The sequence below is a fragment of the Lynx canadensis genome, chromosome X, assembly GCF_007474595.2.
Source record: "Lynx canadensis isolate LIC74 chromosome X, mLynCan4.pri.v2, whole genome shotgun sequence".
Taxonomy (NCBI): domain Eukaryota; kingdom Metazoa; phylum Chordata; class Mammalia; order Carnivora; family Felidae; genus Lynx; species Lynx canadensis.
In genome coordinates, this window is record NC_044321.2 from 91,836,195 (window position 1) to 91,908,283 (window position 72,089).

Sequence of the window (72,089 nt, forward strand, 5' to 3'; positions counted from 1 at the left end):
TTCGTAAAGCAACAGTCCTCAAGCAGTAAATTGGCTCAGACACCATCTACAACCTGTGTTGGGGGCGGGGGGGGGGGAAGGATGTAATTTTACATCTTTTGAGACAAGTAAAAGATTCCCATTTGGAATTTGGGCGTCCGAGATGTTAATTAATCCTAACTTTAGCCCTTGATTTGGATGGAATACCAGAAACCCACCTCAGGCACAATTCCCCCATCACAACCAAATCTCGTAATCTATGGGGAAAAAAAAACACCTTTTCTATAGTATGTGCTCAGTGTTTCAAAATATTCTGAACTCTAAAGACTTTATAAAGTGATTTTTTCCTTTGCCAATAACTTTGTCATAGTCACTTTGTCACATTCTTGTCTTTCTCTTTGCCTCCCATAATCCTTGTTTTTTTACATCCAGAGAGAATAGAAGGGCTGAGTGCCTGAGTTCCTTCCTACCAAGATTGTTTATCTATTACCAAAAACTATGCCTTTATCTTGGCCACATTTCTCACCCTTCACCCCTTTTTCTCTCCAACACGAAGTCACAGGATCTCTGATCCTGAGCTGTCCCTGCTCAGAGACTTCTAATTCTCCACTTCTTTTTACATTTTTTTAACATTTATTTATTTTTGAGAGCCAGAGAGAGACAGAGCACAAGTGGGGGGCGGGGGAGGGGGAGCAAGAGGGAGACACAGAATCCCAAGCAGGCTCCAGGCTCTGAGCTGTCAGCACAGAGCTCGACGCGGAGCTCGAACCCACAAACCGTGAGATCATGACCTGAGCAGAAGTCAGACGCTTAACAGACTGAGCCACCCAGGCGCCCCTGTGGTTTTAAACCAGAATGTAATCGCTTCTCGGCCTTTTGGCTAAGATCAAGTGTAAACCAGAATGTAGAAGGGGACTGGAGATGGTTGCTTTCACACTCCCCCTCAGATCATGTCCTTAGCACCGACCCACCCCATCTTCTGTCTGGGAACATCCCTTTACTCGGTCCACAGTCCCATCAGTTATTGGCCGGGCAGCGCTTGAAGCAGGTGTAAGAACTCCACTATCAGTATTGTCTTAAGTACTAGCTGTCATCTTACTTCTAAACATCTTTTTCCCATCTTTAAAGACTCTGAAGGACAACTTGTTACTCGTTCAGCATAAGACTGAGTCACAGATTTTGGTTCAGTAAGCAGTAAACAAATCTAAACCTCCGTGAGCCCAAGATACCCAGATGCCCTCCTTTAACGCCTACCTCCTCCTGAGTGATATTCCAGTCCTCGGAGTTAGCATCACCTCCCCCTTCAGGCAGGCAGAAGATACTGCTGATATTTTCAACATGGCCCAAACTGTTTTGTCTCTGAAATACTCTCCTGGGAGATGTAAATACTTGTCTACTTATACACGGAATCTGAAAAAACACAACTCACGGATGCAGAGTAGAATGCTGGTTGCCAGGGGCTGGGGATGGGAAGCTGGGGGAAATGGGTGAATGCTGGTCAAGGGTGCAAACTTCGTTGTAAGATGAGTAGGTTCTGGGAACCTAATGTACGATATGGTGGTTATAATTAATTACAAAAAAAGGAGGGGTGACTATGTGACGTGGCGGAGGTGGTGATAAGCGAATGGTAACATTATGGTGGTAATCATTTTGCAATGCATAACTGTATCAAATCAACACGTTGTATGCCTCAAACTCACACATGCCAATGATATCTTAATAAAGCTAGAAAAAATAGCTGTGATATCAAAAAAAGTGGTTTCCCAACGAAACAAGTCTGAAAACTGCTGAATGCTATGATCTAAGAGTCACAACACATAGTAAAGTAGAGGCTCTGCCAAGTTTTAACACAGAATTTCCCCCACTGTTTGACCCCAGAATCCTTTTTCCATGGAACACTTACTAACATCCAGTGGGCCAAAGTTCCACAGAGCACATGGAGGTGTTTTATTACTCCAAATGATCCTTTTTTTTTTTTTAATGCTTATTTATTTTTGAGACGGAGGAGGGGCAGAGAGAAGAGAGAGGGTCTGAAGCGGGCTCTGCGGGGCTCCAACTCGTGAACTGTGACATCATGACCTGAGCCCAAGTCGGATGCTTAACCGACGGAGCCACCCAGGTGTCCCCCAAAGTATCCTTTTTAACACTAACCACAAAATACAATTTACAACTGGGGAAATCGATCTGCGCTTAAAAGGGTTCTCATTTTCGGGGGCATCACTACAGAGTATAACCTCCTTCGGTCATGCTGTTTCACACGTTTGTGATATCGTTGGATTGCTTAGTCAAATTCTGCATTCCATCCCTGATGTCTCAATGATTTTCTTTCAATTGCGTACATCGACGTTCACTCTTTGCGCTGTGAAGTTCCGTGGGTTTTGACAAATGCATGGTGCCACGTATACACCATAACAACATCATACGGAACAGTTCACTGCCCTAAAATATCGTCTAGGCGGCAGCTATTCAACTCTTACCCCTTCCCTTGGGCCCCCTAGCAACCACTGGTATTTTTGCTGCATAGTTTTACCTCTTCCGGAATGTCACATAACTGACATCAGGTATAGCTTTTTGCAGACGAGCTTATCTCACTTAGTGATATGCACTCAAGTTACATATCCATCTCTTCTCATGGTCTGATAGCTCATTTCTTTATCCTGCAGAATAATATTCCATTATGTTGATATATGACAGTCTTCTGTGGCTTTTTTTTTAAGACAGATTAACTCCAGTATGCTTTTTTAAAATTTGATTTTAGGGGCTCCTGGGTGGCTCAGTCGGTTAAGCGTCCAACTTCGGCTCCGGTCACGATCTCGCAGTTCGTGAGGTCGGGCTCCACGTCGGGCTCTGTGCTGACAGCTCGGAGCCTGGAGCCTGCTTTAGATTCTGTGTCTCCCTCTCTCTCTGCCCCTCCCCTACTCACACTCTGTCTCTCTCTCAAAAATAAATAAACCCTAAATCTTTTTTTAATTTGATTTTAATTGTTTTCTAGTCAGCTACCGAAAAACACCTCAGTTGCTTCCAGGTGTGTGTGTGTATGATTACGAATAAGGCTGCTATAAAATTATGTGCAGGTTTTTATGTAGGCATAAGCTTTTAAATCAGTTGGTTAAATACGTAGGCGCATGATGGCCGGATCACATGGTAAGAAGGGGGTGGGGGAAAAGTAGCACTGACCTAAGTAACTGTGGGACCAAGTAGAGTCTCTAATACTAAAGGCAAAAGGAAAAAAGCACTCTACTCTCGTCGATGATGTTCTTTGCAATGGGGATACAGGCTACCAACCCTGATACCACTATACATGTATACTTAAATTCAACAATTAAATCGATGGCAGATGGCAGAAGACAGGTTTCTCACTGATGGAGTGGGAGGTTATAGATAAGCAAGGGGAGAAGGCTAGAATGATTCCTTTATGTGGCAATGGATTACTGCTGGATATGTTGGTATAAATTGGCATTTAACTTTTACAGATACAGATGGTTACATATAGAAATACTTATATATGTGTGTATATACGCTAATATAATACGGGTATATGATATGATGATAAGATATGAGTATACACACATATATTTCTTTGCTCTATTAGCTGAAAAGACCCAAAAGACATGACAACTCAGAAGTCGAAAAGAAACTACTTGGTTAGCAATAAACACGTCTTGTGCCTGGATCTTGGTTTCTAATACCAATTTCCAATAAAAAAAAACAGGTCCTTTGGAGAAATGACTCCTTCTAGGGCTCAGAGAAGAAAGAACAAGGGCGTAGAAGGTCTTACAATGCCAAAAGTAAGGAAGTGCTAAAAAATAAAACCCCGCAATGTGGGGGTATGTCAAAGGGAGGCAGGAAAGAGCTCCCAATCGCCAAAGTAGTAACAATACGAGCAACAAAATGAATATGACGATATTGGATTGAAATCCAAAGTATAAAAGAAGTACCCGTAAGTCCATACAGACATAAATAAGTGATTAAATAAATCAATAAATACGAAAAAGATAGATCAATCTCCCATGCCGAAGAACTCTAAATAATTTATGTAGATGACTCTGCTCTTAAGGAGGTGGAGTATAACTCTCTATTCCTTAAGTGTGGGCTCTAAATAGTGCCTTCCTTCCAAAGAATAAAATATGGAAAGAGAGAAAAAGAGTAATTTTACAGTAGAAAAACTTGAGAAACGCTACCTCAGCCGAGGGGGCAAGGTCAAGAACAACAGGGGCAAGTTATGTTGATAAGACACATCCTTAACATAATGTGATGAAAATGGCACTTCACTCCTGTGGTCTTCATCAAACATACATAGCCTCGATCTAATCATGAGAAAACGATCCCTAGTTGAGGGAAAGTCTATAAATACCTGACTAGTATTCCTCAAAACTGCCAAGGTCATCACAAATAAGTAAATTGTCATAGCCAAGAGGAGTCCGAGGAGACATGATTGTTAAATGCCATGTGGTATCCTGGTTGGGTTCCTGGAACAGAAACAGGGCACTGGGTAAAAATGAAGGAAATCTGAATGAAGTATGGACTTTAGTTAACAATAACGGGGACTCTCCGTAGCATCTTTGCATGTTTTGTGAATATCAAACTATTTCAAATATTCTAAAAGTTTATTTTTTAAAAGTAGAGTGATGGAGGTACTATAAGCATTATTTGTTGATGATATTGTCATGTATCTGGAGACTCACAGAGAAAATTCTACTTTACGAGATACGAGAAAGATGGCTAGAGAAAAATAATATATAAAGGAAACAGCGTTCCTATATACTAAAAACCAGTTACATTTGTAATGAAATAAAGACACCATTTACAATAGTTATAAAAATAACTACTTAGAAATAAATGAAACAGCGGGTGCCTAGGTGGCTCTCACGGTTCAGGTGTTTGGGGCCCACACGGGGCTCTGTGCTGATGGTGTGGGGCCTGCTTGGTATCCTGTCTCTCCTTCTCTCTTCCCCTCCCCTGCTTGTGTTGTCTCTCTCTCTCTCTGAAAATTAATAAACACACTTAAGGGGCTCCTGGGTGGCTCAATCAGTTGGGAGTCGGACTTCGGCTCCGTTCATGATCTCCCGGTCGGCAGGTTCGAGCCCCACATCGGGCTCTGTGCCGACAGCTCGGAGCCCAGAGCCTGCTTCAGATTCTGGGTCTCCCTCTTTCTCTGCCCTTCCCCCTCTCATGCTCTCTCTCTCTCTCTCTCTTTCTCTCTCTCAAAAATAAACATAAAACATTAAAAGGTTAATAAATAAACTTCAAAAATTGAAAAAAAAAAGAAATTTACCAGGGTTGCTGCTGCACATCGCACCGCTGGTCATGGGCTGCACGTTGGGCCTACATGTGGGCAGTGGGCAGCGAGTAGCAGACCCCACCGTGCTCCCCCGGCTCTGCTACGATGCCCTGGTGCATTTTGCACTGGACGGGTTAGAAGATGATGGTGGTTTGGGAACACCCTAGGCTTCCCTTGTTCCATGAATATAACTCAATAGCTATCGGATCATCCTAAGTACCACAGAAATTGACCTGAAAACTGGCAGAACTCCACAGCAGAAGGTAGAGATGAAGACACATGGGAGAAGGCAAGAAGTGTGGAGATGAGGTTTGTGAGAGAAATGCTTGTGGTCACTGCAGTGGCGAGTCACCTTTGCAGAGAACGGCCAGAGACGGACAAGCACAGAGGGGACCACGTGGGAAAGCAAATCCCCATATCAATTGGCATGGAAAGTGAGATGGGCCCAATTTTGAGAGTTCTTGCAACCAGCAGGGCTTAGAGACTGGGATCTTAAAGGTCGGTGGGCTTGGTTACAATCGAGGGGGGGGGGGGCACTGTGCTGCTCTTAGAGAGAAGGCAGGCAAACAACCCGGGGACATACAGCATGGAAACAATGAACTGAAGAGTGCCTGAGGTACGCAGTAGGGAGGTTATTTGCTCATCTCAGAGCGTGCCCCAGAGAGACAGCATTCACAGGGAGACCCTTCCAGGAAAAAAAGAACTGGCCAGCACCATTTCCTTCCCCGGCCCCTCAGGGTAAGCACAGGGCCACTGTGGGAAAGCAGCACAGCACCAAAACTCACTACCTAATTTGCTTATACCAAACCCCACCTACTCACGCTCCAGGGCAACAGCCCCACTCAGCCATGCTTCCCTCAGTACCAGTGAAGCAGGCCCCCTCCCCTAGAAGACTACCCATACCGCTGCTCACACCGTGTCATACCGTGTGGGAGTTCTGCAGAGCCTTGGTTCCAGTGGCAGTGGTGACGGGTCTTATTTCACAGACCAGAGCACGCCTAGTTAAAACCCACCACATTCAACCCAGGGACCAAACACTGCCCAAAATAAGCAAAGAGAACCTCTGCAGACAACTGGCCTGAAGGATAAAGCAGCCAAAACAACAACAGAGCACATGCAACACACATTAGAGACACTTTCTAGAAGCACCAGGCCCTGGGGAATAAGGGATACTACACGGCAGGGCACTACAAGACTTCTTCATAAAGCCATTGCCTTCGTGAACAGGATGTATAGCTGACTTTCCTAACACACAGACACAGGCACAGAGACCAAAAAAATGGGAAGACAGAGAAATTTATTCCAAATGAAAGAACAGGAAAAGGCCATGGCCAGAGATTTAAGTGAAACAGATAAATAACATGCCTGATAAAGAATTTAAAGCAATGATCATAAAGGTACTCACTGGACTTGAAAAAAAGAGTAGAACACAAGAATGAGACTCTTAACACAGAAATAAGGAATAACATAGCAGAGATAAAGGGTTCAATAAATGAAATGGGAAACATGCTTGATGGAATGAACAGCAGGAATGAATTAATGACCTAGAAGACAGAGTAATGGAAAGTCACCAAGCTGAACAAAAGAGATAAAGAATTATCCAGGGGCACCTGGGTGGCTCAGTCAGTTAAGCATCTGACTTTGGCTTAGGTCATGATCTCACGGTTTGTGATTTCGAGCTCCACGTCTGGCTCTCTGCTGTCAGTACAGAGCCTGCTTCATATCCTCTATCCTCCCCCCCTCTCTACCCCCCCCCCCACTTGAGCACATGCACTCTCTCTCTCTCTCTCTCTCTCGAAAATAAACATTAAAAAAATAATGATGCAAAAAACAAGAATTGGTTTAGGAAAACCAATGACTCCATCAAATGTAATAACTTTTGTATTATAGGAGTTCCAGAACAAGAGAAAAGGGGGCAGAAAGTTATTTTGAAGAAATCATAGCTGAAAATTTCCCTAATCTGAGGAAGGAAACAAATATCCAGATCCAGGTGGCACAGAGAACTCCCATCAAAATTAACAAACACAGATCCGCACAAAGATATTGTAATCAAATTGGGAAAATACAGTGCCAAACAAAAACATTTAAAAGCAGCAAGACAAAAGAAGATGGTAACGTACAGGGGAAATTTCATAAGGCCAGCAAAGGATTTTCAGCAAAAACTTTCCAAGCCAGAAGGGAGTGGCATTATATACATTCCAGGTGATAAATGGGAAAAATCTGCGGCCAAGAATACTCTCTCAAGCAAGGCTATCCTTCAGAATAGAAGGAGAGATAAAGAGTTTCCAGACAAACAAAAGCGAAAGGAGTTTGTGACCACTAAACAAACTTGGCAAGGAATATTAAAGGGGACCCTGAGTGAAAAGGAGACACCGAAAGTGACAGTATAAAGGCAGAAAACACAAAAGCAGTTAAAATGAATATTTCTGTAAAAAAATAAGTCAAGGAACTCCCAAAATAAAAGGATATAAAATGTAAAAACACATACCTAAAATGTTGGGAGGACAGGAGCAAAGAATGGGTTCAAACATAAATGACCATCAACTTAATATAGACTGCTATATGCATAAGAGGTTATATACAAACCTAATGGTAACCATATATCAAAACCCACTAATAAATATGCAAAGAATAAAGAGAAAGAAATCCAAATACATCACGAAAGAAAATCAGCAAACCATGAAAGACAAGAAAGGATCAGAATCTTCAGAAACAGCTACAAAACAAATAATAAGATGACAATAAATATATATCAGTAATTACTCTGAATGTAAATGGACTAAACTCTCCAATCAAAAGACACAGGGTGTCAGAATGGATTAAAAAAAAAAAAGACCCATTTATATGATGCCTACAAGAGACTCATTTAAGACTTAAAGACACCTGCAGATTGAAAGTGAGGGGATGAAGAAACATCCATCATGCAGTGGATGTCAAAAGAAAGCCAGAGTACCAATGCTTATATCAGAAAAAATAGACTTTTAAACAAAACTGTAACAAGAGACAAAGGACACTATATGATAACAAAGGACACAACGCAACAAGAAGATACAACCATTGTAAATATGTATGTACCTAACATCGAAGCACCCAAATACATAAAACGGTTAATAACAAACATAAAGGAAATAACTGATAATAACAAAATAATAGTAGGGGACTTTAACACCCCATTTGCATCAATGGATAGATCATCTAAATAGAAAATCAACAAGGAAACAATGGCTTTGAATGACACACTGGAACAGATGGATTTAATAGATATATTCAGAACATTCCATTCTAAAACAGCAGAACACACATTATTTTCAAGTACACACAGAACATTGTCCAGAATAGATCACATATTAGCCCACAAAACAAGTCTCAACAAATTCAAGAAGATGGATACCATTCATCTTTTCTGATGACAATGCAATGAAACTGAATCAACCACAAGAAAAACTTTGGAAAGGTCACAAATACATGGAGGTTAAATAACATGCTACTAAAAAATAAATGGGCCAACCATGAAATCAAAGAACAAATAAAAAATACATGGAAACAAATGAAAATGAAAACACAACAGTCCAAAAACATTTGGGATGTGGCAAAAATGGTTCTAAGAGAGAAGTTTATAGTAACACAGGCCTACCTCATGAAGGGAGAATAATCTCAAATAAACAACCTAACCTAACACCTAAAGGAGCTAGAAAAAGAACAAACAAAACCCCAAACCAGCAGAAGGAAGGAAATAATAAAGATTAGAGCAGAAATAAATTATGTAGAAACTAACAAACAAAACAAAACAAAAATCAATAGAACAGATCGATGAAACCAGAAGCTCATTCTTTGAAAAAAATAATAAAATTGATAATCCTCTAGTCAGACTTAGCAAAAAGAGAAATTTGACCCATATAAATAAAATCACAAATGAGAGAGGAGAAATAACAACCAACACCACAGAAATATAAACAATTATAAGAGAATATTAAGAAAAAGTATATGGCAACAAATTGGAGAGCCTAGAAGAAATGGATACATTCCTAGAAACATATCAACTGACAAAACTGAAACAAGAAGAAATAGAAAATGTGAACAGACTGATAACCAGCAAAGAAATTGAATTAGCAATCAAAAAAACTCACAAAAACAAAAGTCCAGGGCTGGATGGCTTCACAGGTGAATTGTACCAAGCATTTAAAGAAGAGTTAATACCCGTTATTCTCAAACTATTCCAAAAATATAGAAAAGGAAGGAAAACTTCCAAATTCATTCTAGAGGGCCAGCATGACCCAGGTACCAAAACCAGAAAAAGATCTCACTAAAAAAGTGAACTACAGGCCAATATCCCTGAAGAACATAAATGCAAACATCCTCAGCAAAATACTAGCAAACCTAATCCAACAATACATTAAAAAAAATAATCCACCACGATCAACAAGGATTTATTCCTGCATTGCAAGGGTGGTTCAATATTCACAAATCAATCAACTGATCATCACATCAATAAGAGAAACCAGGGGCGCCTGGGTGGCTCAGTCGGTTGAGCGTCCGACTTCGGCTCAGGTCATGATCTTGTGGTCCGTGAGTTCGAGCCCCGCGTCAGGCTCTGTGCTGACCGCTCAGAGCCTGGAGCCTGTTTCAGATTCTGTGTCTCCCTCTCTCTCTGACCCTCCCCCGTTCATGCTCTGTCTCTCTCTGTCTCAAAAATAAATAAACGTTAAAAAAAAAATTTTTTTTTTTTAAATAAAAAAAATAAAAAAATAAGAGAAACCATATGATCATTTCAATAGATGCATAAAAAGCATTTGACAGGGGGCGCCTGGGTGGCTCAGTCGGTTAAGTGTTCAACTCTTGATTTTGGTTCAGGTCATGATCTTGTGGTTCATGAGTTCAAGCCCCATATCAGGCTCCGCACTGTCAGCGCGGAGTATGTTTGTGATTCTCTGTCTCCTTCTCTCTCTCCCTCCCCCACTTTCTCTCTCTCTCTCTCTCTCTCTCTCCCTGTCTCTCTCTCTCTCTCAAAATAAATAAAATACACTTAAAATAAACATTTGCCAAAGGGCAACTTCCATTCATGATAAAAACCCTCAATAAAGCAGGTTTAGAGGGAACACATGTCAACATAATAAAGGCCATGTGTGAAAAACCCACAGCTACCATGATCCTTAATGGGCAACACTGAGAACATTTCTCCTAGGGTCCAGAAAAGGACAAGGCTATCCATTTTCACCACTCTTATTCAACATAGTACTGGAAGTCCCCTAGCCTTAGTAATGAGACAACAAAAAGAAATAAAAGGCATCCAAATTAGCAAGGAAGGCAGAAGACATGATACTCTATATAGAAAACCTGAAAGACTTCACCAAAAACCTGCTATAACTGAGAAACAAATTCAGTAAAGTCACAGGATACAAAAACAATGTACAGAAATCTGTTGCATTTCTATGCACCAATAAGAAGCAGCAGGATGAGAAATTAATAAAACAATCCCATTTGCAATTGCATTAAAAATAAGATAACTAGGAAAAACCTAACCAAAGAGGTGAAAGACCTGTACTCTTCAGACAATAAAACAAGACGAAAGAAGTTGAAGATGACACAAAGAAATTGAAAGACATTCCATGCTCATGGATTCGAAGAACAAATATTGCTAACATGTCTATACTACCCAAGGCAATCTACTCATTTAATGCAATCCCTTTCAAACTACCAACAGCATTCTTCACACAGCTGGAAGAAAAAATCCTAAAATTTGTATGGAACCACAAAGACCCCAAATAGCCAAAGCAAACTTGAAAAAGAATGGCAAAGCTGGAAGCATCACAAGTCTGGACTTCAAGTTAAATCACAAAGCTGTAGTAATTAAAACGGTATGGTACTGGCACAAAAATAGACACATGGATCAATGGGACAGAACAAGAAACCCAGAAATGACCCCAAAATTATATGGTCAATTAATCTTCAACAAAGTAAGAAGGAATATCCAATGGGAAAAGGACAGTCTCTTCAACAAATGGTGCTGGGAAAACTAGACAGCAAGATACAAAAGAAAGAAACCAGGCCACTTTCTTACACCCTACATAAAAGTAAATTCAAAATGGATAAGACCTAAATAGACCTGAAACCATAAAAATCCTAGAAAGGAACACAAGCAGTAACCTCTTTGACATTGGCTGTAGCAACTTCTTTCTAGATATGTCTCCTATGGCAAGGGAAACAAAAGCCAAAATAAACTATTGGGACCTTAGCAAAATGAGAAGCATCTGCACAGCAAGGGAAACAATCAACAAAACTAAAGGCAACCTACGGAGTGGGAGAAGATATTTACAAATGACATATCTAATAAAAGGTTCATAGCCAAAATATATAAAGAATTATACAACTGAACACCCGCAAAACAAATAATCCACTTAAAAATGGGCAGAAGACATGAACAGACATTTCTCCCAGGAAGACATCCAGATGGCCAACAGACACATGGAAAGATGTTTAACCTCACTTATCATCAGTGAAATACAAATCAAAACTACAATGGCATATTACCTCACACCTACCTTCATGGCTAAAATCAACAACACAAGAAACAATAGATGTTGGTGACGATGTGGACAAAGGAGAATCGTCTTGCACTGTTGGTGGGAATGAAAACTGGTGCAGCCACTCAGGAAAACAGTATGGAGGTTCTTCAAAAAAGTTAAAAAGAGAACTACCCTACAATCCAGCAATTGCACTACTAGGTATTTACCCAAATAATAAAACAACACTAATTCAAAGGGATACAAGCACCTCTATATTTGTAGCAACATTATTTATAAGAGCCAGGATATGGAAGCAGCCCATGTGTCCATCAATAGATGAATGGTAAAGAAAAGGTGGTATTTATATACAATGGAATATTATCCAGCCGTAAAAAAGAAAGACATCTGCCACTTGCGATGATGTGGATGGAGAGAGAGAATATTTTTTTTTAATTTTTTTTCAACGTTTTTTATTTATTTTTGGGACAGAGAGAGACAGAGCATGAACGGGGGAGGGGCAGAGAAAGAGGGAGACACAGAATCGGAAACAGGCTCCAGGCTCCGAGCCATCAGCCCAGAGCCCGACGCGGGGCTCGAACCCACGGACCGCGAGATCGTGACCTGGCTGAAGTCGGACGCTTAACCGACTGCGCCACCCAGGCGCCCCTAATGGAGAGAGAGACTATTAATGCTAAGTGAAATAAGTAAGTCAGAGAAATACAAATACTATATGATTGCACTCATATGTGGAATATAAGAAACAAAACAAATGGACAATGAGAAAAAAAGAGTGAGAGAGAGAGAGAGAGACAAATGAAGAAATAGACTCTTAATTATAGAGAACAAATTGATGATTACCAGAGGGAAGATGGGAGGGGATGGGTTAAATAGGTGACAGGGATTAAGGAGTGCGCTTGTGATGCGCATAGAGTGACGTATGGAACTGTTGAAACACTATATTGTACACCTAAAACTAATATAAAACTGTATGTTAACTGGAATTAAAATAGTAACTTAAAAAGCCAAATAAATATAAAAAGAATAAAAGAAATAAATTTAACAGGAAACATGCAACATCTATTTGAAGACAATTTGGGGGGCACCTGGGTGGCTCAGTCGGTTAAGCCTCTGACTCTATTTTGGCTCAGGTGATGATTTCATGGTTCGTGAGTTTGAGCCCCACGTCGGGCTCTGCACTGACAGTGTGAAACCTACTGGGGATTCTCTCTCTTCCTCTCTCTCTGTTCCTCCCCTGCTCTTGGTCTCTCTCCTCTCTCTCTCAAAATAAATACATTTTAAAAAGAAAGAAGATGGGGCACCCGGGTGGCTCAGTAGGTTAAGCATCCAACTTTGGCTTAGGTCATGACGTCATGGTTCACGACTTCAAGTCCCACATCGGGCTCTTTGCTGTCAGCACAGAGCCTGCTTCGGATCTCTTAACCCCCTTCTCTGCCCCTCCCCCACTGGTTCTCTCCCTCTCTCTCTCTCTCTCTCAAAATAAATAAACTTAAAAAAAAAAGAAGATAATTTTGTAATGCTACTGGAAAATACAATATATTAACTGACAAAACGGAAAGGTATCCATTTTCTTGGACAGGAAAATTCCATCTTGTAAAGTTAACGATTCTCCCCTAATTAGTTTGTAATTATGTGATCTCAATAAAAACACCAATATGATTGAGGACAATAAAGCAAGCTAATTCCAAAACATATAGTGAAACACAAAGACGTAAGGAGAGTCAGGAAGTTTCTGAAAAAGAAGACTGATGAGACAGGACGATTGTCCTTAGTGGATATTAACGCATATTAGGCTACATAATTAAATAGAAGTACTGGGCATGATTAGTACCGGTATACATGAGTAGACTTAGTTCACTGGGAAAGAAAAGAAAGTCCAAAAATAAACTCAACTACACATTCACACACATACACAGTTTTGTCGGAATATTTTTGTCCCCTCCCCCCAATTAATGTTGAAATCCTAATGCTCAGTGAGATGCTATGAGGTGGGACCTTTGGGAGATGCTTAGGTCGGAAGAGCGGAGCCCTCATGATTGGGATTAATGCCCTTGTAAAAGAGATCCAAAGGAACTCTCTAGTCCCTTTCACCATGTAAGCATGTAAGTGAAGTCTGCAACCTGGAAGAGAGCCCTCACTTGGCCATAATCCTGGACCTCTAGCTTGCAGAACTATGAGAAATACATTTCTGTTATTTACTAGCTACCCACTGTGTGGTATTTTGTTATGTGGGAGGGTCCCCTCCCTAAGAAGAGAAAACAAAATAAAACAAAACAAAACGCCAAGGCAACCTGGCTATATGTGCATGTGACAACATCCCTCGCGACCTTGTAAGATGAGACCACTGAATCAGACTGCATGTTTGCGTGTCACCGTATATGGGAGACAAAGAAATAGGAAATGTATTTAAGAAAACTATGCCACGTGGCGGTCGGGGCTCAGTTCTTCAGGTACCAACCCACCTGAGCGGTGCCGGCACGAATAAAGTTGCTTCCTGGAAAGAAAAGCCTCGGGGTCACGACTCTGTGTGAGAATCCTGCTACAGTTAGGGCAGCCTGAACAGACTAAGATACACACACACACACACACACACACACACACACACACACACAAATTAAATATATGGCAAAGGTGGAAAGGGTCACTTCACATTGGGAGAAAATAGTTGGTTCAATAAATTGTGATGCAATTATTGGGTAACTTCCTGGGAAAAAAACTATCAACTTGTAAATTATTTCTCTATACCCCATAATTCACATATAAGTTCCCTACCTGAAATTCCCTTTCATTGGCAATATCCACCAATGAAGCTCAAGCACCTCCTTCCTTTTGTTTAGTTTTGGTGTATGTCATATCCTGGATAATGCTGCATAAGTTGTTCTTTAGATATCTGTTAGGTCTAGCTCGTCTACATGATGTTCAAGTTCTATGTGTCCTAGTCGATCTGCTGCCCACTTGTTCTATTACTGAAAGTGAGTTATTGAAGTCTAACTATTATTATCGAGTCGTCTACTTCTCCAATCCTATCCATTTTTTTCTCCATGTAATTTTGGACAGTCTTCTTAGGTGCATATATAATTGTTATGGATTCCTCATGGAGTCACTCTTTTATCATTATAAAAGGTCTTTGTCCCTTAGTCACATTTTAAAATTAAAATTCCGGGGCACCTGGGTGGCGCAGTCGGTTAAGCGTCCGACTTCAGCCAGGGCACGATCTCGCGGTCCGTGAGTTCGAGCCCCGCGTCGGGCTCTGGGCTGATGGCTCAGAGCCTGGGGCCTGTTTCAGATTCTGTGTCTCCCTCTCTCTCTGCCCCTCCCCCATTCATGCTCTGTCTCTCTCTGTCCCAAAAATAAATAAAACGTTGAAAAAAAAATTTTTTTTAATTAAAATTCCTTCTGTTTGATATTAGTATAGCCAATTCTGTGGTATATCTTTTTCAGTCATTTCACTTAAAACCCTGTCCGTATCTTTAAATCTAAAATCTGTCTCCCATTAATAGCATATCGTTGGATCTTTTTAAAAACATTTTTTAACGTTTATTTATTTTTGAGAGACAGAGAGACGGAGCAGGAGCAGGGGGAGGGCCAGAGAGAGAAGGAGACACAGAATCCGAAGCAGGCTCCAGGCTCTGAGCTGTCAGCCCAGAGCCCCAACGCGGGGCTGGAACTCACAGACCGCGAGGTCATGACCTGAGCTGAAGTCGGACGCTCAACCGACTGAGCCACCCAGGCACCCCTTGTTGGATCTTTTTTTTAAAACCCAGTCTCAAAATGTCTGCTTTTTGATTAATTCACAACGTTGTTGCTACAACAGTTGTTATCACTGCCATTTTACTTTTTGCTTTTCCTGTGACTCATGTTATTTTCTCATTTTTTCTTTTTTTTTTAATTTTTTTTTAATGTTTATTTATTTTTGACAGAGAGAGACAGCGCATGAGCAGGGGAGGGGCAGAGAGAGGGGGAGACACGGAATCCGAAACAGGCTCCGGGCTCCGAGCTGTCAACACAGAGCCCGACGCGGGGCTCGAACTCACGGACCGCGAGCTCATGACCTGAGCCGAAGTCAGTCGCTCAACCGACTGAGCCACCCAGGCGCCCCACTCATGTTTCTTTATTGCCTTCATTTGTAAGTGAGTATTTTCAGTGTAGTATTTCAGTGACTTTAATGCTTGTTCACTATTTTTAAAATTTATTCTCCTGGTTACACTAGAGCTTTCAGTATACATCTTAACCGGTCAGATCTACTTCAAATTTATAGCAGCTTAATGACAGTGAGAGATAGAAATGTTACTCCTATGTAGCTCTATCCTTAAACAGACTTTTCCAGTCTCTGTTCCAAATAAAGTCGGCCCCTTTAGGGAGAGCTACTGAGCTCCCTGTTCTTACGGCCTGACCCTCCCCCTATGTGAACCTCTTTGCTACTGCTCCAGAGATGGGGGCAGGAACCTTTACCCTTGCAGTACGACCCCTCGCATGCAAAACTCCAGACTTGGGGGCAGGAAGGGGAGGGGTCTCCCTTGTCTTCTTGGTTTGTCCCTCCGAGCATAGGACCTCTGCCTTACATGGAAGCTGGGGTGAAGATTACTGGAATCTTCAGTAATCTCAGCTTGCTGTGCCTGGGAGCGGGAGCTAGGTGGAGGGAGGGAGCCTCAAACGTCCCTTGCCAGGAACAGAGCTTCTGCAACACAGAACTGGGAAGGGTAAGTAATGCTGGTGGCCAGCCCCTCTTGGAGAGAAATCATAGTCATGAACTGGGATATGGATGTGTTTATGGTACAGCCCGAGCAGACTAATCAGAACTGATGCTGGCTATCAGGAGTGGATATATAATTAAACAGGGCACAGTGAAACATAAAATATGGGACTCCTTCTTCAAAACTCATTGAGAGGGGCGCCTGGGTGGCGCAGTCGGTTAAGCGTCCGACTTCAGCCAGGTCACGATCTCGCGGTCCGGGAGTTCGAGCCCCGCGTCGGGCTCTGGGCTGATGGCTCGGAGCCTGGAGCCTGTTTCTGATTCTGTGTCTCCCTCTCTCTCTGCCCCTCCCCCGTTCATGCTCTGTCTCTCTCTGTCGCAAAAATAAATAAACGTTGCAAAAAAAAATTAAAAAAAAAAAAAAAAGAATTGTTCATGATTTCACAGACAGGGAGAGAAGGACAACTTGTTTTACATCAAATAGTTCTATACAGGGGCGCCTGGGTGGCGCAGTCGGTTAAGCGTCCGACTTCAGCCAGGTCACGATCTCGCGGTCCGGGAGTTCGAGCCCCGCGTCGGGCTCTGGGCTGATGGCTCGGAGCCTGGAGCCTGTTTCAGATTCTGTGTCTCCCTCTCTCTCTGCTCCTACCCCGTTCATGCTCTGTCACTCTCTGTCCCAAAAATAAAAATTAAAAAAAAAAAACAAAAAAACTCATTGAGAATTTAATAATTTGCTAATCATATTACATCTGAATTCCTATTACCATGGGGATTTTAATGCTTAGCCAGGATAGGTCTACTTAGGGAAGTGGTGATGTATCCTATCACGAGATGACAAGAGGCAGTTAGAGAGAAATGGTCACGACCACTAAGAGTCAAAGCTATGGTTACCCTGCTCATGGGCCTACCTCTCCATTACATTATTTTAATCTCTTTCGTTCTAAAATGCTCCTATATATCAGTGCTTTTCAAATTGAATGTGCAAATGAACCACCTGGAGATGTTCTTAAAATGCAGATTGCCAGTTGAGCAGATTTGGGTTAAGGTCTGAGATTCTGCATTTCTAATAAGCTCCCGGGAGATGCCCACTCTATTGGTCTGTGGACCACAGAGAAGAAACGCTGAATGATACTAAAAGCTTGACTCTTGCTCGTCAACTATAGGTCATTATTCCCTAAGTGTTAAAGCCACTGTCTACACTTAGGTTGCCACATTCTCTCCCAGAAGTCAACTGTCAATTAGTCTGAAAGGTGGATGTACTTTTAAAAAACCTCTGAGTGATTTCAAAGGCTGCTGCCTTTTAGTGCCTGAACTTTAAAAAAAAAAAAAAAAAAGAAAGAAAAGAATCACACCGTCAGAAAGTAGGAAATGCTGTCTGCCAACGAGCACAGGAAACTCTGAAGCTTTTACTGCATATTTGTGACATCTGAACTTTTCAAATCTGATCTTTCTGTTTGTTTCATTATTTTCAGCCTTTTATGCATTGCATTCTTTCTACCTTTTTCGCGAAATGTAAAGCACACATTTAGACTATGAATGTGTTGAAAACTTCTTGCTTCTTAATAATCCACTCCACAGGTTACTCTTTTTTTTTAACATTTATTTATTTTTGAGACAGAGACAGAGCATGAACCGGGGAGGGTCAGAGAGAGAGGGAGACACAGAATCCGAAACAGGCTCCAGGCTCTGAGCTGTCAGCACAGAGCCCGACGCGGGGCTCGAACTCACAGACCGCGAGATCATGACCTGAGCCGAAGTCGGAGGCTTAATCGGCTGAGCCACCCAGGCGCCCCTCCACAGGTTACTCTTAAAGCCAAACAATCTTACTTATGATGAATACATTCATCACAAGTACAATTAAAAAAAAAATTAGAAGAGTGCTGGTGGCTCAGTTGGTTAAGTGTCCGACTTCAGCTCAGGTCATAGTCTCACGCTTTGTGAGCTTGAGCCCCACGTCGGGCTCTGTGCTAACAGTTCGGAGCCTGGAACCTGCTTTAGATTCTTTGTCTCCCTCTCTCTGCCCCTCCCCTGCTTGCGCTATCTCTCTCTATCTCTCAAAAATAAATAAACATTAAAAATTAAATTTTTTTTAAAATTAGAATCTCATCTTCCAAGATTTAATAATATCTCTGGCTTAGTACAAGTTATAAAATCACATTGTTTTATTAATATATCAGTAAGTAGATCTGACCCAACACTTGACTTATCTATGTGTATCACTCTGACCAGGGATTAATAAGGAAAAAACCTATTAATAGAATCCAGGAAATGTACTGCAGGATTTGAGTATTCTAAAGTTACTTAAATACAACAATGCTTTTAAGGTAGATTTATTAAATTTTTTGGAGAAAACATTCCATTTAATAAGACTCGTTGAACATTTGGCCATAAGACTGAAAGTTATTCAGTCAACAGAATGTGTCTTGATGAGAAAAGACTTCTTTTTTCCTCTGAAAGATCTGAAATTAAGGAAGAACTCCGTTACTAACAAATAGTCATTAATAACATAAACTGTTTTAATTCAGACTAGTACCTCAGAGAAACAGATTTACAAAAAGCATTCAGCAGAGAAATAAAGTGAAATATTTCATACACATTCAAATTTCCCTTTATCTTTAAAAGACTTGGCATTAAGAGATTTTTCTCCAAGTCACAATTTCTCCTTAAAGCTCACCAACCCGTAGTGACCTTCATCTTCTGAAATTCTATAATAGTCTCCGTACAACTCAAATAGGAATCATCTAAAAACAACTCACAGTGCAGGTTATATTTTTTATGGAGTCTATTCTCCCCCAACTAGAGTATGAACTCCTTGAGGGCGGGCAACTTTTTTTTCAATTTTTGTGAGATCGGCCTGCGACAGACTAGTAATCTATTTCAGTCTCCATCCAGTTTAAGTAACTCTTTTCTTCCTCCCAATCCTGCTTTTCTCCTGTAACTCTTTCCTCGTATTGTTCCCTAATCTAGAAGTAAACAGTGTTTCATGTTCTGAGCCATTGTTCCTATATTTCAACAAAAGTAAACCTACCGCCAAATTTAGCTTAATAGCGTTGAGTTTTTAAATTATTGTATTTTCTGCAGACAATCATCATAATCCATACTACATCAATTGTACACCCATGGTGTACAGGAAACATTATAAAATATAGGTCCATCAGTTCTAAATGCAGACCAAATGTCCATGCGGTCTGTGGACCACAGAGAAGAAACGCTGAATGATATTAAATAGCAATGGGTCCAAACTGAAAGCTTGACTCTTGCTTGTCAGCTACAGGTCTCTATTCCCTGAGTTTTAAAGCCACTGTCTACACTTAGGTTGCCACATTCTCTCCCAGAAGTCAACTGTCAATCAGTCTGAAAGGCTATCTACTATCTCAGGCTAAACATTATGTTACACAACTTACCATTTTCAGTACAGCTTTTTGCTTGTACAAAAGCAGACAAGTTACTAACAAAACAAACAATGAGACAAAAGCAAATGGTGTCAAGAAAAATACCAAGGTTTCCTTCCATATGTCATCTGGGATTAAAAATCACAAGAAAAGAGGCTCAGTTAGAGTTTACAGTTATTTTTCAAAGTTAATTATTTTATAAACCAGTAACTAGTGAAGAAATGCCTTAAAGTTGGCAACTTCTGCCTTATTTCCTGGTGGATAGATACCACGGTTCTATCTGCATATAGCATTCCTTTCATTTGTGCACTTTTTATACAGAACAATCACTTCACTATACTGTAACATCCCTTCATTTCACTCAGCAAAACAACTCCCCAAAGCTCAATTCTTCTTTTCTGAGAGGATTTTGTTTAAAATTTGACCTGAGAAAATTTCATCAAAAAAGGATAACATATTAGCTAAGTGATTACAGGTCTTGTGTATCCTTTAACTCTTTTTTTTTTTTAATTTTTTTTAATGTTTATTCATTTTTGAGACAGAGAGCATGAATGGGGGCAGGTCAGAGAGGGAGGGAGACACAGCATCTGAAACAGGCTCCAGGCTCTGAGCTGTCAGCACAGAGCCCGACGCGGGGCTCGAACTCACGGACCGCGAGATCATGACCTGAGCCGAAGTCGGACGCCCAACCGACTGAGCCACCCAGGCGCCCCTATCCCTTAACTCTCAATACGTCAAAGGTTTATATTGTATCATATAATGCCGTAGCAAGCAAGAGCTGGTGACGGAAAGCGGACTACATCACCAGAAAATATGCCACTTTGGCATGGGGATTATTTTGAGCTGAAGGCAATCAAGACCCACCAGACTCAAGAAAAACATTTACCTCTCCCTTAACTACATAAACGAATTTAGATAGGGGGGGCTGGCTCTGAGAGAGAGCTATTACGAGAGCCAACCTCTATTTGAATAACCTATCTCTGTGAAAGGGCAAAACATCTAATTACAGTAGTGCCTCAACCCCCTGTCCTTGTCCATGGTTTTGATTTTACCCGTGGTTAGCTGCAGTCCAGAAACAGATGATCCTCCTTCTGATGTATCATCGGGTCAACAGTAGCCTGATGCTATGCCATAACGCCTACATCATTTATCTCAGTTCATCTCATCACTTAGGCATTTTTGCATTCATTTCACACCATCCCAAGAAGAAGAGTGAGTACAGTATGAGGTATTTTGAAATACCCCATTATTATAGTACGTGTACAGGCTAATCTTTAACTGGCCGGTAAGAATTCTTAGCATGTCAGTCTCCTGGATCTCTGCCTGCAGGATCTGATGAGAGCAAGAGTGGGGAGAGTCCTTTTCTTTTTCTAAATTTAGATTGGCAGGAGAAAATATTTATGGAACTAGCTCCTTGGGTATAGTACCTTTGGTAAAGATTTGGTATTAGTGCTTGTGTTTTTTTGTTGATCCTTTTCCTGTTCCCCTTTGTCATTTTCCAGGCCTTGAGAGTTTGGCTTTATGACCAGTGAGAATGTTCTGCTAACCAAAGGGGGCATGTACCAGTGTGCATTTGGCAGACAGACAAGCAGGCTGTGGCTCTGAGCTGACCGTAGTCAGGACTGGGTCCAACTTACAAACCAAAACTTGGGCTCAACTAGGTCTACAGTGAGGTTTCTTTGTCTGACCCTGCCAGCTCTCAGGGGAATTTTGGCAGAAGGGGTCCCAGTCCATAAGGGGCCGTTTGTCACCTCAACCTTCATTGTCTCACTATGATGATAAAGCTCTTTGTTTTCTTATGCTGGATCTTGTGAGGGCTGCATCTTTTGCACTCTCCTCTGGGATATCTCTTGTGTCTGTGGTTAAGCCTAGAGAAACGTACTGATTTGAGTCACTATTCAGATTAATAGGTCCTGCTTATCAATGGCCAGACAATGGATCTTTTGAATCGGACTCCTAGATTGACATTTTTTTTTTTTTTTTAGAGACCACTCGTCCTATTGATGTCTGTGGAAAAACTAAACTAAAAATGGGACACAAAGGAATATAATGGCTAGCCTTAGGGACTCCCTTAACGAGATGAAGGAACATAAATCAAAACAAACATTAAAGTCAACATCCGGTGTAAATTCCCCTTTTCAAAATCCAGCTCCGTCTGCCTATCTTAGCTTCGCTTTTCCTATAACATTTACAGAGAGCACTCTGGCCTGATCTCCAGTCCCAGGGTATACAGGTGACCTGTATAAATGCTGAAAGCTAGGAAGTGATTTTAGCAGAAGCACCCAAGAAGGGTGGTGGGGCTCACTTGGCTATCCCTTATAACTCCTCCTACTTTCCAGGGCTTCAGGTATTCCTATACGATGTCCTTTTCAGGTATATCCTGGACCCCCGCCACAAAGAATTCATGTCCCATGAACAGAAGCACATCTTTGAAATTATAAAGCCTCTTCACCTCCACTTTATGAGGATCATGCCATTTTAGAGAGGAGCTGGAAAGATTCGTGGCCATTCACCCTCCCACTCACGAGGACCTTATTAGATCCCAAGGGGTGTTCTTCCTACCCATAGGTATCTTGCAGTTAAAAGACAAATCCCATGGCTCCCTGAGAAAACCACACCCCTCACCCCAGAGGAAACAGATGGCCAGAATTTCTCTTAGGCCTTCCCACAAATGATCAGCTGAAGGCCAATGTTCAGGGGCTGACAGAAGCCACAGGAGAGGCTTCTCCCCCCGCCACCTGACAACAAAGGTGAATCGGTCCAAGGTTAAACTGTACACTGAGAAAGAAGGCCTTTGCTTAAAAGTTTTATACAGACTTTACAAAGGCCCTATGCAACTTCTTCAACATCAACTCGAATGCCCTTACATCTATCCTTGAAGCAGGGTTCCCGTATGGACCCCTCCCGGAGTTGATGGGTCATCAATATTGCATTAAGATTGTATAGAATACACATTAAAGGATGTATTATTTTGAGGATGCGACTAAAAACTCACCATACCCACTTTAAACTATGCATTGACTAAGGATAAGATATAATTCAGGACATGATTTTCTCAGTCAGTTCCACAGTCTCCAGATGTCTTATGCCAGTGACAAAAATGAGTAACGGAACCCGTACGTGTTCTTTCTGATTCCACACATGTCTCGGTTAATTGAGTTCTCCCTTTCTACCTGTTTTTTCTTCATAGCCCTTAGTAATTATATGATACAGTTGGCTTCTTCATTGCTTATCTCTAGTCAATATGAGAACAAAATATCAATTCTGTAAGGACAGGGATTTTTACTGCTATATGTCAAAAGCCTGAAAAAGTCTGACACATATTAGGTGCTTTATAAAGATTTGATGAATGAAAGAGAACAATGATATCAATATGATAGGGGAGATAACAGTCTAACAGGGACTCTATTATAATGGTACAATATAAAAATATGAATGATTGATAGATGCCAGTATCTGTCTGTATCTACATCTATACATGTATTTACATAGCTGTATATCTAAAAGAGCGATGCTGAGTTAATTTCCTTCACCTTTCGACAATTGTTAGTAACTTCTGTTGATAAAGCTAGTATACTGTCAAACACGATAACATCTTGCGCCAGTCTCAAGGCTTTTTAGCTTATCTTGTTATTTAATTTGAATACGTCTTTTTTATCATAAGTCACTTTAAGTCAGAAGTGGAAGTGAATGACATATGCTTTTACCAATGATGACATATTAATCGGAAAAATACTCATCAGGCACTAGACACTCAAAAACAAGTGTACTCTTGATTTCAACTCAGGTCACGATCTCACAGTTCGTGAGTTCGAGCCCCTCGTCGGGCTCTGTGCTGACAGCTCGGGGCCTGGATCCTGCTTCGGATTCTGTGTCTCCCTCTCTCTCTGCTCCTCCCCTGCTCACACTTTGTCTCTCTCTCTCAAAAATAAATAAATATTAATTTAAAAAAAAAAAAATAGGCTTCCCCCAGAAGGAACTAGCATATTTTCTTTAGTGACGGTCAGAAACACAAGAATATTGCTGAGAGAGCTATGACAAGATTCTTATACTAGTTTACTCCCAGTTAAAACTGAATATGAGATTTTTCCGTAAGCCTATGTTTGAGGTGCTTGCTCGTTTATCTTCTCTGTTTATAGACTATATGCAAGAGCATTTTGATTTCCACGATTACAAAACAGACCATAAGAAAATTAACTCGCTAGCAAAGAGCTACAGTCACGTAGTCACTGCTCTTATTCTCCTACCTTTCCAGCACTGTTCGTCACTCCACTCACTCCAGATTCCATCATCCGAACAATAGATGTTCACTTTGCTTCTTACCAAAAAGCATAATTGTTGGCTTTCATTTGATATTCTTGCGATGCGTATCTCATTTTCGACGGTGGTAGTCTGAAAGCCAAGTAAAGATAAGATGCCATCATTGGATCTGATTGCCGCTAGATAGATCCCATTTGATCTGTCTCTTTCATCGTGGATTTTGTTCCGTAAAACATACGCGTCAAATGACTGGAAGGGCATATACCAGAATCTTAACACTGATTATCTCTCCCTATGGTGGGTTTTTTTTTTTTTTCTTTTTTCATTTTCCCCCCTTCCTTACCTCTAATTTACATTTTTTCTACAGGGATAATGAATCACCTGTAGTGAAGGGCATGTGCGACAGGGCAAAATGCCTAGATAGCATTGGCGTTTCTGAGAGCCAGTATTCAGATTCGTGTCAAGTTTCTCAGGTTCCATCAACTGGAAAATGCTACACACACTGAGTTAGCAAAAAGAGAGTCCATCATGTGAATGTTATCTCTATGGAAACTACAGAGTTCATACACATCAAGTTTTCTTTCCCCCTCCTTATTCTTATTTTGGTTAACTGCCATACAACGTGTGTGACAGAGCTCAGGGCTTCGCGTGAAATTACTTCTTCCGATATGAGAATACACATGGCTGGACGATCTCAAAGGAAGAAACAAATCGCTGAGGAAATTACTTCCGTTTCGGCATTTCAAAGGGCCGAACAGTGTTCCTCATCCAACATAAGAGCTTGTCTTTTGTTGTAACTTTTCTTGGGAACCCGACATCATGTAGTCGACCGGGAAGAGCTGCGTGATTTGATTGTAAGTCAGTCCGCTTCCTTGGGACACGTAAATCAATTCATCTGTATATGCAACGAACTGATTAGAACTAATGACTCCCTTTCGGTCTCCACCACTCTCTGAGTTGGAAACCAATGAATAAAATTAACATGACGAGGTGGGGCTGAAGGCAGCATCACCTCGTTGGTGCCGGGGGTGACTGGTCTTGCAACCACTGCCTGTTTTCCCAGTTAGCCCCTCTTCTGCACAGCAAGCAATTCAGACAGCCCTGCCAGGGTCTACTTCTGACCTGATGCTTGCTCCTCAAGGAGTGGTTTTTATGTGCGTGTTTTTTTGTTTTGTTTTCGTTTCACCTAAGGCCTTCTCATAACCCACCCCACAACTGCCTTCGGCAATTTTGATTTATTGGCACGATATTGGAAACAAGTGACTCGATTATCTCTGAAACCCTAATAGAGCTTTAAAATTGGTATGACTTATAGAGAAAGACAGATGCCATATGTTTTCACTCTTAGGTGGATCCTGAGAAACTTAACAGAAACCCATGGGGGAGGGGAAGGAAAAAAAAAAGAGGTTAGAGTGTGAGAGAGCCAAAGCATCAGAGACTCTTAAAAACTGAGAACAAACTGAGGGTTGATGGGGGGTGGGAGGGAGGGGAGGGTGGGTGATGGGTATTGAGGAGGGCACCTGTTGGGAAGAGCCCTGGGTGTTGTATGCAAACCAATCTGACAATAAATTTCATATATTGAAAAAAATAAATAAATAAAATAAAATTGGTATGACTGATCATGCTTTCAGACTGCAAGCAAACATCTTTCTTTTGTCCGCCAAATTATACGGTTTTCTGAAAATCAAGACACATGTCATATTCTATTCCTCGTGTGGCTAGCAACCTCCTCTGTGAACCTCCTATGGGTTCACATGTTTGCTGTTTTGTGCAAAGGGCTACGCTTATAAAAATAAAATCAAAAAAATAAAGGGCAGGGTGACCGGGTGGCGCAGTCAGTTAAGCGTCCGACTCTTGCTTTCAGCTCAGGTCATGATCTCACAGTTGTGAATGAGCCCTGAGATGGGCTCTGCACTGGGGGGGGCGGAGCCTGCTTAGGATTCTCTCTCTCCTTCTCCTTCTGCCCCTCCCCAACTCGTGCTCTCGCTCCCTCTAAATAAATAAATAGGTAAATAAGTAAATAAAGGCTACGTTTCTGATTTTCACAAATAAACGCAATGTTCATACCACCCAAGTTGTATCATCTTCGGTGAATTCAATTTCATAAATAAAGCATTTTGCCGGAATGGGCCCTTGAGGCATGCTCCATTTCAGGTTAACTTCCTCTGAGTTCTTCACAGTAAGACTAAGGTAGTCTGGTGGCAAAGGTTTAACTGAAAAGCAAAAGGAAACCGTTTCAACATGGAGGTTACGAAGTTGAGCGGTCGCTCTTATCAAAAGCTAGGGACACCTAGTGACGGAAGCCTCTAAGATAAATCAAGTGGCTCAAGACCAATCTCTATAATGTGAATTCATATCAAACCTGCTTGCCAACCAAGACCAATGTATTGAGAAACGTGGCTCTTTTGGAAACTAATTTTTTGGTAAGTCGCATATTGGCAAATATTAAAGTCCAAGAGAAAAGTTAGACGATCCAAAGCATTACAGTCATTTTTTCCATTTGGTAGCATTAGAAACAACTACCACAACCATTACTGCTACTGTTTTCATTAATAGCTAACTCTTATTTAGAGCGTATGGTGTGTCAGGCGCTGAACCAGGGGTAAACTCACTCATGTCTCACAATAAACCTATGAAGTGTCCTCTATTATCCTCATTTTACCGATAAGGAGATTGAAACAGATGCTAAAAGTAACTTGCCCAAAGTCATACAGCTAGAAAGTGGTAAATCCAAGATTCATAGCCAGGCATGACTAACTCTAGAACCTGTCATTCTCGTAACTGTCAGAACCAGGAGTTCAGACTCAGAATATACAACTATTCGCCTACTGACGTGTGAAATCCTCCATCATTAACACTAGACAAAAATACTGTACAGGAGACCGGCTTTTGGAAGCCGGGGAATACACTAAATTTGAAATAAAAATTCTAAAAAAATTATTCTTCATTCAATTCCTTACCCCTGTGCTTCTATATTTCATAAGAGGTTCTTCATAGGCTCGATTTGGCCCTCCTTTTTCTGGCTTTGCATTTCCATAAGTTTCCCTATATCTCTGTCTCCATCTTTTCTCTGCCATGTGGTTGTAAATGGACCAAGCTAGAAACATTTTAAAGTTGTTTAACTCACCTATATTTTGAAGCTGAAAAATAAAATAGCTGGGTCTGATAGGATGAGAGTCTGATGATCCATTAACACAGATGTAGAAATCTTTATAGTCTGATGCCTCCAAATGGGGAAACCTGCATCCAATATTTTGTCCATCAACCTTGATGTAATCAGGACACTGTGTGGCATGGTCCAAGCCGTCATACCTGTAAAAGAAGTATTGTTGAGAACTGTGTTTTCCAGTATCTTGCAGTATGGTGGTATTCAATTTTCAATTATCTTAAGATATCAAGTGAATAAAAAAGTCATGTAATGACATGCCATATTGATCGAGCACCAACTCTATGACAAATCCAATGTCATATGCTAGGGATACAATAGTAAGGAAAGCAGGCGTAGTCCATAATTTCGCAGAGATTACAATCTGGTGGGGGTTTTAACAAAATCTCAAAGATAAGGCAAGGATTCTTACTCATGCACTTAGGTTATGTTGACTTGCCCGTGGGATTTGTGAATCAAAGAGTAAGATTTCTATCTTAAAAACCCGGAGTTTACATACATAATCCTGGACGATACTGCCTTTTTTCTATTGTACCGGAGAACTTATATTAGAAGAAAGCAGATTTAAAAGCAGACTTACAAAATACTGTTATATTTAATAAAATGAATGAAATTCCTTTGAGGAGACAATGCACATCAAGAGATAAACCTCAGCAAAGTCAACAGAGGGGTCAAAATGAAAAAGAAGAGGGGCGCCTGGGTGGCTCAGTCGGTTAAGCATCCGACTTCAGTTCAGGTCATGATCTCACGGTTCGTGAGTTTGAGCCCCGCGTCAGGCTCTGCCCTCAAAGTGCAGAGCCTGGAGCCTGCTTCACATTCTGTGTGTCTCTCTCTCTCTCTGCCCCTCCTCTACTTAAGCCTTCTCTCAAAAACAAATAAATAAATATGTTTACAAATGTTTTTAATCACAAAAAGAGAAAGAAGAGCTGTCTGGCAAGTAAATATCTAATTTCCCATCCTCTCAGCCAAGAAATGTTGCCATATCATTGAAAGTTAACCTCTTTCCAGTAATAAGGATAACAGGAATTAGGGGGGATTTCCCTACTGATTTTCTAAAATTTTTTTTTTTTCAACGTTTATTTATTTTTGGGACAGAGAGAGACAGAGCATGAACGGGGGAGGGGCAGAGAGAGAGGGAGACACAGAATGGGAAACAGGCTCCAGGCTCTGAGCCATCAGCCCAGAGCCCGACGCGGGGCTCGAACTCACGGACCGCGAGATCGTGACCTGGCTGAAGTCGGACGCTTAACCGACTGCGCCACCCAGGCGCCCCATTGCGCCACCCAGGCGCCCCCCTACTGATTTTCAAAGCGACAAATGCCTGGTTTATTTTCCTAAAGAACAGCTTGCAATGCAAAATGTGACATCTGTAAAAGCAGTCAAAATCCCTTTTGAAATTAAGTCAGTCTAGCAGTTGGTAAGGTGCTGATTTCAAATATCCAGACTCTACTGAATTCACTTTATGCCAAGTATTTAGTTGGTTGCTGTTGTTTGTTTGTTACCCCAAGTTGTTACTTATTTTCATGGTGGGGGAGAACGTTTTATGATAGTGAAAATATACTTTATTTTTTAATACAATAGCTGATAACGATATACTGGCTGTAGAGAAAGAAAAGAAAATATGAGCATTCTATAATAAGCTGAAACTTGCCTTTTCAACCAGCCAAGTATTTACTTTGGACAGAACTAACTACTTGATTAGTTCACCTGATTAGAGTTTGGGAGACTTGAGTTTTAGGCTTGACTTGACCCAGATTTATGTTGTGCCAGTGGGTACCCTTATTTTCCAGCTTCTAAGATGTCAGTATTTCTCCCTCACTAGTAAAATGAAGATAATGCGGAAGAGGGCAGGGACTTTGCTTATTCACACTTTCAGCCTTTTTATCTAGAACAATGCTGGCATTTAACAACTTCTTTATATTTGTTGAACTAATGAAAAAATAAATTAGACCATAGAAATTGACCCCTCTGATTCCAGATGAAAAAACTGAGACCCCCAAAAAAGGAAGACTGCTTGCCCAAGACCACTAAGTTAAATGATGCCAGAGCAGGGATTAGAACCCAGTTCTCAGGATGCTTAATAGCTTATACCTATCACTTACATATTATCATTTTTCTAAAGAAAAAAGCCAATATAACTTGGGCCTGAAACTCACAAAGAGTTACACTTTGTCCTCTCTTGCTTTTTACTGTTATTTAATAAATGCATAAATTCCAATACATACTTATCAGTGTACGGATACTCTCATCATTTGTGTCATTCATTTAATGAATATTTTGTGATAATCTACTATGGGCCATAGCACAGCTGAGACAGCTAAGAGAAATGTAAGAAACAGTTCCTGCCCACCAATCTCTTAAAAATTTAAGGGAGCAGGGGCGCCTGGATGGCTCTGTCGGTAAAGCACCTGACTTCAGCTCAGGTCACGGTCCCTTGGTTTGTGAGATCAAGCCCTGCATCAGGCTCTGTGCTGACAGCTCAGAGCCTGGAGCCTGCTTCCAATTCTGTGTCCCTCTCTCACTCACCCCTCCCCTGCTCGTGCTCTCTCTCTCTCTCTCTCTCTCTCTCAAAAATAAATTAAACATTAAAAAAGTATTTTTTAATTTAAGGGAGGAGACAAAGCGCACAATACGTGACAAAAATTTAAATGCCATCCAGACAAGTAATTGAGAGCTATAATGTGTAATAGTTCAGAGAAAAACTGAACAGAAGTTGATATGATCAATAAAGGGTTAATGAAATTGAATACCAGATGGGCTTTGAAAGACAGATAAGAGTTGGTGAGAAAGCCAGAGGACATTCCAGATAGCAATGCACACAGAGGCATAAAAGATCCTAACACGGGTGAGAAAAAAAACGTAGAGATGGGTCTAAATGGGGTGGAACATTCACACTGGTGACAGGAAAAGGTCATGTTGGGAAAGCAGTGATACAGAGAGGCAGAAATTTGAACGCCACCTTAGATTTTTATCCGGGAGGTAATGAGTAGCCACTCGAAGTTTTGGAGCAAAAGAGTGGCATATGAAAATAGGAAGATAGGAAGATAAATCTGGCTACAGCGTGCAGAACGAATAGGACACGAAGAGATGTGCGACCTTAAAAAGGAGTGTCAGAACGCAGGGTTCAATGTTACCGTGAAACAATGAAGCAATGGAGGAGATGGGAGATTCAAGACGGCTGTAAGTTTCCAAGCCTCAGTGGTCATTAAAAAAGAGAAGTCAGAAAAAGGATCCAGTTGTAACAGGTGCCTGCTTTTTAAAAGGCGCGAGTATAGAATATGCCGAAAGTTTTGAGGCTATAATCCTATGTATCTGAAGAACACAAAATTTAATCCGGCACGGGAACAACGTTGCCATCTTTCTATCACCCAGAGAGTGCCTTTCCAGTAGCTACAGCCTAAACCTACTTCTTCCCGTCGAAAACTCCAAATAAGTGTAAACAACCTTCATCGTAAATGCAGCTCTGAAGAATACTGTATTTCATTTAGTGAAAATACTACTCATACAGCAGATTCGTTTTTATAGATATTTTCTTAATATGGGATTCTTATTATAAAAATACTTACCAGTAAAACAATTGATAACTGGTATGAAAATGGACACCCAGACCAGGTTTCCAGGAGCAGAGTAAATATTGCCAGTTGTAATACACACAATCCATTTCCTGAATCTTGGTTTCCTGACTTCCTAAGGAATGAATGAACTGTCAATGCTTGAAAGGCACGGGGATGACTCATTTGGGAAGTCACTGTGCAATTTTAATTCATTTCTTTTGACCCCCTCCTTTTCATTTAGCAGTCAACATAATCAGAACTATACCAAAAGGAAGTTGTTAGAGATCACTTCATTGTAAGTGGGGCATGCAAAATCAAAACCCTTTGAGGGCTCATTTAACGATACTAGCGTAAGCATATGCAAAAGCACTAAATGACTATTTCCATGATGCTCTGAGCAGTTGAGTAAACACTCGCATGCGTATTTACTAATATGACTCCCAAACTGGGAACTATATTAACCTAACAAGATGGGTTTGCTGATGTAAAGGATTCAAAAAGGCCAGTCACCCACTCCTAAAAAGAATTCTATTTGTTGCCACACATTCACTTCTACATGCAGTCTGACACATGAGAGTTAAGGGGCCTTATTTCCCATATGGATTGTCCTGGCAGTATTCAATATGAAAGGAGAGCTTTGTTTTAACCTTGTGGTGATTTCCAGTAAGTAGCTTCTGACCATAAACTTTGAACTTCTGATCCATTCGTGCAGTGCGGGGGCAGAAGCGTGTGTATCTTTGCTTCAACGCCTTTGTTAAGATCAAACCCGTCGTTGTAATGTAGATTCTTGGTAATGATGGTCTGTTCCATAAGAAGATGAGACAAAGTCAAGCTTATAAGCAGAGACAGCATCGTGAGCCACATTATTACGGCTAAGAAGTCACGGGGGGGGGGGGGGGGGGGGGTTCTGAGTGTCTAAGAAATTCCTCATGATTATCTGATACAAAGCCCTAGATACAATCCTGGCAGAGCTCATTTGTGCATATTACATCATGCGGTGAGATCGTTTGAATCTTAATATATTATTCAAAATAACCCCCAAAAATTCTGAAAAAGAGACTCTACGGCAGGAACCTGACCTATAATGAAGTTGAAATCAAGAGAATTTTCAGATACCATATGCATATTACATGACAGATGACTTATCACATTTCAAATATCACATGAACGCTTCAGGAATCATATACAGGGAAATCTGGGAGGCAACTGGACTACAGTCATGTCATTTATCCTTGTGTTCCCGATACGTAGCCAAGTGCGTGGTACAAAAGGATCCTCCATAAATGTTTGATTTGAATGGTCTCTTGAAACTGCCTAGCTGAATTAGGAAGGTAACAGTATGCTTCGCAAAACAAAAATCTTTGAGCATGCCTGACTCTGTAGTTAATAAGTCAATAAATGTCCACTGAACACTTACTATAATATATGCAAAGGACTGTGCCGTGTTCTATGGGGCCAGTACAAAGATAAATGAGGCTTAATTTTTACAAACAGAAAGCTCACAGTCCAGTAGCATACATAAGACCCGTATAGAAGCATATAAGTAACTGGAAAATACAATAAAATGTGTATTATTCAAGTCCATATTCCATGGGTGGGACCACGTATTTTGTTTCCCCTGGACTTCTAATGGTAGTCTTAATACTGGGGAGGATGCAAATAGATGTGGCAGGACGCGGGAGATAGCAGCGGGCACGGCACCTTCTTATTTCTTAATAATAGCTACGGAGAGACAGGAATTAGAATGGACAGGGACATTAAAAATCACAAGAAAGCTCCTCATAATCGCACTGCTATTGCAAGATATCGCAAGTGTGTGCTTTACTTACCTTCCAGTCTTCACTATCAATGTTTCGGTATTTTAATTCATATTCTACTGTGCATTCCTCAAACTTATCCAGAAACAGTGGAGGTTGCCATTGCAAACAGAGATAACCTAAGTATCCTGGGTCTACTATCTCAAAATCCTGAGGAGGATTAACTGAAAGAAAATCCATAAAACATTTTTACTTTTTTGTCCTGTCTCTTACGACAAAAATTGCTAAGTCTAGATTACTTCCCTATGTCCATCAGCTGGTGAATGGAGAACTAAACTGTAGTACATCGATACAATGGAATATCATCAGCCGTAAGGAAGAGGGACGTAGTGATACAAGCTACAGCATGCAAGCACCTCAAAAACATTAAGCTAAATGAAAGACGCCAGTCACAAAAGAATCACGTGAGACCAATTTACATGAAATACCCAGAAGACGCAAATCCATTGAGACAAAAGTCAATTCGTGGTTGCCCGGGGGGCTGGTGGAAGGGAAGAATAACAGATGACTGCTGATTAAAGATTTGATTTTTTTTTTTTTTTTTTTTTTTTTTGGAGAAATAGAAATATTCTGGAACTGAGGAGTTGGGGCTGTTACACAACTCTGTGGATATGCTACAGACCACTGAACGGTACACTTTAAAAATTTTTTTTAATGTTTATGTTTGAGACAGAGAGAGACAGAGCATGAGTGGGGGAGAGACAGAGAGAGAGGGAGACACAGAATCAGAAGCGGGCTCCAGAAGCTGTCAGCGCAGAGCCCGACGCGGGGCTCGAACTCATGAAGCAGCGAGTTCACGACCCGAGCGGAAGTCGGATGCTCAACCGACTGAGCCACCCAGGCGCCCCTGAACAGTACTCTTTAAAAGGCTGGGTTTTATGTTATGTAAATCATATCGATAAAGCTGTTAAAAAGTCTAGATTACTGCTATATGCAAACATGACTTTGCCTAGCGCGGTACTAAGTTTTCATAGATACAAGAAATTCAACATGGAGTTATCTCTGTGGTTATGTAGACCAGAATTTGCCCTAGGATGGGAGCACTTGATTATGTAAACCTAATAGCAAGAGCCAATCAGTATTAATTCAGTGTTTACTATATACATATAACATCCTGGCAAAAGGGATAGAAAACGTAAAATATGACTACTATGGCTAAATGCCTGAAGAATTATTAACAAGCAGATCTTGTTGTTCAATTCTGGTTAACTGAACCCTCTAGCTAACTAAAGTTCAGAGCTATTCCTAGAGTATGGCCAACCAGGGCCATTCTCTGGACGGACTTAAGAAAAACTGTCAGGCAGCTGAGCAGAGTGGCATTAGGAAAAAGCCCGTTTTATTTGGGGGTGGGGGAGGTAAGGAACAGCGCAAGGCAATAGCTCCTCCATCTAGTGATTTAAAAAAAAAAGCTTTTTAATGTTTATTCATTTTTGAGAGACAGAGAGAGACAGAGCGCCGGTGGGGAAGGGGCAGAGAGAGAGGGAGACACAGAATCCGAAGCAGGCTCCAGGTTCCAAGTTCCAAGCTGTCTGCACAGAGCCAGACACGGGGCTCGAACTCACGAACCGTCAGATCATGACCTGAGCCGAAGTCTGACGCTTAACTGACTGAGCCGCCCAGGCGCCCCCATCTGGTGACTTAAAAAGCAAACAAACAGGGGCGCCTGGATTCTGTGTTTCCCTCTCTCTGTCGCCCCCTCCCCCGCTCATGCTCTCTCTCTCTCTCTCTCTCTCTCTGTCTCTCTCTCAAAAATAAATAAACATTAAAAAAAATTTTAAGGGGCGCCTGGGTGGCTCAGTCCGTTGAGCGTCAGACTTCGGCTCAGGTCACGATCTCACGGTCAGTGAGTTCGGGTCCCACATCGGGGACAGCTGACAGCTCGGAGCCTGGAGACTTTTTCGGATTAGGTGTCTCCCTCTCTCTCTGCTCCTCCCCCACTCACGCTCTGTCTCTCTCTGTCTCTCAAAGGTGAATAAATGTAAAAAAAAATTTTTTTTTAATTTAAAAGATAAAAAGCAAACAAACAATTCTATAAACTTTTCTATTACTAGCAAATCTAATAGCACTATAGTGCCACCCTCATGTTGCCTTTCTGCTAATAAATTCATTTCGGCCCATTTATTTTAATGCTGGATTTCTTAATACTTATTGAGGTGAAGAACCCACAAAAAAAAAAACTGTGGCACAAATTATACTTTGATATTGGGACACCCGTGTACCAACAAAGAAGGTCTTCTACTGAGGTTGAAATGACAATCCCACTGCTTCAACTCTTACGGATAGAAATCTTTGTGAAATACATTGTTCTGATTACCTTCTGCAATAAGAAAAATTCAGTAGACATGATTTAGCAATTCTGTGGTCATTTTTAACTTTTACTTGAATCTGTATATTTTTCGTATGTATCTAATTGCCTTAAAAGTTAAGGATAGCAAATAAAGAAAGTTTTCCAGTGAGCTGAGTAACAGGCAATGAGGCGTCACATAAGCAACTTATTTCTTAGAAGACTATACAAAAAGGTATGGAAAGTGTCTTTTAGCTTGGCTTTCACTCTGCAAAGTGTTCGTTATCATTAGTTACCTCATGTGTGAGGCTGGCTAGTGGGAACATCTTTTGTGTATGGACTTCCTGAAATATTTCCAGTAACAATCCATCTACTTATTACGCATTTTAACAGGGTAGGTTGAAAAGACAGTTAAGGGGCGCCTGGGTGGCTCAGTCGGTTAAGCGTCCGACTTCCGCTCAGGTCACGATCTCGCGGTCCGTGAGTTCGAGCCCCGCGTCCGGCTCTGGGCTGACGGCCTGGAGCCTGCTTCTGGTTCTGTGTCTCCCTCTCTCTCTGCCCCTCCCCCGTTCGTGCTCTGTCTCGCTGTGTCTCAAAAATAAATAAACATTAAAAATTTTTTTTTTTAAAAAGAAAAGAAAAAAAAAAAAAAGAAGACAGTTAATACCCCAAATTTTAAAACGACTCCGTTGTTGCTTTACCTTTTATCTCAGCATTTGAAGACACAGAACTAAATGCTGTGCAAATGAGTAGGCTATAGAAGCATAGGACGTCCAAATGAACGAAAGCCATTTCTCCAAGATTCAATACCTTGAAATAGCCACTCTGAGAAGGAAAAATACAACATTTTAACTTTGTCTTACTTCAACCAACCAAATGACTCAATGTAATTAAAAATGCATTCGGAAACTCCTGTGCGCTTTCTCCCAGGATTTGGAAAAACTGCCCCTTTGAACGTGGAAACCAAAAAAAATCAAGTTTGGAACCGAAAAACTGGAAAGGGAGGATTCTAGTCTCGTTTTTCTACAAGAGCATGAAAAAGGCAAAACAAATGTACCCCAAACCCCCCACATCCCTTCATACCCACCCCACCTAAGGAGACCTTCCCGTACATGGCATGCTAGAGCCAGGATAAGATGACTTCAAATAGCCTTCAGCCTGAAGACTGACTGAGCCAGACCCACCAGAGTGTCACTGGCTCACAGTGGGAATTATGAGATCATCGATCTCCGTAGCAATCCTCTCTCCTAGCAACAAAGAAAATACACTGATACATATACTCTTTTTTGAGATTTAAAAAGTGTTTGAAAGTTATCTGACAGCTAAGAAAGCATAGAGACTACACCAAAGCCTCGGATACCTCTTTGCTCCATTTCTTCATAAATATTAAATCACTGTCCTCTACTCTTTCCTGGAAACATCTTCACAGTTGCCCTGACCAGAAACCTGGGCATTTTTCTCAACTCCTCCCTCTCCCATATAGCCTCTCCATTATCACTGCCCCTTCCACGATGAGGATCTTCTCGTCAGGATCTCATCATCCAGTCTTTCCTGCCTCCAAACCGTTCTCCATACCACGCACAGCAAGAATGACTTCTCTAAAAGGCAAATCTCACTTTTCACCCTTCTTAAAACAACACTTCACTGTCATTGAATACAACCTAACAATCTTTACTTTCTTGAAGGATATTGATTGATCAGAATTTAAAGGATTCGTGTCTCCACATACCTACTTGATCAAAAACCACTCTCCTTTCAAAGAAAAATCGCTACTCCCAGCTCTGTACCTCTCCTTGCGTCTATATTCCTGGAACCAACAATTTCACAGGAAGTTAAGGAGTAAAGATCACTATTCCAACATTCAGGGATTACCTTTTTTTTTCTCCGGTATAAATTCACCAAGTAGGAGAGACCCTCTCTCCTGTACCACCCTCTTCAACCTACCTGGCCAATCTGTAATGTTCTAATGTTGGTAAGTTTCCATTATTACATCATAGAATCTTGGGACCAAACTATTAAAACCAGCATGTATATTGGAGACATTAGCCCAGTCACGTTTACATATTGGGAAGTAAAACTCAGACTTGCTCAAGATTACAGAGCAAGTTAGTAGCAGGGCTGAAGTAGGACAGAACTATGATTCCTAATCCAGTGTATTTCCACCCCTCTTATGCTGGATCCCACAAGTTTGACGATCATGAACGCTTTTCCTCTGGGACTCCAGTATTTAAGTCTTCCTTCAATTAGCTAGCGGGGCTGAATCACAATACCATGCTATTTTTTCTAGGTCTCATAAAAGCATAACAGAACAGTATTTCTCTTCCTGGGGTCCGATAAACCTCTCTCTTCAACTGCCCCTTCCCCACGTGCAAACCCTCCACTGTCCTCTGAAGCACCTGTACGTAGTAGGTAGGTCTGGTCAACAGACCTTCCACAGAGCTGCTCTCATGGATTGAGGTGAACACACTGGTTACTTTTGCATCCAAGGCAGCAATCGGTCTGACGAAGGGAAATCCTTTCCTATTACCAATAAGGACTACGACGATCAGACCCCCCCCCTTAAACGGCTCCCAGAGACGTCTTAAAGTTCTCTCCCCCGAATCAGTCTGTCCTTACGTATTTCATAGCCCGGGGTCATGTGAAGTACAAATGGCAAGGGTTAAAAATCCCTCGTTTGGGGGAGCCTGGGTGGCTCAGTCAGTGAAGTGTCCGACTCTTGATTTGGGCTCAGCACTTCCTAGATCAGCCCAATGCATTTACAGTTACGGTCCCACTCAGACTTTCTCACACAAATGAACATGAAGACAACTCTCTGCTTGGCTTCTGGGTTACAAGATTGCCGCTTGTGTAGTGAGGTACTTTATATACTATGTGGTTACCAGGAAAGACAATTTTTCACAAGCGAGGAAGGGACCTGAAGACAAAGGGAAGACGGGGGGTGAAGATGCAGGCACACAAAGTTTAAAAATCGTTTCTGATATACTCTCCACTCCCAGCCCACAGTTAGCAGCCACGCATCTCGTCTCAACTCGTTGTTTTTTCAAAAGGAGGAAATACCACGGGAGAAAGGTGACTTGTCCAAACTCACACAACTTGTTGGTGGCAGAGCTAGGACTGAAAACCAGCTCTCATGAGCCCTTCTCACTGACTCGAAAATAAATTTTCTTTTTATAAGGAGGCTGTCCTACACCTACCCGTCTTACCAGAAGCCTCCCCTGAACCTCGGTCCACGTACTCTCGCCACCCAAACCATCAACCCACCACACAGTTTTACCATTACAACATTTTTGGCAGGGTAATACTCCAACAACCTTTCACTGAGCACCTTTGTTCTGCCGCAGCCCTCGATGATAACCAGTATGCTAGGCATTTTCCGTTCCTAAGATCAGTGTGGATGGCAGCTTCCTGTTTCTACCCACTCAGTTTCACACAACATTACTGCCTAAACTATTTCCCACTGAGAATCTCCTTTGGAATGGCACGCCTAAACTATTTCCTGTTTTCAGCCTCACTTCCCATCTCTTCAAAGCCGTGCTTCATAATCCCCTTGTTCTAGGAGCTGGCTGGGATAATCTTGGCATAACTGGAGAAACTCCAGGTACTTACCAATTATCTGGTTTCTCAAGAAATGAGTTATCATAGGCAATTATCACAGGTCTTCTTTTTTTTTCTCTTCTCCACTTTGGAGACATTAATTAGAATCTCTAATACTTCCCTTCCTGTCTTATAATCAAGCACACTGGAACAAAAAAAAAAAAAAAAAAAAATAGATAGGTGCTCCTGAAATAGCCAGCAGGCCAGAATACAGATTCTACAAGTCACAAGATGGGGGAGGTTATGGGCGGGGCAAAAAGCAACTAAAACAAATTCAGAATCACAGCATTGTATGTAAAAGCTGACAGGACTAATTGATCTTTGGAGAAACAAATAGATAGGTAGCTGAGGAACCTGTTATATTAAAAGGCACAATGGTGTATCAAACTGGATTTCGGCCCTGCCTCGACCACTAATGGTCTTGGAGGGAAATTATAATTCAATTTCCATCTATAAAATGGAGGTGAGGATGCAGCCTGGAAGACTTGGGCTGAAGATTAAATGAGACAATGTATGTGAATGTATGCTCTGAGCATGCTCTGTATGCTTCTGAGCACCTGGCTACTAGTCAAAAATTTGAAAATAACTTGTTGCAACCCTACACATTTGCCCCTACTAATTCAGCAACATTGACCCGTCCACCCGTTGGTAAGTAGACACTTATTATTAACCTCCAACTTCCCCCACCCTTGTTCATACGTCAGTTGCGTTTACTGATATGTGTCTTCATAATAATTAATTTCAGGCGTTCGCCTCTCTTTTCACAGCTTACGAAGAATGTACTGAATTATTTCAACACCCCTGCAGGTGTATAAGGTTGGTATTAAATATTTACAATCAGTAAAACTGGGGCTTAGAGAGGTCCCACCAGCTGGTACGAATCTGTGTTGAAAGGCAAGGCAAAAGAAGTAAGGGACAGAAAAATGTGGCAAGGCTGAGAAGGTAGTCACTCGCATAATATGGCTTTGTAGAAAAGTTCCTTTCCTACCTTGACAAAGAAATACAGAAAGATTATTCCAAAGCATATGAAATGACCGCAGGTCGTCGTTTTGTTTGTCAAGGCAGCAACCACGTTACAGAGACAAATACCTATTGATTAGAAAATAATGAATGGAGTTTGACAATGTCCCTCAGATGACTTCTTCAAAAAAAAAAAAAACACGTACAAAAAAGTATGGCCATGTTATTTATGTTGCCGTCAGACTGAAAAAAATCAGCGTTATAAAACTTGAAACCTTCCATTCACAGTATTTAAAGTGTCTAGAGAAACAGCCAGAACAGTAAGAATAGGGCTGGGAGAAAAAAGAAAATGGCAACATCTCTAGAGAAGTAGAGCTTGAGGAGAGAAAAATGGAAACGTGGAGGGACCAATTTCCTCTCATATCAGTTAATCCGCTGTGTATCCATCCATGGTTTCAGGATGTGACTCAAAAGCACTAGCTTCCTGAATAACGAATCTTGTTTCAAGGAGACTATCCAACATGTACAAAGGTCTATTCATAGCTTCTGGCATATGGCCATGACTCAGCATCATAATCAGCACCTCTGGAACCGGCCAGACCCCGAGGCCTGACGACATGCTGAGATCAATACAAATACACGGCTCGGTAACAGTACAGTCACATAGGAACGAGTGGTGAGTCAAATCTGATTTAGATAATAACTAGCAAATAATCTGTTCTTCAGACAGATTCATCGTTCTTGCCACTCATCAAGTGTGATTCATTTCCCGCAGAAACACACAGAAACATTAGACACATGCTGAATGACAACAATCACTGTAGACCAAGGAAGGAGAGGTAGGATCTCTCTTCAACAAATATCACTTTAACAACTGGTTCTGTATAACATGACATTGCATATTGATATTTATGAAATATGTTCAATGAATCTTGTAAAACATAGGTCAGTCATCTTACTCCCTCATTTTTCTTTTACATTTTTTTCAATGTTTATTTATTTTTGAGAGACAGAGAGAGAGAGACCGAGCGTGAGTTGGGGGAGGGGCAGAGACAGAGGGAGACGCAGAATCGGAAGCAGGCTCCGGGCTCTGAGCTGTCAGCGCAGAGCCCGACGCGGGGCTCGAACCCACGGACCTTGAGATCATGACCTGAGCCAAAGTCAGACACTTAATCAACGGAGCCACCCAGGGATCCCCCCCCACCCCGTTCTTTTTTTAGATGGTTTCCTATAAGACATCCTGAGTTCATCCAGCTAACAAGTTTCCTAAAGCACTCTCAAAACCAGTGAATTCGGTTTTGAGCTACAACGGCAACTGCCAGGTCCACAGTGTTAATTCATGAAGCAGTTTACACATTTCAGAATTAGTCCCTCATCTGAGCTGATCAGAGCTTTATTAGTTCATAATCCCACCCACCAAACCACCAACAGGCTTTTGCAACCCTTTAAAAAACTCCCCCACTTCATCCACTTTTTAGAACTGGTCAAATTGCTATTATGAAATATACCTTACATGCTATTCAAGTGAAGTCATACTGTAGAGCAAAGCAGTTATCTTGAAAGGCACCACTTCTCTGGAACTAGGAAAACAATCTCTTTTGTTCAACACCCTTCTCATTCCCAGATGCTCCCAAATACGTGTCAGCAAGCAAACACTGTGTACTCAAAACATTCACTTCGCGTAACAATTTCAAAAGTAAATAATAGAGTGTGCCCCACCCCCTCGAATTAAGTAAAAACAGAATACAAAATGTACAATTGTACAATAATAGCAGGTTTTATGTGACTTCAAGATTATTCTACCAGTATGTTCCTTCATGTTCATGAGGCTTCAGTTGTAAATACATGAAAATACGATATTATACTGTGTATAGTACCATTAATTATAGAAAAGAATGTTAACGAAAACATATAAATATTTCTATTGTGTATTCATTATTTACCAATTAGTTTTGGAAGCCTACCACATGCCAGGCAATCTTCCAGGCATGAGGGATACAACAGGGAATAAGACAAAAACACCTGCCCTTTTGGAACTAACTTTCTGGTGTGGGAGACAGACGATAAACATATCAGATCGTTATAATTTCTATCAAGAAAAATAAAGCAGGATAATTTGAAAGAGAGTAATGAGGACTCCTTTTAAATAGGGTGGTCAGGGAATGCCTCTCTGAAAAAGTGGCATGAAGGACTTCCATGAAGTGAGGAAATGAATCAGGTAAAGACACAGGAGAAGAATCTTCCAGGCAGAAGGAATAGCACAATCGAAAGCCCTGAGGTGGGAATCAGCTTCGCAGTTCTAGAAATAGCAAGCCCAGTAGGACAGAAAAGAGAAAAGGTTAAATGATCTCATAAAGATAAGCAGACCATGGTACCGAATTTCCCATTTATTTTAGTAGAGGGGGAGGCAGTTGCACAGTCGTGAGTATGGTCACATGATGTAACTTACATTTTCACAGGCTGCTCTGTACGGAAGGAAGAGGTAGGAGCAATAATGCAGATCAGAGCTGACGGTGACACGGATCAAGCTGAAGGCAGTGGAGACCCTGATGGGATCTACCGATGGACTGAGTGTAGAGTATCAGAGGACGATGCCTCTATTTTTGTCATGGGCAACGGGATCATTGTTGATGGGGCCTGGGGATGATGGACAAGAGTTCAGCTTTGGATGATTCAGTTTAAGCTGCCTAACTCAACACCCAAGGGGAGAAGATGAATAGGCGGTTGGACATCTGACTCTGGAAATTCAGGGAAAGACCAGAGCTACAGATATATATTTGACAGTCACCAGTATATAGATAGTATTAAAGCCACATGAACAATTGAAGTCCCCTAGGGCATACTATAAAGTAGATGAAATAAAGAAAAGAGAACCAAGGCCTGAGATCTGGGACACTCTAATATACAGAGGTCAAACAATGAGGATATACCAACAAGGGAGACTAAGGCGAGGCCAGGGAGGTAAGAGGAAAACGTCTAGAGTTTTTGGTGCCCCAGAAACCATGTAAAGAAAATGGTTCAAGGATAGAATGATAGACAATGTCAAAAGCTGCTGACAGGACAAATAAGATGAGGCCTGAGAATGGTCTAATAGATTGGGAAAATGGGAAATAACTGGGGACCCTGATAAGGGAAAAAGAGTATCTGGAGCAAATCTCAGATTCAAGTGGGTTCACAAAAGGATAGATGGGCAAATGGAAACCATGAGTATAGATAACTCTGCTGAGGAGTTTGCTATAAAGGGACACAGGTGCTCCATTTTTTTTTTTCCAAATTTTTACTTAAATTCAAGGTAGTTAACATATGATGTAATATTGGGTTTCAGGAGACTGTACTGATTCATCACTTACCTAGGACACCCAGTGCTCATCCCAATCCCAACAAGTACCCTCCTTAATGCCCATCCCCCATCTAGCCCATTCCCCCACCCCCCTCCCCTCCATCAACCCTCAGTTTGTTCTCTATAGTTAAGAGTCTCTTATGGTTTGCCTCCCTCTCTGTTTTTATCTTCTTTTATTTTTCCTGCCTTTCATTTTTAAAACACCGAAACATTCTCTCTTCTCAATACACTTTCATTAGCTCTTCAGCTTCAGAATAATACTTCCCATGGTCACTTGAAGATTAAACCGGTTTTGGAACCTTGTAAGCTTACTTTTTAAAAGTGCTTATGACAGGGACAACTGGGTGGCTCAGTTGGTTAAGCTTCAGACTGTGGCTCAGGTCATGATCTCTTGGTCTGTGAGTTTGAGCCCCGGGTCAGACTCTGTGCTGACAGCTCAGAGCCTCGAGCCCGCTTCAGATTCTGTTTTTCCCTCTCTCTCTCTGCCCCTCTCCCACTCATGCTCCATGTCTCTCTCCCTCTCTCTCTCTCTCTCTCTCTCTCTCTCTCTCAAAAATGAAAAAACGTGGGGCGCCTGGGTGGCTCAGTCGGCTGAGCATCCGACTTCGGCTCAGGTCATGATCTCACAGTCTGTGGGTTCGAGCCCCGCATCAGGCTCTGTGCTGACAGCTCAGAGCCTGGAGCCTGTTTCAGATTCTGTGTCTCCCTCTTTCTCTGACCCTCCCCTGTTCATGCTCTCTCTCTGTCTCAAAAATAAATAAATGTTAAAAAAATTAAAAAAAAAATGAAAAAACGTTAAAAAATTTTTTTAACTGCATATGACAAAAAAAGAGTTATTTTTGTACTTGTATGCAGGCAGAGATTGTTTTCCAATGGACTTATTGCCCTTCCTAAAAATGAATTTCCTATTTTAAGACAACTGGTTCTTTATAATCATCTGCTTAAAAGCTCTAACTAAATCCACTTCATAATCCTAAGTGATAGATCTACCTACCTACCCACTTTCTCACTGTTTTTTTGTTTTGTTTTGCTTTGCTTTTCATTTTGAGACAGAGAGAGCGTGAGTGGAGGAGGGGCAGAGAGAGAGAATCTCAAGCAGGCTCCACGCTGTCAGTGCCGAGCCGGACACGGGGCTCAAACTCACAAAGCATGAGATCATGACTTGAGCCGAAATCAAGAGTCAGACGCTTACCTGACGGACCCACTCAGGCGCCCCTCTCACTGTTTTCGATAGCTGTTTTTGAACCTGGCTGGGTTAGACCATGTTTCCTAAGTGACTTTAGAGTCTTCTCATCAAAACGGAATCTCCGAGTCTCTATTTTTCTAATCTGTCTGATGGCTGTATGGATGCTGACACGGTCATAGGCATCCATCCAGATCTTCATTTCCCAGACATTTCCTGAGCATCCATTTTGCACTCAAGGCTACAGATACGAAAACAAGCAAAACGCACTGTTCCCTACGCTCGAGCCTACTCAAGGAGCAGTCAGAAACACAGTTACTCACTACACTCCAAGTAGAGTGGCCAAAATCTGGAACGCCACCAACAACAAATGATAAAGGGGATGTGAAGCGACAGGAACGATCATTCATCGCTGGTGGGAATGCGAAACAGTACAGCCACTTTGGAAGACAGTGTGGTGAATTCTTCAAAGCTAAATATATTCTTACGATACCACCTAGCAATCGTGCTTGTTGGTATTTACCCAAAGAAGTCAAAAGCTATGTCTACACAAAAATCCGAGCGTGGATGTGTTTAGCAGTTTCATTCATGATTGCCAACACTTGGAAGCAACCCAAGATGTCTTTCAGGAGGTGAATAGATCCGTAAATTATAGTACATCCTGACAGACAATGGAATATTATTCAGTGCTAAAAAGAAATGAGTTATCAAGCCATGAAAAGACATGGGGGGGGGGGGCTCTTGGGTGGCTCAGTTGGTTAAGTATCCGACTCCTGAGTTCAGTTCGGGTCATGATCTCATGGTTCGTGGGTTCGAGTCCCGCATCGTGCTCTGTGCTGACAGCTAGGAACCTGGAGCCTGCCTCCTCTTTCTGCCCCTCCCCCACTCACACTCTGTCTCTCTCTCTCTCTCAAAAATGAATAAACATTAAAAAAATTTTTTAAAAAAAAGACATGGAGGGGGCGCCTGGGTGGCGCAGTCGGTTAAGCGTCCGACTTCAGCCAGGTCACGATCTCGCGGTCCGTGAGTTCGAGCCCCGCGTCGGGCTCTGGGCTGATGGCTCAGAGCCTGGAGCCTGTTTCAGATTCTGTGTCTCCCTCTCTCTCTGCCCCTCCCCCGTTCATGCTCTGTCTCTCTCTGTCCCAAAAATAAATAAACGTTGAAAAAAAAAAATTTAAAAAAAAAAAAAAAGACATGGAGGAGCTTTAAACACCTATTACCTAGTGAAAGAAGCCAATCTGAAAAGGCTACATACTGTATGCTTCCAGCTATATGACATTCTGGAAAAGGCAAAAGCATGAAGATCATAAAATGACCAAAGGTTGCCAGGGGTTGGAGTGAGGGAGAGGGATGAACAGGCAGAGCACAGAGAATTTTTAACGCAGTTTGTGTCTACACAAAACGAAGACCAACATTTCTGAACATCTTTTCAGCTACATGACATGTGCTTAAGTTCTGACCCAAAAGATATAAACGGAAGTGTTATCTCCAATCTCTGGGTCATGCCTTTAGAAAGGGTGATCCTTGGAGCGCCTGGGTGGTTCAGTCTGCTAAGTGTCTGACTCTTGATTTTGGCTTAGGTCATGATCTGAGGTCATAGTTGGGAGATCAAGCCCTGTGTTGGGCTCTGCGTGGAGTGTGGAGCCTGCTTAAGATTCTCTCTCTTTCCCTTTGCCCCTTCTCTCTCTCTCTCGTTCTCTGTCTCAAACAAACAAACAAATAAATAGCAAACAAATAAAAAAATAAAATAAAATAAAAAGAATGGACCTTTTCATTACATTTTTTTTTTTTAACGTTTATTCATTTTTTGAGAGACAGAGCGTGAGTGGGGGAGGGACAGAGAGAGGGAGACACAGAATCCGAAGCAGGCTCCAGGCTCTGAGCTGACAGCACAGAGCCCCATACGGGGCTCGAACTCACAAACAGTGAGATCATGACCCGAGCCGAAGTCAGACGCTCAACCGACTGAGCCACCCCGGCGACCCCCGAGAATGGACCTTTTCTCCTTTCCCCATTCTGCTGCTTAGAATATGGTCTTGGCAGTGAGCCACCTTTGAACAAGTAGATGAGGGAAACACCCTAGGTGTGGCAGAACAACAAGTTCAGAGTAGCCCAGGGCTCTTGACCTCATGCAATAAAGCTGCATATTCTTTCTGCAGCCTTGGATTAGCTACCTCAAGACAGTCATGTGAGAGCAAAATAAACCACTTTCTTATTTAAGCAAAACCCATAACCTAACTAGAGAAGTATTTAGCATTGTGTATTAAAATACTTTAAAAGTTCATAACCCTTCAAGCACAAATTTCCAAGAAATAAAAGAACTTTGCATTATTACAGTCCAACCCCTCATTTTCTACGTAGCCTGAGTCAGAAGCTCGTTCCTGTAAAGGGCCACAATTAAGCTGATGCCGCACTTCCTTTGACTGAAGCCTCCAAACAGATACTTCGGGCAGGGGAGGGGAGAACATACTGAACCACCCCACTTGCAAATATTACAGCCACAAAACGCCACAGCAGAAACTTTTCACCAAACACACACACACACACACACACACACACAGAGTCATCCACAAGAGGATCTAAGTCGTCAAGGACTCTCCAAGGCCCTCTGGAGGTTCTGCTGATGCACTCACATAGTTTTAATCACATGTAACTTCCCCTTTTCCAGATATTGACAGTTCATCCCACACGCTTTGGTTGTTATCAAGATGCCCTGGAGTTCAAGCGGCCTCTCGATAAATCAGTACCAGCTCTATCAACAGCGTGCGCTGTTCTTCCTGCAAAAGTGCTAGACGAAGCACAAGGCTGATTCCACAATCAGAGATTAATCGCTGCTGGGTGAGCAAAGCCAAACGTGCCTAGGGAAAAGAAAAAGTACCTGTAATAGAATCATGCCTTTTAAAACATGGCTTTGTCTTCCTTTGCCTGAGCATCCAAGGGAAAGTTAGAATGACTAATACCTCCGACCCCCCCAATTCCACTTCATTCCTTAGAAGTGGGTGGGATGTTCTTTGGGAGCAACGAGGCCGACCTGATTCTATCGATACTTACTACCAAAAGGCAATGAGATATGTGGACAAATTTACACACGCGGATACACACACACACAAACACACACACACACACACACACACACACTTGGCTTCTACCATGGCTTATATATAAATGAGAAATTAGAGGCCAGAGAAATAAAATGATTTTCCCATAATTCCATTTCTTTTGAGCTTATGTTTTTAAGTACTGCCACTCTGATCATTTTTCTGCTTTGCAAAGACTTGACTGCTTTTTTCCAAATTCATCCGTCAGATTTTGCCTCTTCTCCTTTCTTTTTTTTTTAATTTTTTTAATGTTTATTTCTCTATCTTTGAGAGAGAGAGACAGACAGACAGAGTGCGAGCGGGGGAGGGGCAGAGAGAGAGGGAGACACAGAATCCGAAGCAGGCTCCGGGCTCTGAGCTGTCCACACACAGCCCGACACGGGGCTCGAACTCATGGACCGTGAGATCATGACCTGAGCGCTCAACGGACGGAGCCACCCAGGCGCCCCCTTTTTTCCCTTTCTTTATGCGATCTAGATTAGCTTCCACACCCAAAACTAAACTTGCCTCTCTGCTTTTTTATCGTAACTTCCTAACAAAATCCCAAATCTGAATGAATTCAACTCTCAGGTTTCCTCTGTGCCTGTCACTGCGCAGGTGGGTGCTGATGGAAGAAGTCCCACAGTAGATTAGTTTCATGATAAATTCCTAACATTCCATTTTAAATAAATCCACAGTACCGCTCAAAAACACCATTACGGGTCTCTGTTCAACTTTATTCCAGTACTGACGACAATGAAAACCTTCTTCTGATGTCTTTCATTCTTTTATCCCTTCTCCTCCAACCTCAGCATATGACCTGGTCTCTTTAAAAACAAAATTAAGCTGTCAGATGCAAACTCGGTCATCTTCACGATTCCACACATTTCCCGCACCCTTTCTTCCTTCCCTCCTGCTATAATAAACGAAGTATATGTCCTACCCATCTAAGGTAAAACACATACCCTGCCCACGTTATCAGAACCTTACAATTCAATGCTTTCCTTCTCTCTTTAATATCTTCAACGTAGGTGCAGATATACCTCTCAGTCAGATACATCCCATTCGCATTCAAACATGCTCTTTACTCCCTAAGCTTAAAAAACATAAACTACCTTGCCCACATATTTGCCTCCAGCTACTACTGCTCCAATCCTTCCTCACAGCCAAATTTCTACAAAGAGTTGTCTATACTTGGTATTTTCTCCACACCCCCACTCACTTTTTATCATTCCGTTTCCTTCTAGTTTCTTCCTTCGTCCCGCCACCAATCCATGACTCTCTTAAAACAGGTCCCGCTAGAATAACTAATGACTTCCTGGTTACTGAATCCAATCAATACTTTTTATTCCAATCTTCTTTCTCTCTGGGTGGCATTCACCTGTTTATCACCATCCCTGAAACACTACTCCCTTGGCTTTTCTGACAAGAGCGTTCTAGTGTCCTAATATTTCACGTCAGAGTTCTTTGAGGCCCTCATTTCTTCGGACAATGTGTTCTCTCTGGGTGATTTTATCTACTATCTATTTCCACATCTTCCATTACCATCAATACGACAATGGCTTTCAGACATTTATCTCTCATCCGAACTAGCTAGTTGGCAGTGATGTCCATTCAACAGTACAAGCCAGAAACCAAAGAAACTGTCACCCTAAACACCTGATACTGTATCTCCTATGTCCAGTCTGCAATCGGATTCAATCCATTTTTCAAACCTCCCTTGAAACTCCTCATACCCATCCATATCCCTCCCAGGCTAGTCCAAATCACCACCATAATTTGCCTAGACTGTTACAATAGCTTCTTTAAAAAAAAAAAAAAAAAAGGGGCGCCTGGGTGGCGCAGTCGGTTAAGCGTCCGACTTCAGCCAGGTCACGATCTCGCGGTCCGTGAGTTCGAGCCCCGCGTCAGGCTCTGGGCTGATGGCTCGGAGCCTGGAGCCTGTTTCCGATTCTGTGTCTCCCTCTCTCTCTGCCCCTCCCCCGTTCATGCTCTGTCTCTCTCTGTCCCCCCAAAAAATAAATAAACGTTGAAAAAAAAATTAAAAAAAAAAAATCTATATTCAACTTTTAACTATCACCTATGGACACTAACAAACATTTCTTAAAGTAATTTCTAGGCCCAACATGGGGCTTGAACTCATGACCCCAAGATCAAGAGTCTCATGCTTTTACAGACTAAGCCAGCCAGGAGCCCCTACAATGGCTTCTTAATACATCTCCTCGAATTTACTCTGGCCCTGCTCTATTTCCACACTGCCTTTCTTCTGTTTTCTAAGTGCAAATCTGACTATGCAACTGTCCTGCTAAAAATTCTTCAGGGCTTCCTCGTTATCTTGGGATAAAGACAAAAATTGTTTACTTGGTCCTCAGGGTCCTAAATACTGTGGCATCTGACTACTTCTCACCACTCTCACCATATCTGCCTGGAATATTCATCTCTCTATCACTCATGGTCAACTGTGAGGCCCGTGACAGGAGGAACTGCTTCTGCTTTTATTTTATTTTATTTTTTAACGTTTATTTATTTTTGGGACAGAGAGAGACAGAGCATGAATGGGGGAGGGGCAGAGAGAGAGGGAGACACAGAATCGGAAGCAGGCTCCAGGCTCTGAGCCATCAGCCCAGAGCCCGACGCGGGGCTCGAACTCACGGACCGCGAGATCGTGACCTGAGCTGAAGTCGGACGCTTAACCGACTGAGCCACCCAGGCGCCCCGCTTCTGCTTTTATATTAACACAAGGCCTATCACAGAGCAGGCAACAAGTGTTTGGTGAATGAATGAATGAATGAACCGCTATGGCTTTAAGACTTTTGTTTGGGAAAGCTGAGAGACTCCTGATCCAAAATACACTTACCAGTGCTCTATCATGGGACCTTGATACTTTAGCATCTTTGGTCACCAAAGGATTCTTCTCAATAATATTCTCGAGGGGCAGTTGTTAAGTGTCCCACTCTTGATTTCGGCTCAGGTCATGATCTCACGGTTGCGAGATCGGGCCCCACGTCGGGCTCCACCCCGAGCGTGAAGCCTACTTAACATTCTCTACCACCCTCTGCCCCTCCCCAACTTGCACATGCGTGCTTCTCTCTAAAAAAAAAAAAAAGAAAGAAATAATGTTTTTGAGCTATGTAAGTAACAAACCAGCACTTATCAAAGAACAGCAGAAGAAAGTATATCTTCCCTGGAACAGTGATGAATCCCACTTATGCAGATTATCTTAAAATATCCAGAGAATCCTTCCATAGATGATTTCAAAACACTGATGGACAACGTAATTCACTTTTCTCTGTTTCAAAGAACATGAATACACATGGGGACTAGGAATACTCAAAGCATTAATGTGACTTATCATCTCTTTCCTTTCCTCTGTTTCTAGTACCAAATGGCAGCATGACTTCCCGAGCAGTGTCCTAAATGGAAACATAGGAGTCATTCCAGATTCCTTTTTCTCATTTATCGTCAACCACCATTTCGTACACGCACACACACAATACCCTAAAGATTCCATTCCCTAAATACCTTGGGGATCCATCCATTATCACTCCATCTTCATTCCCACGACTCATCCTAGCCCTTAACATCTCCTGATGTATTTCCATCTTCTAACAAGACAGATTCGTGTCATTTTCCATGCAGTAGTCAGTGTGACCTTTTCAGAACACAAATATGTCCACTTAAACTCCTTCGCTAGCTTCCCGTTGTCCTAGAGAATAATTTATAGTAATAGCTCACAATTCAACGGACTCACAGTGTGCCAGTGCTTTTGAAAGCTTTTCACTGATGTCATCCCATTTTACCAATAAACAACAAGGCAACCGAGGTCCAGAGAAGGTAAATGATTATCACAGGATCTCATAGCTGATAAGTGATGGAGCCAGATTCAAAGCCAGGCAAGAGTCATTCCAGAATTTGTGCCCCAACCTCTATGTTGTACTGCCTGTCATAAAATAAAGTACCAATTCTTTAGCATGGCAATCAACACTTTCCATTATCTGGACCTTACCAGCACTTTAAGTGCCATTTCCTGCATGTAGATCTTAAAAAGCAGGGTCTTGTCTTATCTCTCTAAACTTTCGTCCATGCAGGTCCCCTGATACCAATACTGTTTTATGCAGCCTACTCACGGATTCCTCCTCGTCACTGAGATTTAGCTCAGATAGCAGCACTTCCCTCCGTATGCTTTCTGAGTACTCCTTCTCCTAGACTAGACTGTGAGTTACATCTACACTCTTTACTGAAATATTAGGAAATGAAGTTCTGCAAAGGCACTTGCAATTTAATGACGGGAAGAGACTCATAAACAGACGAGTAGAAGGACGCCTGGGTGGCTCAGCCGCTTAAGCGTCTGACTTGGTCTCAGGTCAGGATCTCACGGTTCATGAGTTCAATCCCCGCGTTGGGCTCTGTGCTGACAGCTCAGAGCCTGGAGCCTACTTTGGATTCTGTGTCTCCCTGTCTCTCTGCTCTTCCCCTGCTTGTGCATGCTCTCTTGCTCTCTTGCACTCTCTCTGTCTCCAATATAAAAAAGTAAACATTAAAAGAATTAAAAAATAAAAATAGGGGCGCCTGGGTGGCTCAGCCGGTTGAGTGTCTGACTTCAGCTCAGGTCATAACCTCGTGGTCTGTGAGTTCGAGCCCCGCATCAGGCTCTGTGCTGACAGCTCTGAGCCTGGGGCCTGCTTCAAATCCTGTGTCTCCCTCTCTCTCTGCCTCTCCCTGCTCGTGCTCTTTCTCTCTCAAAAATAAATAAATATTTAAAAATATTTTTTAAAAAAAGGAAAGACAGAAAAGAAAAAGAAAAAGAAACAGACAAGTGTAACTGTCTGTTTTGCTCAAAGTTTTGTTTTTTTTTTTTTTTTTTTTTTTTTTTTTGCTTCTCCCTCCCATTTCAAGGAGATAACCAGGCTTTTTTCCTCTTCTTTCCCTTGCTTAAGGGGATCCCCCCCCCATTGCCAAGACTAAAAGCAGAAGTTGTGCACAGACTTACCTTCCTAGCTTTTGTATTGCCAAAACCCAAGCTCAAGGGAGAGGTTATGCTTAGGAGCACGGATGCAGGTCTCAAGAAGACAGATGAACTTCCTTTTAGGGCACTCAGGAGGGAAAGGGACATATAGTTTAGACAAAAGTAAGTCAGGGGTGTGGCAGGGGTTAGAAGTAGCAGGGGGAACAGCTCAACATTGGATGGTAGCAGCCTAGGAAGGGGCAAAAGTTCAGAGGTATTTTAATGAGTGGGCTGGGCCCTAGACCCAGGGGACCTAATCTCAGCAATGACCCAGTCCCCCAAGCTTTGTCTAGAAGCAGTAGCAGCAGCAAACGTAAAAGGGCCGTCCCCGGTGGAGACAAAACGGTATATCAGAGAGTTGACAGAGAAGTAGAGATCAACGACCAAAAGGGCCTCCCTACTCTTCGGTGTGGCCTAAGACCTCAGAATATTTGTGTCACCCAGTAGGATGCTCAAATATTAACTGAAATTGCATATCTTACTTTCCCGGCAGAATGCTGAATACAAGGCAGCCTAAAGAACACTTTGAAATAGCAGCACTCTCAACAATAACCACCTTATGCCGGTCAGAGTGGCCAAAATGAACAAATCAGGAGACTTTAGATGCTGGCGAGGATGTGGAGAAACGGGAACCCTCTTGCACTGTTGGTGGGAATGCAAATTGGTGCAGCCGCTCTGGAAAGCAGTGTGGAGGTTCCTCAGAAAACTAAAAATAGACCTACCCTATGACCCAGCAATAGCACTGCTAGGAATTTATCCAAGGGATACAGGAGTACTGATGCATAGGGGCACTTGTACCCCAATGTTCATAGCAGCACTGTCAACAATAGCCAAATTATGGAAAGAGCCTAAATGTCCATCAACTGATGAATGGATAAAGAAATTGTGGTTTATATACACAATGGAATACTACGTGGCAATGAGAAAAAATGAAATATGGCCTTTTGTAGCAACGTGGATGGAACTGGAGAGTGTAATGCTAAGTGAAATAAGCCATACAGAGAAAGACAGATACCATATGGTTTCACTCTTATGTGGATCCTGAGAAACTTAACAGGAACCCATGGGGGAGGGGAAGGAAAAAAAAAAAAAAAGAGGTTAGAGAGGGAGAGAGCCAAAGCATAGGAGACTCTTAAAAACTGAGAACAAACTGAGGGTTGATGGGGGGTGGGAGGGAGGGGAAAGTGGGTGATGGGCATTGAGGAGGGCACCTGTTGGGAGGAGCACTGGGTGTTGTATGGAAACCAATTTGACAATAAATTTCATATATTGAAAAAAAAAAAGAAATGTGAAATTTCTTCCATACTGAAATTGCAGACGAATTTCGCAGTAACTTCGATTATAATAAGGTGTGGTACATTCTGAAAGGCAAGCACCTAGAAGCACCGAGGACAGGTGCCTAATCTGCTCCGTAGCGGTCCAGTAAGAGTCCTTACAGCAAGTAGTACCTCAACTATCTCATAGATAAGGAGTAGGTGTTTGCCGGTGCAGGGAATATGAGGGAGGGACTCCTCCTCAACGGAAATTGATTAAGCCAAAGGAGGGAAGTGAGAAAGCGTAACGAATCCAGACCTGTACCAGCGGTTTGTTTGGGCTGCAGGGTAAGAGGTACACAGGCATGTTTTCTGAGCCATGTTAAAAGAGTCTGGAGTTAATACTGGTGGTAATAAAGGGGACTGACAGCAAGTGACATCGAGGAAGACTACTGAAGTAGATCTCAAGGAAAAAAGTATTCAAAAGCCAAGTGCTCCGAAGCCAAAAGGGATGGCGTGGGGGGGGGGGGGGGGGCGGTTAGTAAGACAAGAATGGCAATGTGCCTCTTGTACTTGGACATAAGAAGCAGTTAGTGACTTTGGTAAAGCAGTCCTATGTATAAATCCCTTTTTATTGGAGCCTAGTTGTATAGGTTCTATAGGTCTTGGTTATACAGGGAAGGGTTAAGAAAAGATAGCTTGCTCTCTTCACTGAATAAAGAACCCATACAGAGGAAGAGACTAAAAGACAGAAGAGAAAGGGAATACTTATGTAAAGAAATCCCTGAAAAAAGCAAGAGGCCAGCATGTAATCTAAAACAAAAGCGGAGGGGCCCGAAGTCGGTTGAGCGTTCGACTTCGGCTCAGGTCACGATCTCGCGGTCCGGGAGTTCGAGCCCCGCGTCGGGCTGTGTGGTGACAGCTCGGAGCCTGGAGCCTGTTTCGGCTTCTGTGGCTCCCTCTCTCTCTCTCTCTGACCCTCCCCCGTTCATGCTCTCTCTCTCTCTCTCTCTCTCTCTCTCTCTCTGTCAAAAATAAATAAGCATTAAAAAGTAAAGAAATAAAACAAAAGTGGAAAGACGGAATTTGGACCGATGGAGGGCTCTGAGACCGGACAAAAGCAGGGATGAAGACAAAAATCGATTGTGTTTATAAAAGGCAGTGGGGTGGGTGCATCAGAGGTTCAGGCACACTTGATGGCGTTTATTTTCTGCGTGAAATGGGAGCCAAGCCTACCTGCTGAGGATAAATATGTCGTAGCTGAGTAGGAGGCTCAATGACAGAGGATAAAGTTTGCAATAGCCACCAAAGAGGGTGTAAGAGAACTGAGGGAAATCCCGAAGGCTCTGAGTAAAACCACGTAGAAGGATGACCTGCTTAGTACCTCTTCCTTCTTCGCGTTTCAGCTCAGATGTCACTTGCTCAGAGGCGTTGAAATGAAGCCCCTGTGACGTGCTTTACAGGCACTGCATTTCCTTTAAAGACTTATAATGGTTTTAATCTTGGACTAATTTGTGGGATAAGTGGATTCACTTCTACTCCGTTACACCGTAAACTCAGTGAGAGGTCAGGGGTCACATGTATTTTGCGCTCCGTGACCGGGATGCGGGTACAGTTGGGTGAGCAACGAACTAGAACTTAAGCTCTAAGGAGGCAGGGACTTCAAACGGTTTATGCTGTATCCTCAGTGCCTAGCACAGTGCATGGCACATAGTAGATGCTCAGTAAATATCTACCTGAATAAATGAAACGGATATGGCAGAACACCAAGGCTCCTGACTTCCGTTCCAGTGCTCTTCCCACTCTATTACGGCAGCCCATACCCGATGTTCCATATGTTACGGTTACCGGAATAAGGGCCCATGCATACGCATTATTATCTCTGTTTTCCTCAAGAAGAAAGGGAGACTCTGAAAGATGCAATATCACGTGCCAGTTAAACAGCGAGGATGTGCCAGAAACAGAATTCAGTTGCAGGTCTTCCTGGCTCCCAAATCTGAGTTCTTTCTCCTATTCCATGCTGCCTGCTGAGGTATTAAGTGATAAAAGATTCAATCTGTGAACCTGCCTAGGGATATGTGCATTTGAAAGTCTCCCCAGCGTCCCCACTGGCAAAGAAAAACAAAACAAGTAAACAAAACGCTTCCACATCCAAAGTAATGACTTTGGCGGTAAAATCTCAGGCGAAGGGACGGAGACAGGCCAACGAGGAAAATAGTTGTGAGCTGGCACCTGTTGACAGTCTCCTAGATCACACCCCATAGGCACTTGCTGACCTATTCTACAGCCCTGTACACTATCCATCTCACCAGCATAAGGCTTGATTACACAGCGAGAATGGAAGACATAATCCCAAAGAGCGTATCTTCTCGGCGTTGCTTCAGCAGTGACGCTAGAAACAGCATGGAATAATGGGAACGGCAGGGACTGCAGCCACGCAGATCTGGGCAAGACACTTCAGAGCTCTCTATGCCCCAATTTTCTTATCTTATCAAATGAAGGCAATGATACTTGCCACCATAAGGTTTCGGAAATGATTAAATGAGATAGTACATGTAAATGTCTGCAGCATAGTGGGCATACTGACTCAATTGTTACTAGTTGCCTTCCCCTTCTTCCACATCCAGGAGCCACCTCCCAGCAATTCCTTGAAGACACCCTGAAAAACACATGAAAAAGGAACAAGCAAACCCCCCCCACCCCTGCTCCTTTTGTTGAACCCTGTTGTTTAAATGATCATTTTTAACATTTCTATTCCCTTTCATTACATTAGCCATAGTCAGGGCACTTGGCTCATTTCACAGATAAAGAAACTAAGATGAAAAGCTCTTAGTCCTTAGTTTATTATTCTCTGTTCATAATAATAATAATAATAATAACAATAATAATTCTATGCAGCTTGCTTAAGTCTTAAACTCTCTAAAACATTTCATATTTTAATAAAATTTGTATCAAAAACAACTGGTAAATTTCCTGTATTCATGTCCTGGTTTGATATACCCTCTTACATATTAAACAAAGAACACGAATCTGGAGCTATCCAAAGAGAGTGCAGTGTGCAAAAGTGATGGTCAGATTTACTTGTTAACCATTTTTTCAGAAGAAAACAAGCATCAAATGTATAAGATGTTAGTTCATTTCAGACCAAAAGCAGTGAAAATTGGAATTTATATTTTCATAACTGTATGTATGGAACCATAATATCCAAATAAATGAAAACATCACATATAGAGGATACACATGTTCCATAAATTAAATCAAAATATCATATAAAAATATACTAAGTCGTTCCTTTTAGAGGAGCTCTGTGGTTATTTCTGAGCTCAAGAGAGAAAAGTTGCTGCAAAGTAGTGAATTCTCATCTATAGGGGAAAAAACCACATAAATAATAATTTCAGAAAACCTCTTAACTCTACAATGCAATTATCCTTACCATTTCCAAAGGACCAGGTTTGCTTACAGGCAATATGATTTTTATAGGAGATAAAGGCCAATAAGAAAATAACTACAAATTAACTAAAAGCAAAAATGTTATTCATACTGATTATCCAGCACCTATTTGCTTCATGCGAAAAAATGCAGCATTTCCTCAAATTAATATATATCAAGTCAAATTATTTTTCCCATGAAAAGATTTATGAGCCGAGTTTTTTTATTTAAAAATTATTTATTTATTTAAAAAGAACTAATTAGTTAAAATAAGTTACCTCTCATCCCCACACACCCTCTCCCAAACTTAAGTTCCAGACTTACTGTGAATGAATAATGTGTCCAGTTATAGTCACATTCTTCTGAACTACCACTGAAATCTGTCTCAATGAATAGCTTCTTAGCTTAATGGATTTTAAATGACCTTAGAACTGAAGTCTTTATGTAGGAGGAGCTCTGGTTTATCTACCAAATGTACTGTCATGAGAAAATTTGCATTCAAAGCAGATCAGCATTCAAGGTTACATGTGTCAAAAGATTCAGAGGAAATCATGAAATTCATCAGAGTGATTTTTTTCCCCCTTTTTAATTAGTTCCTGCTATGGCATTTCAGGATGCCAATGTTATTTTACTATGTGACTCACCACATTGGGAATTAAAAGATAATCCAAAGGTAATTATGTGACTGCCAGGTCTATGCTGTTTCCTCAGCGTATACTATCCAAAGTACTTCACCGTTTTGAGTTTCAAATACCTCAAGCATGAAAAGAGTCATAAACGGACAAAGAGTCTGGAAACCTGTTTCCTACTCTAGGCTCTCTCCCTCCCACAATCAGCTAGGTGACCCTGGGCAATTTCCTTAAATTCCTTAGGTCTCAATTTCAAACAATTTATTAAATGGAACCTCAGAAGTCATCTAGTCTAACCTTCAAATGCAAGCAAAAACTGCCTTAAATGTAAAATTAGCAGTTAGAGCAAATGAGGTCTGACATCCTTGGTGCTGGCATTGAAATTCAGTCATCCTCATGTATATGGGTGTTTCCCATTGAAAGCTTATCGAACATTTCCTTACATAACCAAACAGGATTTTCTTTCAGCCCAGATAAAATTAAGTAAAAAAACTCAGATCGCCACCAAATTGCCCCTCAACCTTCAAGTCTCCACGGAGTAATTTCCATGTCCGGGAACCATGCAAAGCCATAAGGAGCTGGAACAGTTTTGATGCTTTTCTAAACCATATGACAGGATGTCAGGCATTTATTCCAAAATACAAGTAAATTGAGACTGAATCCAGTCCATAGATCACCTGATATTACACTGGTTAAAAAAAAAAAAAAAGTGTCTTCCTTGGTTTGGAACACAGGTTCAGACCTGATACAGTCTCTCTGTTACCAAAGATATATTTTACCCTAAATATGCGAACAAACAAATAAAAGTCAAGGGGTCTGAATTAAGACCATGGATACAGCCTTCCTTCCATTACTAACTTTATGTTTTACTCGAAGATGTTTTGTTTTTTTTTTATTATTCTTCACTGCATAGTTAATGCTTCACCCTAAATTGAAATTGGAAGGTGGGAAGAAATTGAGCCTTGTTTCAGAATACAGCTAGTTTGTCTCTTTCACAATCATATTTTTAGAAATTATTTATTAGGCCTACATGAGGAATCTTACAATCAGAATTTGCTGACACGATGGTAGGAAAAACACCATGATTCAAAATCTTCTTTCCTTTTCCTGTGACTGCAATTCCAATTAACTTATTTATCATCTTCTATTCAAAAAACTCTCCATGAAGTTTTCCTCAAGCTTCCTGTTTTCCCCAAATCTTCTGGTCCTTGCAAACATTTCATTATACTATATAGTTTTAATGGAGAGGTACAATTCCAAGAAATACAAGTATAATCATATCTCGGAATGATACAGTATATTTATTTATAGACATGCAAACCATAAGCTAAATATAGTTAACAAAATACAGTTGGAAAAAATTTTTTTAGGTTTATTTACTCTGAAAGACACAGAGACAGCACCAGTTGGGGAGGGCAGAGAGAGAGAGGCAGAGAGAGAATGCCAAACAGGTTTTGCATTGTCAGCATAGAGCTGGGGGGCTCGAACCCACGGAGCCGCAAGATTATGACCTGGGCTGAACCCGAGAGTCGGACGCTCAACTGATTGAGCCACCCAGGTGCCCCAGTTGGACATTTAAAAAATAAATAAATAAAATAAACTACGGTTGGAAACAATCATGCACCATGCCTCAGCCATTACATTTCATTAGATAGGAACTTCTACTCTGATTTTATAGCTTAATCAGTGAAAGCCTAGGCTAAACTTTGCTTCTTGGTGGGAAGAGAAAGACATTACAAAGACAATTGATTTTAATATACTAAAAGTCCTAATTGATGGCTCTCTAGTGACATCAATAGAAGTTGCCAATGATGATGGTGTGCTTGTCTCTTAGCACTCATTCCTCTACCCCAGATACAAGGCATGTTGCAACTGCTAAACAAGAGAACTGGAGGGGCGCCTGGGTGGCGCAGTCGGTTAAGCGTCCGACTTCAGCCAGGTCACGATCTCGCGGTCCGTGAGTTCGAGCCCCGCATCAGGCTCTGGGCTGATGGCTCAGAGCCTGGAGCCTGTTTCCGATTCTGTGTCTCCGTCTCTCTCTGCCCCTCCCCCGCTCATGCTCTGTCTCTCTCTGTCCCCAAAAAAATAAATAAACGTTCAAAAAAAAAAATTTAAAAAAAAAAAAAAAAAAAAACAAGAGAACTGGGGAGTAAACCTCATCGGTGCGGAGAAAGGAGGCTGGATAAGTCTAACTGGAGCAGTCCCTCCCTAGCTGGAAGTTAGTCCAAAATCAAGAGAGAGTATAAACCAACATGTGATGCAGGCCAGTCAGTTCTGGAAGGGGGCCAACAGAAACCAGGCAAAAAGATTTAGGCCTGGGCTCGAATTTCAGCAGAGACACAGAGCATTAAGCTTCCAGATGGGAGCCAAAGTCCAATTAAACAGCCCACAGCAGATGGTGGGGTAAGAAACAAAAGCTAAAGCCTGATGCTTACAGTTTCCCAGGGGCCCAAATCAATTCCAGAGGCATAGCACCCACTAGGCTATTTTCCGACTTCTACCTGCTAAAAAAGAATGGTTTTCACTGGGCCAAGTCTAGTGTCCGAACTGAGGCTTCCCAGGCTGATACCATGAAGTGAAGCTAGGACAGGCCTAGGGTACGAAAGTGCTCTCCCCGGCCTTCCCAGCAGGAACATGAGTATTACTTTATTTTCTCCACTGTCCCTCTGAGATGGCCAGGTAGATACTATTTCAGTTTTACAAACAAACACCACCCAAGTTGCAATAGGTTGCTACTTTCTAGAAGTCAAAAATTCAAGAGAAATACACACAGTCATATGGCTGCTAGGATTCTCTCTGGTTCCTCAGTAGCCGAACTAATTGGCTGGCCGGGATCATCATATCTCTTTCACCGTGCAAAGCTATAATAACTCCTATTCTGTTGGCCATCAAAACAGGAAAACGGGTATTCCTGACTTGCCGTTCAAACGAAGCAATCAGCAGAGTCAGTATTTAATGCCCCAAAGTGTTATTTCCTTTGGAAGTCTAGAATACATTAAATAAGCAAAAACAAATAAAATAAATATCACACAATAAAAATAAAGTAACCACTGACTATTGTGTGTGTATGGACACGTACACACACACACACACACACACACACACAGGGTTCTTAACAAAATTACTGGATTTGAGAATAGTTTTTAAACGTTCAGGCAAATGTCAAACTCACAGTGTTCTGAGAGCTTTCTTTTTTTCGTAACACCCCCAGAAGACTGACCTGAAAAGTTATTTGTTAGACTTGGCATATTATACAGAAAAGCAGTGTCTTACAAAGAACACCTTCTGTGAGACAGAAGGAATCTAGACGGCCTGCTTTCCCTGCATTCCAGGCTTTTTATTCTGAAACCAACTAATTGATGAATTCTGAATTCCCCTCCAGACTACAATAGATTGAACGGCAGAATACCAGAGCCAAGATTCTCAGGAAATCCACGTGAGCTGAGAAATACAGTTAACAATATCATGGCCCAGTCCCCGGATTAACTCCAAACAGGCTTCAACACAGAGGTCAGCAGTGTTAGACTGCCTTCCCTTCACTCGCATTCATGCAACAGTTTACAGCACAGCAATGTGCCAAGCACTGTGTTAGATGCTCGGGGTACAAAGGTGAGTCAGACACTGTCACAGGTAGCTCAACGCCAGTTGGAGCTAGAGAAGCTAGAAACTACTGGATAATTACAGTACAGTGTGATAAGAACGCTATACTATGACAGGATCGACAGAATCACTGGCATCTAACGGAGCTCAGAGAACAACTCATTCTACCCGCTTTGTGATGAAAAGGGTAGGGGCGCCTGGGTGGCGCAGTCGGTTAAGCGTCCCACTTCAGCCAGGTCACGATCTCGCGGTCCGTGAGTTCGAGCCCCGCGTCGGGCTCTGGGCTGATGGCTCGGAGCCTGGAGCCTGTTTCCGATTCTGTGTCTCCCTCTCTCTCTGCCCCTCCCCCGTTCATGCTCTGTCTCTCTCTGTCCCAAAAATAAATAAACGTTGAAAAAAAAAAATTTAAAAAAAAAAAAAAAAAAAGAAAAGGGTATCGTCAGGTGGAAATGGTTTGGGAGGGGGGGGGTCACTCTTGCTCCTGATGTCAAATTGTGGTATAATAAAAAAAAAAAAAAAACATTTGGTCTTTGTCTCCAGTTCATGGCACTGAGCTCCTAAAACCCTTAGAAATTCCTGAGTGACAGAAGTGTCCTTTGGATTCATAATGAGCCCCTTTCCACTCCCCACCTGAGTTTATGCTGAGTCCCCAGATAGCTTCAGCTTGAGGGTCAGTTGCCAGAGGCATCAACCATGTGACTACAGGGTTGGAACTCTCAGTCCCACCCCCCTCCCAACGTTCTGGAAGGGGAGAGGAACTGGAAGTTGAGTTCAATCACCAATGGCAAATGAACGTAATCAGCTAGGATGGACCTAAGGTAGGCAAGCGCTATCCCTTGCCTCTCTAGCAGCAACATACGTATTATTTAATTTTATCCATTTATCCCCCTGAGGTAGCTAAGAAGATACCATTTCAGCTTTGCAAATGGCTATCATTCAAGTTTCAATTGGTTACGTTACTTTCCGGAAGTCAAAACTTCGAGAGAAATAAAATCTAGGTAGACCGGGCACCCAAGTCCATGCCTTAGTTACGAAGCTTCCGTAAAAACCCCTAAACGACCAGGTGCACAGGCCTTCCAGGTTGGACAACACAGGGAGGTCCTAGGAAGGGGACATGCCTGGAGAGAGAATGGAAGCTACTCAAGATGCATCACCCCTACACACACACACACACACACACACACACACACACACCACTCGCCCTAAGCATCTTTTCCATTTGGTTGCACCTGAGTTGTATTCCTTGTAATAAACCTGTAATCGTAAGTATTTTCCTGAGTTCTGTGAATTGCTCTCGTGAATTATCAAACGGGAGAGGGGTCATGAGAACCCCTGAACTTATAACTGGTTAATCAGAAGCACTAAGACTTTCCATCGGCATCTGAGGTGGGGACAGTCTTGTGGGACTGGGCCCTTATCCTATGGGGTCTTTGCTAACTCCGTGTATAATGTAGTACAGTTGTGTAATCTAATTACACAACTGTACACTATACACTTCTATACTATACACTTCTGGTATAATGCCAGAAGTGAATTGAATGGTAGGATACCAGCTGGTGTCAGAGAATCTGAGACTGGATCATTGCTTGATATCAGAAAACACCCCCGACAAGTCAACCTTCTTTATAACTGTTTCTTTATGCACCAAATAGCCCACCTATTTGGAAAGGCCTAGGCATTTCAGGAAACTTTATCAAGATAAAATCGTGTCCTACACTGTGGCCGAGATTGCAAATTTTTCTCACTATCCATTCTCCTACCCTTCCTTTTAGTAACTGACACTCCTGAGTTTTAGCTGTGGACACAGCCTCCCCATCAAAGACTGTATGTCCCAGACTCCTTTGCGGTTTTGTAGGAAGGTCTGACAGAAATGTGGACGATGATACGCAAGCAGCGGTCATATGTGCAACCTGTGGCTCATGGTTTGACAAGATAACCTCTTGCCCTCTTCCTTCTCTCCCTTCATTCAACCGTATGTCACCACACAAAGTCAACATACTAGGAGACGGCAAAGCAACAAGGCAGAAGGATCCTGGGCCTTCGATTACCCGCAGCGGTGCTGCCTGACCTCCTTTGGTCTGTTGCTTGAGCCACAATATTTTGAGGTCTCTTGCCTGTAGCAACTTACCTTGTATCTGAAATAATATAGAAATAAATCTTCATTAAAGTGCAAGTGAGGGGCGCCTGGGTGGCTCGGTCGGCCGAGCCTCCCCCTCTTGGTTTCCGCGCAGGTCATGATCTCAAGGTTCGTGAGTTCAAGGCCGGCATCGGGTTCCGCACTGACAGTGTGCCCCTCCCCTGCTCATTATCTCTATCTCTCTCGAAATAAATAAATAAACTTAAAAATTTTAAAAACAAAAGTGCAAGTGATATCAATGTGTTATTCTTCCCAAAGCCATTTGCACATGGAATCCAAAAACCCAAGAATGGGTAAAGTCCAAAGGGAAAATATCCTAATGGTGTTTCAGACCCCATGACAGGCCAGAGGTTTTGGGTTTGGGTTTTGGTTTATTTTTACTTCCCTTTGAATCTTAGCAGAGCATATTTGCCCACTCTGTCACGCCTTTAAGTTTGGCCCTGACTCTAAGCTCTCACATGTCTGTTTCTCTCCTTAGGATGTAATTTCCTTCAGAGTAGGAAGTGTGCCTTACTTGCCTCTATAAAACTAGTTCCTAGAATACAGCATATATTCAATAAACATGTATTGAATGCTACTAGCAAAGGTAACCAAAACAGCCATATTTCCTCCCTTGTTTCTTTTTTAATTCCTCCACATATAACTTTTATTCTAATAATGCAGAGAACTAACTGACCAAACTAATAATGACGGAACAAGCTGACTACCGTTGGTTTAAATTTGTCAGGCTGTATGTTTCATGATGACCCACGTTTTTTAGTCAACACGATGACCCCATTATGTATACGCTACCACTGATATTCTCATTTTATAGAAATGATAACTGAGGTTCAAAAAAGTAAAAACAAACAAACAAACAAAACCTTTCGTAAGATCTCCCATTTAGGAAACAGCTGAAATAGGGATTTTAACCCAGGATTGCTTAACATTAAAAGACACTTTCTGGGGCGCCTGGGTGGCTCAGTCGGTTGAGCGACCGACTTCGGCTCAGGTCATGATCTCGCGGTCCGTGAGTTCGAGCCCCCGCGTCGGGCTCTGTGCTGATGGCTCGGAGCCTGGAGCCTGCTTCGGATTCTGTGTCTCCCTCTCTCTCTGACCCTCCCCCGTTCATGCTCTGTCTCTCTCTGTCTCAAAAATAAATAAACGTTAAAAAAAATTAAAAAAAATATATATAAAATAATGAGTTACAGATAATTAAGCTAATCTAAATTACATGTTATGAGAGCCAAATCAATATAAATTATATCATGCTTGTAAAAAACGCTTACCTTGAAAATATGTTCCTGGGGAAATTTTTTGATCTGGTCTGAACCTTGGCACAGTTATCTAAAAACTGAAAAAGCTGCCTTGGAATGATCACAGGGGGGTCTGCTATTTTGTGTAAATATTTCAGAGAACGATGGAAGAAAACAGCATTGCCAGAAAATAGACTTCACAAGGCCCGTTTGAGTGTAGTACCTGTTATCAAGCATTTTGTTAATCAATCATATCTCTAAGTTCACTGTTGTATAAGAATATGCAAAACCACATAGGGACGCCTGGGCGGCTCAGTCGGTTAAGCGTCCGACGCTTGGTTTAGGCTCAGGTCATGATCCCACGGTCTGTGGTTTTGAGCCTCACATGGGGCTCTGTGCTGACAGAGCAGAGCCTGCTTAGGATTCTCTCTGTCTCCTCAATCCTCTCTCTCTGCCCCTCCCCTGCGCTCCCTTTCTCTCAAAATAAATAAGTAAACATTAAAAAAAAAAAAACCCTATATAAAAGTAGAAATAGTTAAATGAGATAAAAATGTACCCATTATGCAGATTCAACAACTATCAAACTAACATATTTATTGATCATATCATGACAGTGGATATTCCTGTTCTCTGAGATCCGTATGTTCACAGAAACTGAAACTAGTAATGCTGAAATAAATCTAAACACTCTAGTCTAGAGGCAGCTGGGTGACTCAGTTGGTTAAACGACCAACTTTAGCTCAGGTCATGATCTCATGGTTCGTGGGTTCGAGCTCCGCATCAGGCTCTGTGTTCAGAGCTTGGAGCCCGCTTTGGATTCTGTATGTCTCTCTCCCTCTGCCCCTCACCTGCTTGTGCTCTGTGTCTCTCAAAATAAATAAATGTTAATAAATAAATAATCATTAAAAATTAAAAAAAAAAAAAACCTCTAGTCTAACACCCTCTTGTTATAGCCAAGAAAACCAAGGACCTGAATGAAGAGATGATCTAATCAAGGTCATTTATAAGCCTATATAAGAGTCAGTTTTCTCATCTACATTGCTCTTTAGTGTTAAACACTCTTCAATTTACTTGAATCCTTTGAAAACAATTAATGAAATATGATAAAAGCCTTTCTTCTATAAATCCCTTAGAACAGACTAGGCTATTCTCCAAATAGTCTTTTCTACCTAAATTTTTTCCCAAGAATACAAGTTACAAAACAACTCACCCCATTTATCCCCTTTAACATGTAAATGTATAATAAAATAAACAGTTCTTCAATCAAAAGAATCCAGAGAAACAATCATATAGAATTTTACCGTAACATCATGATCTTTCCCGACTTGTCTGCTGACAATGCTGAGACGGGAACAAACACATAATAAACTTGTTAATGAACTTTTAGCAGGAAACCAGGGTGTACACATGTGTGTCCTCAGATTGAGGCTTAATAAAATTAGGAAGTTAAGTCCCAGCTGGAGACCGGACAACCAGCAGAAAATTCCTAACAGCCAGGGCACATCATACTTTCAGGAAAAATAAAGATCAACAACACATATTAATTTTCTCAAGTTGTCACTCTGTTAGTGGCAGGCAGATGGGTTTTAAAACGCTTAAGCAGAGTAGTAAATAGGGTTTCCAAGCCATCTCATCTATTATTCTTTACATTTAATGAAGAAGAAAACCACAGATTTTATGGGTCGTATTCACCGCATATTAACATGTGACTTTAAAAGGGCTATATTGCCTAAAAACAGAACAGCTGGATCTTTTACACTAATACTGAGATGATTTGGTGAGTGATTTTATAGATTGGGAGGATATCTTCGAAGACACGTTTTCTTTCTTTCCTCAGACGATGACCTACTTTTTCCCTAGGTTACTCATGGAATCAGTCAGCCAGTTATTTATCCAACAAATGGTTATTGAGTTTGTGCTAAGTAATGGGGACACAGCAATGAGTGAACAAATCCCTGCCCTCGTTGAACTGCCATCCCGGTAATGGAGAGAGATCACAGACAAATAAACAAGCCAAAATATGTTAGATAATGATAGAAGCTGTTTAAACAAGCAGGGTAGGATGCTAGATAGTGATGGGTAAAGTGAGGGAAAGACGCCCTTTTAGACAGGAAGATTAGGACGTCCTCTACAGGAAGAACCTGAAAAAAAGGATGGGGGGGTCATGAACACAACTGAGAGCGTTTCAGGCAGACAGAACAGCTCGTGCAATGGCCCTGAAGAGGGGCCGTAACTGGTGGGTCGTTGCTAGGAGCCCTGTGTTGCTGGAGCACAGTGTGCAAGGAAGAAAGTTGGAGGAGAGGTCAGAGAGGTAAAGGGGACAGTTTGTGTGCCTCGAAGGCTACTTGAGACTATGGCTTTTGATCTGAGTGGGACAGGGAGCCCCTGGAAGGTTTTGACCAGGGAAATGTATACGATTCGTTATGTTTTAAAGATAACTCTGGCTGGGTAAATAATCAAATGCATGAGTACAAAAAGGTAGCAGGGAGATGACTTGGGAAGCTCTTGCAATTAATTAGCCAAGAGATGGTGGCAGCATGTGCTATGACGGTGAGAAGTGCCATATTCTAAATATATTGTGAAAGGAGGAATGGTATGGGAATAAAGAATTCAGTTTTGGACATGACAAGCTTGAGCTGCTCATTCAACTTCCAAATCGAGACACAGAATAGACAGTTGGATACCTGAGTCTGGAACTTAGGGGAGAGTTTAGTACTGAAGATAAAATTGGAGAGTTAATGGTATACACATGGTATTTAAATCCCTGAGACTGAATGAGATTGCCTGGTGATCATTTGTTTGAGTTGTGTAACGGGTTAAGGCATAGGTAGTTCTAACACTGAAAAAATTAGGAATTCTAGAGAATTACCACGCCACTAAAGAAAAATGAACATGTACTGATGGAGACAATTAGCAAATATCACTAAATCACATGTTTGTTGGTTTTCGCCTTTTTGTCCTTCATCCTCCATTGCAAAAGTGCATTATCTTACATGGTAACCTGTCAGAACTCATTGAGGCTCATTCTCTTAACCAATTCTAGGCTGTTTTAAATAGTCAAAGTTTCAGCAAGGCTAACACTACATTCTGAAAGCCATATGGTCTTTTATTCACTTTGTAAAATTCATCCTTACATTTTCTAGAACATCTACATTTTCTAGAACATCCTTACATCTACTTTTCTAGAACGTTTCATTGCCTGGCTCTACATTAAAATATGAAACTTTCTTACTTCTAGACAACACACTTCATTCCTTTTCAAAGGCATTTGAAGACCAATTTAAAAATGTGCTCACGTGACAACTAGAAGACGATAGCTGAATACTTCTCTGAAGACGAAGCTGTTTAAAGACGCATAATTTCAGTACTCAAATGACACCTTTAAAAAAATCCCCCAAACTCAGCAAAGTGCACACATTAAATGTGCGCAGTTCTTTGTATATCGATGATACCTCATTGAGCTATTGAAAATATTTTTTTGTTGTTCAGTAGGCTCTTTGTTTTGTCGATGGTTTCCTTTGCTGTGCAAAAGGTCTTTATTTTGCTGTAGTCCCAACCGTTTATATCTGACAAGGGGTTAATATCCAAAATATATAAAGAACTTATACAACTCAACACCCACCCCCAAACAAATAATTCAATTAAAATGGGCAGAATACCTGAATAGACACTTTTCCAAAGAGGACATACAGAGGTCTGACACACACATGAAAAAAAATGCTCAACACCACTCATCATCAAGGAAACACAAGTCAAAACCACAAATGAGATATCACCTCATACTTGAAAGAATGCTCAAAACCAAAAAGACAGGAAATATCAAGAATTGGCAAGGATGTGGAGGAAAAGGAATGCTCATGCACTGTTGGTTGGAATGTGAATTCGTGCCTCTGTGGAAAACAGTACGGAGGTTCTTCACAAATAGAAGAAATAGAAATACTTTATCATCCGATAATTCTGTTACTCGGTATTTACCCAAAGAAAACAAAAACATTAATTCAAAAAGGTATGTGCACTCCTATGTTCATTGCAACATTATTTACAACAGTCAAGATATGGAAGCAACCTAAGCGTCTTTCGATAGATGAATGGATAAAGAAGATGCGAGATCTTGCCATTTGCGGCAACATGGATGGATCTTAAGGGTAGTCCACTAGGTAAGATAAGTCAGACTAAGAAAGACAAATACCATATGATGTCACTCATATGTGGAATCTAAAAAACAAAACAAATGAATAAACAAACAAAAGGTAGACTCAGACTTCTAAATACAGAGAAGAAACTGATGGTTGCCAGAGGGAAGGGGAATAGAGAATGGTCAAAGTGCATGAAGGAGAGGGGGGGATACTGTCTTCCAGTTATGGAATGAATAAGTCATGGGAATAAAAGGTACAGCATAGGGAATATAGTCAATGATATTGCAATGGCGTTGTACGGGGACAGATGATAACTACACTTGGGGTGAGTGTAGCATAAAGTATGAAGTTGTTGAGTCACTATGTTGTACACCCGAAACTAACGTGACATTGTGTGTCGACTATATTGAAATAAAAAAGAAATTTGGAACACCTGGCTGGTTCAGTTGGTAGAGCATGCCCCTCTTGCTCTCAGAGTTGTGAGTTCGAGCCCCGAGTCGGACAGAGAGATTACTTGAAAAAAAAAAAAAAAAGAAAAGAGAAAAGAAATTTGAATAACTAAATATTTTTTTAAATCCTTCCTCTTTCTTGTATCACCAAATTGTTGCACTGATTTCCTGTTACTGCTAGTTTTGGCTGATCTTTTTGGTACATTCCCCATTACTTGTTGTGTGCGGTGTTTAAATGTGGAGAGCCAAGTTACATACCATTTTCCTTGGTTCTGAGCTGCTTTCTAGCATACACATATGACACATATTTAGAAGATAAAGAGGAGCTATGAGAAATGCACATATACATACTAAATTGATCATACTAGTTCCATATCTCGATATCGTGTCTAAGAGCATTAAATCTGGAGTCAGATTGCCTGGGTTTGAATCTCCGCATCATTTACTAGCTGTGTGACCCTGGAAAATGTACTAAACATCTTTATGCCTTAGTTTCCTCATCTTCAAAATGGGGATAGTAATAGGGCTTATTACATCATAGGATTGTAGTGAGAGAATTAAATGAATTTATAGGTATAAAGCACTTACTATGTGCCTGGCACACAGTAGGCCTATGTGTGAATTAGGTGACGGCAAGTGTTGATCAGAAGACTAAAGCTCCGCCTGTCCATTTACTTGCCAATATTTCCCCTTGCCACCTACTGGGTTTATTAAGTCCCAATATTAGCATCGCTCCTTTGTGACAAGCTCCCAAAGCAGGAATTGTTTTCTCTAAAAAAACCCATTGGTATTTACATAAAGTATTCAACAGGTCTGTGTGGGAAATAAGCAGTGTTAGTCTTTCACAATTGTACTGCATGACTAATTCTTATCTTGAGTATTTTGCAAAGTACAAAGAGTAGGACTGATAAACTTTAATGATGTATAAGGAATGAGTACGTGAATATGTGGATGCATGCATAAATGAAGCAAAAAATTCTAGAAGAGGGAGGGTAAACATAATGAAAGAGTTTCAAACAGGAAGGAAATGGGAAAGACAAATTGCTAAACCACCAAAGATCTCATTCACTACCTGGCAACTGTTCCTAAGTCTCCTGCGTTTTTTTTTTTTCTTTTTTAAAGAAACTATTTTCTGTATAGCTTAACAGAAATCCCTTAGGTTCTACTGTTGATACAAAAGAGCACCCCCCCCCCCTTGGAAAACATGAAGCACAGAGCATCTCAAGATACAATATCCACAAATAATCGCAAATCCCCAACCATGAAATAACAATGACCAGATCCCTTCCCTGTTTTTTATCAATTCCGTATGCCAGAATGGGTTATAAAATCTCAGGGACTCAGATGATAGAATAAAGGGTTGTAAGGAAGCCAACGTAGAAAAGCTGTTCTTTTCTCTTCTTCCTAAGGGTTGGAAAATTTAAATTAGGGGAAAGGGGTCATGGAAATATCTTACAAATCTTTCAAGTAAAATTGGTCACATATGTAAATTTCATTTGTGATATCTGTAGGTATTTATAAAGACTTAAATAGCCATTGCACCTTTTAATAATTACTAAAGTGTCATTTTTTTTTCCTGAATAACTTCAGCGGTGAGGTAGCCACGCAAATCTTCAGAAGCCTTTACACAGTCCTCACTCAAGCCCAAAAGGCAGGTAAGCACTGCAAAGGGTACAGGTGGGTATATAACACCTGGCTCTGGGAAGTACAAGAAAACGAGAGAAAATAAAGGACAGCTCCGGGACAGTATGGAATCAAGGGCTAAATTACTGAGGCAGAAAAAGGCTGAGTACAAACTACTCTCCTGAGCTCCATACCATTATATCAAATTCATATTAGAAATGTTCACCTGGGGGCGCCTGGGTGGCGCAGTCGGTTAAGCGTCCGACTTCAGCCAGGTCACGATCTTGCGGTGCGTGAGTTCGAGCCCCGCATCAGGCTCTGGGCTGATGGCTCAGAGCCTGGAGCCTGTTTCCAATTCTGTGTCTCCCTCTCTCTCTGCCCCTCCCCCATTCATGCTCTGTCTCTCTCTGTCCCAAAAATAAATAAACGTTGAGAAATGTTCACCTGGATATTTCACAGGTGAGTCAAGCTCAACATGTCCAAGTCTGAATTCATCATCTTCCTCGCCCATCCAGAACTGGTCTTCTTCCTCTCTTCCAGATTTCAGAGAACGGCACTGCCATCCAGTTGCTCAAGCCAGATAAGATAATCCTAGTCCTCTCCCTTCATTTCATCCACCACAATCAAGCCAACGCCAAATTGTGCCAATAGGAATTCCCAACGACTTCTCAGATCTGTCCATAGCCATCTATTCCCACCTCCACTGCCCTAGCTGAACATGTCATTATCTTCTTCATGATGCCTCTAAACTGGGCTTCCTGCCTCCATGCTGAGCCTCCCTCCAACCCATTCTTCACTTAGCAGTCACAAGATCAAAATACAAATTGGCCTGGGTTAGTCTTCCGCTTGCTACATATTCTACTGTCTCTCCAATGTCAATGCTACAGGGCCATGGTATACAAGGCACCTCATGGTTTAACCTCTGCTTATCTTCTCAACTTGGATCCTTTCACCTCTCGGGAAAACCATACCACGCATTTGGCATTTCCACAATGACACCATTAATTTCTTATGCTTCGTTGCCTTTGAACTGGGAGCTCCCTCAAAATGTAGTAAGGCAAGCGTGTTGGCAAGAAATTCAGCTAGGGAATAGTTTCAATAATCCAAAGAGAAGATAACGAGATCTTCCCATGTATCATTCCAAACTGCATTCAGACATCATCCCGTGACTGAAACACATAGCCTGAGTTTCCACAGACGCATATGGAAAAATTCTTGCTGCTATCATAGAATTAAGTAGAACGCATCACGATTGTCTCTTTATCTCTCTACTTCCCTGAGCTAGAGAGTTAGCTTCTTGAGGAAATGAAATCTATTCTTTACCTCTGAGTCCTTGGAGTCTAACATACAGTGCCTATCTGGTGGGGCCAGAGATGGGTCAGAGGGAGGAAAACTATGAGGGAGGACTTGAGTTGTCTGGGAAAGCAAAACTTGACATGGGTCCAGCAAACGTGGCTTTCCTTTAGGACAAAGTGGCTTACATACACATTTG

The 72,089-nt window shown here is 41.7% G+C and overlaps 1 protein-coding gene across 5 annotated transcripts; it reads right to left on the reverse strand.

Moving 5' to 3' along the window:
• Nucleotides 1-18,788: 18,788 nt before the first annotated feature.
• Nucleotides 18,789-57,187, reverse strand: IL13RA2 (interleukin 13 receptor subunit alpha 2). 5 transcript variants are annotated; one of them, XM_030306096.1, is made up of 12 exons: nt 57,113-57,187; nt 39,530-39,630; nt 38,554-38,686; nt 35,649-35,772; nt 32,676-32,827; nt 31,494-31,647; nt 30,859-30,979; nt 27,254-27,438; nt 26,194-26,339; nt 24,114-24,258; nt 19,879-19,994; nt 18,789-18,933 (listed from the first exon to the last, which is right to left on the reverse strand). In XM_030306096.1, exons 4-12 carry the CDS (start codon nt 35,737-35,739, stop codon nt 18,883-18,885), a joined length of 1,161 nt encoding a protein of 386 aa, XP_030161956.1. In that variant the 5' UTR covers nt 35,740-35,772; nt 38,554-38,686; nt 39,530-39,630; nt 57,113-57,187; the 3' UTR covers nt 18,789-18,882. The 5 variants fall into 5 exon arrangements, with proteins under 5 accessions (XP_030161956.1, XP_032448119.1, XP_032448120.1 ...); XM_032592228.1 differs by lacking the exon at nt 39,530-39,630; XM_032592229.1 differs by lacking the exon at nt 19,879-19,994.
• Nucleotides 57,188-72,089: the final 14,902 nt, after the last annotated feature.

Coding starts and splice junctions, on each gene's coding strand:
- IL13RA2 (XM_030306099.1), bottom strand. CDS start 35,739: ATGGCTTTCGTTCATTTGGACGTCCTATGCTTCTATAGCCTACTCATT. Junction 30,980..31,493: donor TTACTGGAAATCACCACAAG/GTTAAAACAAAG, acceptor TTCATTCCTTAG/GAAGTCAGGAAACCAAGATT. Junction 18,934..19,878: donor AAAAAGCTGTACTGAAAATG/GTAAGTTGTGTA, acceptor CCTTAATTTCAG/ATCTTTCAGAGGAAAAAAGA.